The following is a 72,089-nucleotide window of genomic DNA, read 5'->3' on the forward strand; positions in this document are numbered from 1 at the left end:
TCCCTGCGTGAACTGTTTGCTTCCTGAAGGGTTGGACGTCTGCGAAAAAACGTTGAAAAGTGCAGGGTGGTAACATCAGCGTAGAAGTGGATAGAACAAGAAGTTTGGTTTAGGTCATTGATGAATAGTAGGAAGAGAGTGAGTCACAGGACAGAACCCTGAGGAACACCACTGTTAATAGATTTAGAAGAACAGTGACCGTCTATCACAGCAGCAATAGAACGGTCAGAAAGGAAACTTGAGATGAAGTTACAGAGAGAAGGATAGAAGCCGTAGGAGGGTAGTTTGGAAATCAAAGCTTTGTGCCAGACTCTATCAAAAGCTTTTGATATGTCCAAGGCAACAGCAAAAGTTTCACCAAAATCTCTAAAAGAGGATGACCAAGACTCAGTAAGGAAAGCCAGAAGATCACCAGTAGAGCGGCCTTGATGGAACCCATACTGGCGATCAGATAGAAGGCATTGAAGTGATAGATGTTAAAGAATCTTCCTGTTGAGGGTAGATTAAAAAAACTTTAGATAGGCAGGAAATTAAAGCAATAGGACAGTAGTTTGAGGGATTTGAACGGTCACCCTTTTAAGGAACAGGCTGAATGTAGGCAAACTTCCAGCAAGAAGGAAAGGTAGATGTCGACAGACAGAGTTGAAAGAGTTTGAATAGGCAAGATGCAAGCACGGAGGCACAGTATCGAAGAACAATAGGAGGGACCCCATTAGGTCCATAAGCCTTCCGAGGGTTTAAGCCAGCGAGGGCATGGAAAACATCATTGCGAAGAATTTTAATAAGTGGCATGTAGTAGTCAGAGGGTGGAGGAGAGGGAGGAACAAACCCTGAATTATCCAAGGTAGAGATTTTAGCAAAGGTTTGAGCGAAGAGTTCAGCTTTAGAGATAGATATGATAGCAGTGGTGCCATCTGGCTGAAATAAAGGAGGGAAAGAAGAAGAACAAAAATTATTGGGGATGATTTTGGCTGGATGCCAGAAGTCACGAGGGGAGTTAGATCTTGAAAGATTTTGACACTTTTTATTAATGAAGGAATTTTTGGCTAGTTGGAGAGCAGACTGGGCATGGTTCTGGGCAGAAATATAAAGTGCACGAGATTTGGGTGATTGAAGGCTTAAGTAGCTTTTGTGGGCCACCTCTCTCACATATAGCACGAGAACAGACTGTGTTAAACCAAGCTTTGGAATGGTTAGGTAGAGAAAAAGAGTGAGGAATGTATGCCTCCATGCCAGACACTGTTATGCGCTCGGCACCCAGAGAAATAGTAGTCATTCCAAGGAAAATCAGCAAAATACCTCCTCAGATCCCCCCAACTAGGAGAGGCAAAACGCCAGAGGCGCCTCTGCTTAGGGAGATCCTGAGGAGGGATTGAAGCGATAGATAGATATGAGATTATGATCGGAGGAGCCCATCGGAGAAGAGAGGGTAACAGCATAAGCAGAAGGATTTGAGGTTAGGAATAAATCAAGAATGTTGGGCGTATCTCCAAGACGGTCAGGAATACGAGTAGAGTGTTGCACCAATTGCTCTAAGTCGTTGAGGATAGCAAAGTTGAAGGCTAGTTCACCAGGATGGTCAGTGAAGGGAGAGGAAAGACAAAGCTGGTAGTGAACATTGAAGTCTCCAAGAATGGAGATCTCCGCAAAAGGAAAGAGGGTCAGAACGTGTTCCCCTTTGGAAATTAAGTAGTCAAAGAATTTCTTATAGTCAGAGGAGTTAGGTGAGAGGTATACAGCACAGATAAATTTAGTTTGAGAGTGACTTTGTACTCGTAGCCAGATGGTGGAAAACTCGGAAGATTCAAGAGCGTAGGCATGAGAGCAAGTTAAGTCATTGCGCACATAAACGCAACATCCAGCTTTTGGATCGAAAATGAGCATAAAGAAAGTAGGAGAGCACAGAAAAAGGGCTACTGTCAGTTGCCTCAGACACCTGTGTTTCAGTGAGGAAAAGAAGATGAAGTTTAGTAGAGGAGAGATGGTATTCTACAGATTGAAAATTAGATCTAAGACCGCGAATGTTGCGGAAGTTAATGAAGAAAAAGTTGATTGGGGTGTTAAGACACTTAGGATCGATACCAGAAGAGCAGTCCGACCTGGGGACATTTGTGGTCCCCCTCCCCAGATGGGGACTCCGAGGCCGGTGTAGGAGTCGCCATGATAATTTTGAATTTTGAGTGATGGGTGTGTGTGTAATTAGGTGCTTGTAGTTTCGTGTGAAGGAAGAGAGTTGTCTTTAGAGACTGCCCCCTTGTATTGTGAGACACAAAGGGAAACATTCAAAGAGGTCACAGCTGGGTTTAATGATAAGTTCACAGCACCCCATGATCAAGTGCTTTAGACCTCACTGGGAGTAATTATGGTTTCGGCAGGTGGCTACTGCCTCCTCCTTGGCTGAACGCTTACTGTTGAGGCGTATGAGACATTTGAAGCAGGTGCGGCCTACGTCTGCTTCACTCGCATCCTCGCCTCATAGTAAGAGATTCCCTCAGTAGCCTCAACTGTGCAGCAGACCTCTTTCTCCACTTTCCTCGTCAGGCAATTGCATGAGAATATTGAGTGAGCACCCTCACAGTTACAGCACTTCTCTACCAAAGACGTGCACTGTTCCACCACATGATCCTTTCCAGCATATATATCGCAGTAAGCGTAAGAACAAAAACAAGCTTTGCTACGGTGACCGTAAATCTGGCACTTGAAACAACTGAGAGGATTCGGGATATAGGGATGAACGAGAACCGATTCATACCCCACATGAACCCTCTCTGGCAATTTAGCAGCACTGAAGGTGAATATGACAGAGGCCGTGCTCCCTCTGGCCCAGTCAACAATTTTAGTAATCTTTCTAGCTTCAATTACAACCTGGTCAGCCATCCAATCGCAGTGGAGGCGACTCCCCGACACGAGTTCATGGACACTGGAATAGAAGCCTCGATAGCAAAGTAACGGATTCACTAGAGTTTCAAAAGAGACTTAGACTTGACTTACGTTATGCGTGTGAACAAGCAAGTCATCACGGGCAAGTTTCTTTACATTCACAACATTATCAACATCATAATCAATGACTTTTTTTTCAGAATTTACAGTGGAGAGGCGGGTACCATTCTCCAAGTGTAGGGTCACGTAGGTGCCTTTGTAGGGGTAATCGATAGTCTGGCAGTTGGTGGTTGTTGGTCAGTCCTCCCTCGCCCTTAACAGGGGAGAGAAAAGATAGTCTGACTACATGACAACAGACACTTTCTGTTGTTGCTAAGGAGAGGACGATGACACAGGCAAAGCTAAATACACAAGGTAAGGGAACACCTAACTTTCTTTAACTAAGCCTAAGCCTGAAGAGCTGCCAAAAAATCCATACAGAGGTGGTTGAAGGACTAAAGCGGCAGGGCATAAGTGCTAGGCACGGTGTCTGGGCTCAGTCTGGTGTCTGCTCACTTTTTTTTTTTTTACCCTTTTTTTTTTTGGCCATGACCCTTAATGTGAGTATTAGACCATTTTCATTTTACTTTATTTTCAGTAATTTAATTTTATTTGAATTTTACTGTATTTTTACCTGATGTATTATTATTATTATTATTATTATTATTATTATTATTATTATTATTATTAATATTATTATTTTGGTTTTCTATTCGTTTAAAAAATTATACAGTACAATTATATACACATTCATTCCTTCACACACGCTTCATTCATATGGGGTTCCTAGTCCTATCACAAAGCTGTTGTCCTTTATCAGGGCAAGAAAAAGGGAGGGGCAACTCACAGTACACAGGTAGGGAGGCTACATAGCATTAATACGTATTAAGTATGTAAATAAATGAGAATTACATTCATATTAAGACCATGCCATACACATTTCATACACACTGTCATACTTTTATTTACACATCTTGCCAGGTTATATACTTAGAGTATGATACATATATATATATATATATATATATATATATATATATATATATATATATATATATATATATATATATATATATATATATATATATATATATATATATATATATATATATATATCACAGCTCTGATTAAATTGGTCTCAGTCATGGAAAATCATCAGTCTATCGAGCACATCCGGGTGATCATCACCTAAAAGGATGGTCTGCGTGCTCATCACCCAAAAGGGTGGTCTGCGTTTTAACTGGTTACATTAGTCAACAGAAACCATAAGGCTCCAATCTTAAGACTGGAGAAAAGGCATGCATCCATCCATAACTGAACGGTTACACTAATCAATAGAATCCTTGGAACTACACTGTTTAGTTGGATTTCGTCCAAGTTCGGACGAAATCCAACTCTATCGGTTGTAGGGCGGGAGTTTTTAAGAATGGGTTTGGTTTCGTTCGAGAGAAGAGCATCCAAAGACAACTGAAGAATTATATTATATAACAAAGAAATTTACAATGTATATAAAGATAAAACTTTAGCACATTAAAGTATTATTGGAAACCTATTTTAATACATTTTAAGTAATGAAATAAGACTAGAAGTGTATTATATTATTAAATATTTATTAATCGCCCGATCTTCATTTGACGATCATTGTTTTGGGATCATTTTGGGAAACACCGCTGAATATTCGTCTCTATGGAGTGGTTAAGTGACCTTATTTACTCATAATTAGAAGAAAAAAAAAGTGAGGACCCAGGATGTTCTGTGGGACGTGACATATCTCTTTCCCCCAGGTTGTTGTAGAGTGTAGACACTTCTGTTTTCTGGTTATCCATACCCAGTATCTCCTGCGTTTTTCTTTGGGGCATTAATCAAGGCTATCATATTATAGTGGAACCAGATTAACTTGGTACCCGGGGATTATTGGTTGTACTCCTCCACCATGTTGCCACCTCAACACCGGAATGATTTGACCTGACAATGGGCAGCAAGGCGCTGCCAGGTGTATTCACGTGTCAAGGACACTGGGGCAGAAGCGTCGCCCGGCCTATACACGTTGCCAAGTGTATCGGAAGATAGAGTGTCGTTGTTCCATAATAAAATCAAAAGCATGCAATCGTATATAATTTTATATAATAATTAAGGCAAAGGATTATTATTATTATTATATGAATCAACGAAGGCGACCCACTGGAAAGCACGAATGCATAAGCCCGAAGGCCTAGTGGGTGGCACTTCACTGATAACTGATAACTTATAACTGAAGGTTTAGTAAAGGATGACGAGAGAGAGAGAGAGAGAGAGAGAGAGAGAGAGAGAGAGGATGGTTCATAAGTCTGTCGACTGTGAATGTGACACCAGTGTGGGACAGGAACAACCAACACCCGAAGTACCAAGTTAATTTGGTTCCACTAAAGTAGCAAGCACATTGGTAGTGACACACATCATCGTCCATTGTGGCATTTATTGTGACGCTGTTAGAAAGACGGAAACATAATCGTCTCAATAGAAATGGGGCATTAATGGCGACCTGAGGACGAGACGAGAGAGGATGTGTGACTCCGCTCCTGCATTTCTCAGTAACTTTCTGGATTTTATCAGTAGTAGGAATCAGGGTGGCTGCAGTTGAGAGCAAGATGTGCAAGGAGAGTGTGATGAACAGATGTAGTAGCGTGGAGTGTGAGGTGTGTGTTACGGTTCCACACAGCCTGTGTGGCTCAATGCCTCCACCAAGATCCTGAGCCACAAAAACATTATGTTTTTGTATGACGATTGTCTGCAGGCGGCTAGGGAGAACCTGAAGACCAGGAAAAGGAGGAAATGGTGGCCAAGGAAATACAGACGACGGCGATAGTGACCAGCATCAAGGACATGCACACGGAGAACGTCAAAGATAATGATACACTGGCTGTGAACACCCGGCAAGACCTAGAAGACAAGCTTCTAATTCTGTACAAGGGCCTTATCCGTCCATGTATGGAGTATGCTTCACATGTCTGGGGGAGTTCCACTCATACTGCTGTTCTAGACAGGGTGGAATCAAAAGCTTTTCGTCTCATCAACTCTCCTCTAACTAACTGTCTTCAGCCTGTGTCTCACCGCCGCAGTGTTGCATCTCTAGCTATCTCCTACCGCTATTTTCATGCTGACTGCTCTTCTGATCTTGCTAACTGCATGCCTCCCCTCGTGCGGCCTCGCTGCACAAGATTTTCTTTCTCTCACCCCTATTCTGTCCACCTCTAACGCAAGAATTAACCAGTATTCTCAATCATTCATCGCTTTCTCTGGTAAACTCTGGAACTCCCTGCCTGCTTCTGTATTTCCACCTTCCTATGACTTGAAATCCTTCAAGAGGGAGGTTTCAAGACACATCCATCAATTTTTGACTACTGCTTTGACCCTTTTATGGGACTGGCATTTCATTGGGCATTTTTTCTGTTGTTGGATTTTTGTTGCCCTTGGCCAGTGTCCTTCCTACATAAAAAAAAAAAAAAAAACAGGAGAAAGACCAGCAACCACGAAGAGGGCCAACGATGAAGAAAGTGATTCAGAGGAAGCCTCCAATCTGCATTGTTGGGGACAGCATGGTCAGGAATGTAGGTTCCCACCTCAAAACCAAGATGAGCGGGAGCTCACAGGAGTGTCTGAGGGGAGCCAAGATTCACGAAATAAAGAAGACAGTGTCTGAGAAGACCCAGAAGTTTAAGAATGGTCTGCTTGTGATTTGATCCAGGGCGGCGGTAATGACCTGGAGAGGATTGGAGCAGAAGAAACAGTGAGGGAGGTTGTGGAGGCAGTGAAAGCTGCTGAGGACAAGAACCTGAGTGTGGCCATGGTGGGAGTGAGCAGAGGGCCAAGAGGAGACCAGTATGAGCGACTTAGAAGATGGACAAACTGCAAGATTCAGGAGGAAGTGCTGAGGATGAAGCTGGACTGGCTGAGGGGCAAGAAGGGCAATATCATCTTCGTTGACCTGGACATTACCCTTAGGGAAGGCATGGACTTCCTGCTGGGCGAGGTGCACCTCAATGAAGTTGGCAATGAGAGGATGTGCAGGCGGCTGCGTGAGTGGATGCGTGCAAGCTCCACTGTGTGCGTGTACTCTGCCTGAATGAGGGATAGGAGTGCACCGGAGCAAGGAAGAGAAGACACCAGGTAAGCAAGGTCATGTATGAAACTTGGTTGTATGAATGTGAGAGGATGGGGCTTTGGCAAATTTGAAGATGTATGCAGGGAGTTCAATGAGTGGAGTTTGAACTTGGCAGGAATAACTGAAACACACCTGAGAGATGTGGTGCAAATGGAAAGGAGTGAGTATGTGATGGTAGGAAAGGGATGCAGTAAACAGTAGAAGTTAGGAGGAGGCGTACCCTTGCTCCACAGAAATACGAGGAGCCTGAAAGTAGAAGAACTTGATGTAGGAAACAGTGCAGAGGGTGAGAACTTGTTAGATGCCTGAGTGGAGTGTAGGGATGAGTGCGGTAGACCTGAGAGGGTAGTTGTAGTTGTAGTGTACATGACAGTGGAAGGTGAGAGAGCAGTTAGGGAGAGCAGCAGAAAATACAGTATGTTGAAGAAGATTGCAAGAGATCATGCTGGAGAGAGAGAGTGACTGTTATGGGAGACATGAATGCACACATAGGTATTTTAAGTGAAGAAATGAATAGGAATGGTGAGATGCTTGGTGAGTTTGTGAATGAAATGGACCTAGGAAACCTGAATGAGACCTGGCATAAGGACGAGTGACTTGGTGTGCTAGGAACCACACCCCTTCAGTCAGGAGTCTGCAATTGACTGCATGCTAGTGAATGGGAGAATGCGTGAGATTGTGGACCACATGTGGATAGATGAGGATGGAATGATTGCCATTGTCTTGGACAATAACATGCTGGTACTAGAATGTAAGTTAAATGGAAAAGACGGAACAAATGCCAAGGCTAAGAGGAGAAAGTGGAGACTGAGGGATGTAGGATGGGAGAATTTACAGGTAGACCCATCAAATACAGTATATCCATACTAGACGTGCTCCCCAATTTTTATTTTTATTTATGAGCCCTTCTCCATAACATGTGAGTTTTGTGCTTTTATGTAAAACAGACATGATATCCAAATTAACCATTATTGGACTTTGTGGACCATACCAAACTGAAACTAAAAAAAAACTGGGAATTTGAAAATCTGACAACCTGGCGTGACGATAGAAACATGCGTGAAACAGCTATTGACCATGTACTAGTGAACAACAGAATAGAGGAAAAAGGATGTAGAATGTGGAAAAATGAAGATATCATTATCTATGATCACATACTAATAGGCATGATGTTTAGAAAAATAAAGAAAAGGAGGGAGAGAATCAAGGAAAAATGGATTGAAAAAAAATGGAAATTGGGAGAAGTTTGAAGTAAGTAAATAAAAGGCTAAAGAAATTAGTGAAAGGCAGATGGACATAAACTCCTTAGAAAAACCTTAGAAATCCTGAAACAAGAAGCAGACAAAGAAATGGGAATCAAAAAAATTAAGCTGGGTCCACTGAAACTTAAAGGTTGGTGGGATGAGGAGGTAGAGAAAGCAATAGAAATCTGAAAAAAAAAGAAAACAGAATCCAGAGAACACTGAAGAAATTAGTAAAGAAGGAGGGAAAGAAACCAAAAAAAAAGAATGGTAACATGCATGGAACAGACATAAGAAGGCAAAGGAGACATATATTAATCAACAAAAAAGATAACAAAATGGGAAGAGGAACTGGCCAAGAAACTTAACAATATGCCATGCAGAGAAAGAGAAAAGGAAGGATGGAGGAGACTGAAAAGAAATCTAGGAAAAAGAATATCAAATGACGAAGTGAAACATACTGTTGACAGAAGAGAAATAAAGAACAACGAAGAGATACAGACTGAAATAGAAAACCACTTGAAGACATTTCATGTTTTGCCACAAATTGTTTGAGGCTAGTGTATTATTATGATTAAGTATTTGCAGACTAGCCAGCTTGGTCATCAGGGCAGACCTGAACCTATCTTCCCTGCCGTAATTGTCTTTAATTAGTTGAATGGCGGGTTCATAGTTTGAGGCTTTGAGTTTGAAACCTGATATTAGTTGTGCTGGCTTTTTCTCCAACTGGCTCTTAAGATAAGTGAGATTCTGGATACTTGTCAGATCTTTGTTTTAATGAATGGAGCACTCATGTCCCTGAACTTCACCCACCTGGTCAGATCGCCATTAAAGGAGGGCAGATTAAGCTTGAGCAGTTTGAATAGCATTTCCCTCTTTTCCCATTCTGGAGTACTTTGTGCAACATCTAGCTTGGTGAGGATTTCATTTACCCCATCTTCATACAAAATGTCCTCCACCATTGCTTCCTGCAGAATAGTTTGATCCGATAGTTCATAAATTTTTCACTATTGGTTTGAATTTTGGCTAGTGTGTTTTTTGCGGTAGTTTGTCTAGCCTGTGCTTCACGCGCGTCAGTAGTGTGAAGGAATATTTCAAGATCCATGGTGAGGGTGGAGATGCTGGCCTTGAGTCCCCCTCTGATTTGTTAGTTTCTTTAGATCCTCCACTTTTAAGTTTTTGACCAAATGTTAATACAAATCAGATTTAAATATTCAGAGCAAACAAGCTGTTATGGTGTGAAGCGGCAAACCACTTCGCCATTGCTGGACATGACGCACTAAACTTAGTGGGAGAGTTTCCACTCCCCAGCCAGTTCAGTTGTCTTATCTAGTACGGCTTGATTGCCATCTTCAGTGAGGTGGACACTATCACACTCAAGACACTCAAGATGGGAGTCAACAACCACAATAGGCTACCAGCAAGATTTTATTGAGATAGCAATTTATGTCATTCTTAATTGCTTTATATCAAACCAAGGTTAAACCTTGGGGTCATAAGCATTTCTCTTGGCTGAGAATCAAGGAATTCCCACCAGTATTTTCCTCAACTTTGAGAGCCAAGGCTTCTATAGGCTTGGCTAATCCCCATGTCTCAGTGTTGCCACTGATGTCTTTTCTTCCAATAATGAGGATAGTGAGTCCTGGCTTTTGTGCCTTCAGTTGTTCCCATGCACAAGTCTGGCAAATGTCACACACTGCTGCTGCACACTGCAAATTTACAGAGGATAAATGGGTGCCTAAACGAGTGGGGAGATGGGAACAGATGCTCTAAGTAACTGTGTCCCAGGATTACTATTTCCTTATAAGGTGTTGAATTTTCAGCTGGGGGCAGGATAAATGAATAGCCTACCTTGCTGCCTTGGGCACTGCTGGAGAATGTACTGTGGTTAGTACTGCCTTTTTGACATCTTTCTGTGGTGCATTTGAGTGATGTGCAGATTGAGTTTAACAGCACATATGATGAACAGAGTTAAGGCATCAATGAGAATCCAGTTCAAAGGACCAACTTCATGGCTAAGGCCAGGTTGTAATGCAAGATTTACCTTGGTTTAGGCAGACATTAAATGTAGTGAAGTACCTATCAGTGCACAGGCCTGAGATTAGACAAAGTACTTTGTTGGAGTTTGGGTGGAATGTCTGCCTAGAGTAGGAGTAAACTGAGTAGGATGAGTGATGAACTGAACTGCACAGGATACTGGCTGAAGTGTAAGTAACTCCTTGTATATCAAGTGGGTTGATAATGGTTTTGTTTCAGGAGTGAATCGCTCAACTCGGATTCCCATTGGTTCGTCCATTTATAAGAATGGTTTTTATGTTTAAATTGAAATCAGTACCCATCACCATTAAACCCTGTTGGAACAATAGTTTTGATAAAACTAATGGAAAGAGAATATGATACAGTGCTAAAGAAAAATTACAAAAGAGGACAGGGAGGCCAATACAGAGGGGCAAAATTGTGAAAGAGAGTGGGAGACAGAATTGATAGGGAATGAAGTACTGGTGTGCAGGATAGAGAGAGGAACAAGAAGAATATAGAAATTGAAGTATTAAACGTTCAAGGATTAACAAAAGCAAAAGAAGTAGAGGAGCTGATGATTGGTAATAGTATAGATTGTTTGACAGAAACTCAGAAGGAATTAAAAAATGTAAATTTTAATGATAATTGTGTAATCATAAATAGCATGAGAGAGGAGAGAGAAAAATAGGCAGTTCAATGTTTATGGGCTAATTTCACAGTTGTTTCTTTTTGTTGTGATCGTTACCAATGAGTGGTGATGTCCACCACCAACAACAAATCCGATTTCACAGACATTTTTTGCGGCTTTGTTTTGATCCTTACCAGAAATTGGAACTTTTGGTAATGCTTACTTGGGAGCCAGTGTCCCTCTCCAGTGGAATTTACCAATGCATTTATTTTGCATATAGCACAAGTTTGTATCCTTTTGTATTGGTATTATTTCCTGAATTATATATTGAATAAATTATTTAGCAATACAGCAGCATTGTAGATTATAACAGTAATATGATAGAATTTAAGAAGAATTTGGATGGTGGCATAAACTCACTTCACCAGCTGATAAAAACTTCATTACATGTCACCATGTCATCTGCTGCGCCTCCTTGGCCAAATTCGTGTAATAATCTTGACATGTACATAAAGCATATGAAACTTATCACCCAAGTTCTTATTCTCTTGTAGCTGTGTTACTTCCTGAATTATATATGAAAATTAGTTTTAACAACACAACATGTTGTAAGGCCATAATGATATGAGAAAATTTAAGAATTTGATTGGCAGCACCAGATGATGAGCAGATGATCTGTTCTTGCCACCCTTATTTCATGTGCCACACCTCCTTTGCCACACACTATGTATACATACCCATGTATGTATACATAGGGAGCATGGGGTTTGTTACCTAAATAAATGATGGGAAAAATAATTTAGGCTAACAGTGCATGTGTAAAGTAATGAAAAAGAGTGAAATAGTAGGTAATTTATTGATGTGTCACTTGACCTACTTAGCTCACTTTTAAGGGCAGACTAGAAGGATGAAAGACAAGATTCCATTCGAGAAAGACAGTACATAGTTCCATTTAAGAATTGGGAGATGGAAATCATCCTATTCTTTAAACCAGTGTGGGCTGTGAACAATCTTCATGGTAGTAAATGAAAGTTAAATATTTCTAGCCTCTCCTAGCATTATCATTGGTCCTTTTGTTTTCATCATTCTTTGTAGATCTTTACATAGCTGTGAAGCATAAAACAGTAAGTTGAGGAGAATAGGTTAGGTTAAAAATGTCAGTTTTAGATTGTATTTGGTTAAGTTGCACTTGTTTTACTAAAGTAGGTTGTGATGTCAGATATTAATGGAAAAGTAGGCAATGCATGTTAGTAACTCATGCATCTTTTATGGAATTTAATATCTGCTACTAATGGATATTACATATATCCATGTTTTACTGCAGTTGTGAGTAATTAATAGAAATTAAATTTCAACCAACAGATCAGCATATCAGCCTTACATGAAATTCTCATAGAACAGTGGCATCACTTATGAGAAATTGAGGAAACCCAAGTGCTCCACATGTGATTGCTCATGACTGTTGTGACCCTCTGTGCTGACTGAGGAGGAATTTGGTCAGTGCTACAGGCTGAGCAAGAATGCTGTACTTGATCTGCTTGATTAGTTACATCCAATTGCTCCTAGGAATACAAGTAGCAAAGGTATTTAATTTTGTATGGCTGTATGTGTCGATAGAGTATACAATATGTAGGTTAGCATGGAGGCAGGGAACTGTTCCCCAAGTTGCACAATACATGTGTAAGCTCATAATTGTTACAGTTTGATATCTGGCCACTTTTTGATCACAGGACACACACTATAATTGTAATACATGCTGTCAGTATGTGTTTGGTAAAGTATACACCATGATATATGACTGTGAGTAGCATGCACAATACAGCTGTGTTCACATTACTGTTGGTAACATAATAGCAGAAAAATTATAGAATTTATCGTAATTTTAGGGTGGTTGGTGCCTGGCTCCATAACCCAGATACATGTATTTATCCATTTACTCAGGATGCAGTGTACCACTGAAATTACGATTCCTAGCAACACTTCACTTCCTTGCCACTGGTAGCTTTCAACTTTATGTTGCTGATTGTTGTGAAACAGCAGTCTCTGCATGCAGGTTTAAGAACATAATAAATAAGTGAAGTGCAGGAAGTGACCAGACCTACACATGGCAGTCCCTGTATGAAATATACTTACCTATTTGCACTATCATCCCCATCCATAAACCCATCTAATCTTCTCTTAAAGCTCCCTAATGTCTTAGCACTAACAACATGATTACTGAGTCCTTTCCATTCATCCACCACTCTATTTTGAGAACCAATTTCTTCCTATCTCTTTCTTGAACCTAAATTTATCAAGCTTGAACCCGTTATTTCTTGTTCTATCCTGGTTGCTGATCCTAAGAATTTTGCTTACATCCCCCTTATTATAACCCTTATACCACTTAAAGACTTCTCTCAGGTCCCCTCTTAACCTACGTCTCTCTAAGGAATGTAAATTTAACAGCTTCAATCTCACCTCGTAAGGAATACTTCTCATCCCCTGTATCCTTTAAGTCATTCTCCTCTGTACTGATTCTAATAGACCTATATCTTTCCTGTAATGTGGGGACCAGAACTGCACTGCGTAGTCTAGATGAGGTCTGACCAGTGCCAAATATAACTTTAGTATTACTTTGGGCCTTCTACTTTTAACACTCAAAAAAATGAATCCTAATACCCTATTTGCCCTGTTTCTGGCCTCTATGCATTGCTTTCCTAGATGGACTTCAGAGCTAACTATAACTCCTAAATCTTTTTCGTACCCTGAACCTACCAGGGTTTCATTGTTCATTGTGTACCTACTGTGTGGGTTTCCTCTACCTATGCTAAGTTCTTTGCATTTGTTGATATTAAACTGCATTTGCCATCAGTCTGTCCATTCATTCATCCTATCTAAATCTGCCTGCAAGGTGATGGCATCCAATTCTGACCTAATTAATCTAACTTTGTGTCAACTGCAAATTTACTAACATCACTACTAATTCCACTATCCAAGTCATTGATGTATATTAAAAACAACAATGGCCCTAATACTGATCCATGTGGCACCCCACTAATTATATGACCCCATTAGGATTTAGAGTCGTATATTACAACTCTTTGTCACCTGTCGCTTAGCCATGACCTTATCCAGCCTGACATCTTCCCATCCATCCCGTGTGCCCTAACCTTTCTCAGGAGCCTCTGATGGGGTACCTTGTCAAAAGCTTTACAAAAGTCCAGATATAAGATGTCATTACTATCACCATTATCTGCTGCCTCATACACTTTAATGTAAAAACTTAACAAGTTCGTCAGGCAAGACTTCCCCTTCATGAAGCCATACTGTGACTGATTTATCAAGTTATGTGTGTCTAAATGCTCCCTAATGTTCCTCACTGTTATTGACTCCAATATTTAACCTACATCTGAAGTTAAGCTGACAGGTCTATAATTAGATGCTAAAGTTTTATTTCCTTTTTTAAAGATGGGTACTACATTAGCCTGCCTCCACATTACTGGTACCTCACCTGACTTAAGTGATTTCCGAAAGACAGAAACTAACAGCTCACTAATAACCTCTTTGCATTCCTTAAGTACTCTGGGATATATTTCATCTTGTCTTGGTGTCTTGAACATTTTTAGCCTATCTCCTGTTCCACTATCTCCTTAGTTATGGAAATATCTGTCAACTTCTCATTCTTTTCTGCTCTAAACATCTGTTCACAATTTGGCATATCCTGCATGTTTTCCTGGGTGAAAACAGTTAAAAAAATAGTCATTCAGAATTTTACTAATCTCCTCCCCAGAACTAGCCAGCTCCCCATCAGTTGCCTTTAATGGACCTATAGTATCCTTATTCTTCGCCCTGTATACCTGATAAAATCCCTTGCGGTCGTCTTTGCCTGGCTGGCTACCTTTAATTCATAATTGCCCTTAGTTTTCCTCGTTAACCTCCTGACTGTTCTAACTAATTCATTAATATTGTGGCCTTAAAACCTCTTCACCTGCCCTTAATCTCTTGTATATACTTCTCTTCTGCCCTATATAATGTTTTAACCTAGCAATCATCCATTTAGGGCTATTTTTCTGTGTGATATGGGACGTTTGCTAACTGTCCTATATGCAATTTATCTACGAAATATTTATACAACTTGTCTACATTTACTTACCTAATCCCCTCATCTCAGCCCCTTCCATCCTCCCCATTCCTTTATCTTCTTGCCTTGACCTCACCTCTCATTTCAGCATGACCTGACTCTCCAACATATTCACACCTTTTTTTTTTTTTTTTTTTTTTATGTAGGAGGGACACTGGCCAAGGGCAATAAAAATCCAACAAAAAATAATGCCCACTGAGATGCCAGTCCCATGAAAGGGTCAAAGCAGTAGTCAAAAATTGATGAATGAATGTCTTGAAACCTCCCTCTTTAAGTAATTCAAGTCATAGGAAGGTGGAAATACAGAAGCAGGCAGGGAGTTCCAGAGTTTACCAGAGAAAGGGATGAATGATTGAGAATACTGGTTAACTCTTGCATTAGAGAGGTGGACAGAATAGAGGTGAGAGAAAGAAAAAAGTCTTGTGCAGCGAGACATGCAGTTAGCAAGATCAGAAGAGCAGTTAGCATGAAAATAGCGGTAGAAGACAGCTAGATATGCAACATTGCAACGGTGAGAGAGAGGCTGAAGACAGTCAGTTAGAGCAGAGGAGTTGATGAGATGAAAAGCTTTTGATTCCACCCTGTCTAGAAGAGCAGTATGAGTGGAACCCCCCAGACATGTGAAGCATACTCCATACATGGATGGATAAGGCCGTTGAACAGAGTTAGCAGCTGGGGGGTGAGAAAAACTGGCGGAGACGTCTCAGAATGCCTAACTTCATAGAAGCTGTTTTAGCTAGAGATGAGATGTGAAGTTTCCAGTTCAGATTATAAGTATAGGACAGACTGAGGATGTTCAGTGTAAAAGAGGGGGACAGTTGAGTGTCATTGAAGAAGAGGGGATAGTTGTCTGGAAGGTTGTGTCAAGTTGATAGATGGAGGAATTGAGTTTTTGAGGCATTAAACAATACCAAGTTTGCTCTACCCCAATAAGAAATTTTAGAAAGATCAGAAGTCAAGTGTTCTGTGGCTTCCCTGCGTGAAATGTTTACCTCCTGAAGGGTTGGACGTCTATGAAAAGACGTGGGAAAGTGCAGGGTGGTATCATCAGCATAGGAGTGGATAGGACAAGAAGTTTGGTTTAGAAGATCATTAATGAATAATAAGAAGAGAGTGGGTGACAGGACAGAACCCTGAAGAACACCACTGTTAATAGATTTAGGAGAAGAACAGTGACTGTCTACCACAGCAGCAATAGAATGGTAAGAAAGGAAACTTGAGATGAAGTTACAGAGAGAAGGATAGAAGCCGTAGGAGGGTAGTTTGGAATTCAAAGCTTTGTGCCAGACTCTATCAAAAGCTTTTGATATGTCCAAGGCAACAGCAAAAGTTTCACCAAAATCTCTAAAAGAGGATGACCAAGACTCTGAGGAAAGCCAGAAGATCACCAGTAGAGCGGCCTTGATGGAACCCATACTGGCGATCAGATAGAAGGTTGTGAAGTGATAGATGATTAAGAATCTTCTTGATGAGGATAGATTAAAAAAACTTTAGATAGGCAGGATATTAAAGCAATAGGATGGTAGTTTGAGGGATTAGAAAGGTCACCCTTTTTAGGAACAGGCTGAATGTAGCTATGCAAACTTCCAGCAAGAAGGAAAGGTAGATGTTGACAGACAGAGCTAAAAGAGTTTGACTAGGCAAGATGCAAGCACGGAGGCACAGTTTCAAAGAACAGTAGGAGGGACCCCATCAGGTCCATAAGCCTTCCGAGGGTTTAGGCCAGCAAGGGCATGGAAAACATCATTGTGAAGAATTTTAATAGGTAGCATGAAGTAGTCAGAGGGTGGAGGAGAGGGAGGAACAAGCCCAGAATCGTCCAAGGTAGAGTTTTTAGCAAAGGTTTGAGTAAAGAGTTCAGCTTTAGAAATAGATGTGTTAGCAGTGGTGCCATCTGGTTGAAATAAAGGAGGGAAAGAAGAAGAAGCAAAGTTATTGGAGATATTTTTGGCTAGATGCCAGAAATCACGAGGGGAGTTAGATCTTGAAAGGTTTTGACATTTTCTGTTAATGAAGGAGTTTTTGGCTAGTTGGAGAACAGACTTGGCATGGTTCCAGGCAGAAATATAAAGTGCATGAGATTCTGGTTATGGAAGGCTTAAGTACCTTTTGTGGGCCACCTCTCTATCATGTATAGCACGAGAACAAGCTGTGTTAAACCAAGGTTTAGAAGGTTTAGGTCGAGAAAAAGAGTGAGGAATGTACGCCTCCATGCCAGACACTATCACCTCTGTTTTGTGCTCAGCACACAAAGACGGGTCTCTGACATGGAAGCAGTAATCATTCCAAGGAAAATCAGCAAAATATCTCCTCAGGTTCCCCCAACTAGCAGAGGCAAAATGCCAGAGGCACCTTTGCTTAGGGGGATCCTGAGGAGGGATTGGAGTGATAGGACAAGATACAGGTATGAGACTGTGATCGGAGGAGCCCAACGGAGGAGAAAGGGTGACAGCATAAGCAGAAGGATTAGAGGTCAGGAAAAGGTCAAGAACGTTGGGCATATCTCTAAGACAGTCAGGGATATGGGTAGGGTGTTGCACCAATTGCTCTAGGTCGTGGAGGATAGCAAAGTTGAAGGCTAGTTCGCCAGGATGGTCAGTGAAGGGAGAGGAAAGCCAAAGCTGGTGGTGAACATTTAAGATGGAGATCTGCAAAAGGGAAGAGGGTCAGAATGTGCTCCACTTTGGAAGTTAAGTAGTCAAAGAATTTCTTATAGTCAGAGGAGTTAGGTGAAAGATATACAGCACAGATAAATTTAGTTTGAGAGTGACTCTGTAGTCATAGCCAGATGGTGGAAGACTCGGAAGATTCAAGAGCGTGGGCACAAGAGCAGGTTAAGTCATTGTGCACATAAACGCAACATCCAGCTTTGGATCGAAAATGAGGATAGAGAAAGTAGGAGGGAACAGAAAAGGGGCTACTATCAGTTGCCTCAGACACCTGAGTTTCAGTGAGGAAAAAAAGATGAGGTTTAGAAGAGGAGAGGTGGTGTTCTACAGATTGAAAATTAGATATTAGACCATGAATGTTGCAGAAGTTAATGAAGAAAAAGTTGAGGGGGTTGTCAAGACACTTAGGGTTGTCGATAGAAAGGCAGTCCAACCTGGGGACATTTATGGTCCTCTCCCCAGATGGGGACTCCGAGGCTGGTGTAGGAGTCGCCATGATGATTTTGAAATTTTTGAGTGAAGGGTGTGTATGTTATTAGGTGCTTGTTGTTTTGTGTGGAGGAAGAGAGTTGTCTTTAGAGGACAGGCTATGACTGCCCCCTTGTGTTGTGAGACACAAAGGGAAATGTTCAGTGAGGTCACAGCTGGGTTTAATGATAAGTGCACAGCACCCCCTGAACAGTGCTTTAGACCTCACTAGGAGTAATTATCATTTCGGCAAGTGTCTACTGCCTGCCTATCTCCCCCTCTCTCTCTCCTCAGCCCCTTCCAGACACATCTTCCCTCCTCTTGCCCTACACCCTCACACCTCACCTCTCCCAGACACATCTTCCCTCCTCTTGTCCTACACCCTCACACCTCACCTCACCTCTCTCATCCTGCCTTATCTCTCTCAACTCTGTCCCAGACCTGACCTCACCCTGCATCCATTGCCAGTCAGCTCCTTGGAGATACCTTTTCAATTCCTCAAAATCTGCTCTCCTAAAGTCAGGTATTTTACTAGTCTTTTTGCTTCTAAAAGTTTCTTTCCATTTTAATTTGTACCTAATTTCCCAATGGTCACTGTTACCTAGCTGTCCTCCAACCTCTACCTGCGTGACTGCTTCCTCCCTGTTAGTAAAGATTAAATCTAGAATATTGTTCCCCTTTGTGGGTTCTACAACTACCTCTTTTAAAAAATTAACCTGAATTACCTTAAGAAATTCCTCTGCTTCCTTGTTACCCACCATCAGGCTTCAGTTAATATTCCTAAAATTAAAATCTCGTACCACACATACCTGACTGTACCTTCCTGCTCTATTTATTTCCTGCCACAGTGAGGTGTTTCCTATGTACTGTTCAGTGGCCTGTACACTACTCCCAGTACTACTGACTGTGATCCTTCCTTAATATCTACCCATATCAACTCTGTTTTGCTATCTGTTTTAATTCTACTGTTAATACAACACTGTAATGTGCCCCTAACGTATAATGCGACGCCTCTTCCTCTCCTGTTTTCCTTGTCTTTATAGAACAGTGTATAACCACCTATCTTAACCTCTGGATTAAATACTTTTCCTGACATATCTAACCAAGTTTCTGTTAAAGCAATGATATCAAGGCTCTCCACACGCTCTTCCTCTAAGCAAGTCTATTTTTTTCAAAATATTTCTACAATTTGTGTAGTAAACACTTCAGCTATTTCTCACCTTCCCTGAGCTAGTTACCTTTCTAGATTTAACTAATTTGTCCTTTGTTTTGACCTCACTATCCCTTCTTCCCTCCTGACTAATGAAAAAAGTGCTGGAGTGCAGTTACCTCTTGCTCGAGTGTTCCAGCCAAAACCTGAACACCCTGGCATGATGAATGTACTCCATCCTGGGCATACAAGGTGTCCTTACCATAGAAGAGGTCCCAATTCTCGATGAACATCCATCCATTACTCTTGCAATGATTCATGAACCTGCAATTCACTGTAATATCCCTGGACAGCCACTCATCACCAACTCCCCACAATGATTCGCGAGCCTGTGATTCACTGTAATAGCCCTGGACAGCCACTCAGCACCAACTCCCCTCTTTAGCAAGATACCACATACCACAGGGATCCCTCCCTTGTCCCTAATCCTATCAAAAGCCTGTTGAAACCTCCCAAACAGTTCCTCACTCCTGACCTTACCAAAGTCATTCCCTCCCATGCTGAGAAAAACAATGGGTTTGGTCCCATAATTTTCCAAGCACGTGTCGAACCTATCAGCTATCTTCCCTATCCCAGCCCCTGTCAAACACACCCTCAACCTACACTTCTTATCTTTGGCACAAAACACACTATCTAAGTGCCTAACCTGACTATCACCAAGCACAAGCACTTTACCTTGGGGCAGGGTAACTGCATCTGCCCCCTCCTTCTTGTCTCCTCCCACCACGTCCACCTCCTCCTCCTTCACTTCCTCCAGCACACTGAAGGGATTCTTAGTCTCCACACAAGGCACCCTGAGGGCCTTCAGCCTCTTGGCTTCCCTGCTCACAACTGACCACTGCTCCTCTGTCACCTTAATAAGTAAGATGACAGTGGGGCACGACCCTCCCACAGGTGCTGAGATCCTCTCACTAAACTCAGCCTGCAGGTCTGAGATCCTTTCACAAAACTGAGCCTGCACCTCCGAGATTCTTCAGTGGAACTCAGCCTCCACCTCTGAGACCTTTGCAACGAAGGCCTCAAGAACAGGAGAATTAACACAACCAAACAACTCGGCAACACAAGGTGCCATGTCTACACTAGCCAGCTATATTAGCATCAGGTCGCTGCTCACTAAACACATCCGTTCACTAGTAACCCTGACTTGAGACTGAGGAACCCTGACCTGAGACTGTGAAAGGCATAGCACAGATGATTGCCTCTTTGACACCAACTTGCATTAAATTTTGAGACAGATGAAGCATGCCAAATAGCAAAAGATTCCTACAATGTTAAAGGAATGCCTTGGATATATAAATTGCATGCACATACCCATTAAAAATCCAGATCATGCTGAGTATTACAGATGTAGGAAGAATTTCATGTCATTTAATGTCCAGGTTCTGTGTGGTTTTGATTTAAAATTTAGTATTTTTTGTAGTTGGCCAGGTAGTGTGCATGATAGTAGGATTTTTGAAAACTCATAAATGTACCACCCTTGAACAAGAAAATTACTGAAGGATGTATTTACTTGGAGACATGGCTATCCATGCCATTTGTATCTCTTGAGCCCCATACAAAATCCCCAGACTGAAAAAGAAACTACAATGCAGCTCATGTTGCAACAAGAAATTTTGTTGAAAGCTCCTTTGGTGTCTTAAAGGATTAGTTTGCTTGAAAACACTACTCCATACTGTATCCTTCTTGTAGGTTCTCGGGCAACATAAAGTCACAAGTTCCCAGTGCTTTTAATGTGTAGACAGGTACAAGTACGTAGGTGCGAGCTGGTGGCGGCGTGGTACAGAACACAATGATTAATACAGAGCAAGGGGCGAAGTAAACACTAGTGAAACAGTGAAGCATGAAACCAATACAAACTATGAACCCTAACCAATACAGTGAAGCCCCGTAACAATGAAGCATTCATACTTCACACATCTCCCCCTTCCTCTTCACGTTCATTAACTAGCTATGAACGTAAGGCTATACGCGCTGAGCGGCGTATGGGTCCGTCGGCTTCCCAACGGCGGCGTCGGCGTGCGTTTGGGGTGGCGGGATCGGGGATCTTCTGAGCTGGGGGGTGTAAGGGCTGCCCGTCGTGACTGTCTCTTTCCGCGGTAGATGGGGCAGGGACCACACGAATGAAGCGGCGATTCCGCCACAATACGCGTCCAGCGGTAGTCTTCACCAGGTAGTCGCGGCTCTTGCCAATCCCCATGACTACGCCCACTTTATCCCATCGCTTAGTGACGGGATCTTGGAGCCTGACGTGGGCGCCAAGGTCAAGTGGTGGCAGGGGGCGGGCGTGGGCGTCATAGCGTTCCTTGACAGCCTCGGTCCGCGCGGCAGCACGACGATCACACTCCTCGGTCCTCTCTTGCCACTCAGCCGTGAAGGAGACGCTGTGGGCGGGGACGCAGGAGCGTAGCGGGTGGCCGAACAACACCTGGGCAGGAGAACGGCTGTCCTGTCGCGGTGTGTTTCGTAACTCCAGCAGCCCGCGGTCGAAGTCCTCGGTGAGCGTGCCAGAAGGGGCCGTCTTCATCACCAGCTGCTTCACCGACTTAACTGCTGCCTCAGCGTGGCCGTTGCTCTGGGGGTAATGTGGCGAAGAAACCTCGTGCCGCACGCCCCAGCGACGCAGAAAGTCTTGAAAGTCGCGGCTGGTAAATTGCGGGCCCCCATCAGTCCGAAGTCGCACAGGTACACCAAGGTCTCGAAAGAACCTCCTGAAGAAGGCGATGGTGGCGGAGGCGGTGGTGTCAGACCCACACAAAGCCACCACAGGCCACCCCGAGAGCCCATCTGCGTACACGAGGAAGGACTTCCCCGCCGTGCTGAAAAAGTCTGCAGACACACACTCGAACGGCCTGGAAGGCACTTCCTCAGTCATCAGGGGCTCCCGCTGCTGGCTTGGCTGCAACACCTGGCACAGCTTGCACGCCCTTACTACGTTGGTGATGTCTGAGTTGATCCCGGGCCACCACACTGTCTGACGCGCACGGCGCTTCGTGGCCTCCACTCCGCGGTGGCTGTCATGAAGCCACGCCAAGACCTCATGTCGAAGGGTGGAGGGAACCACAATGCGGGGCCCGAGAAGAACAAGCTCGTCGTCGTGGTAGAGGTTGTGACGCTCCTTCCAGTAGGGCCGTAAGGCAGGGTCTAGGCTGTCGTGGGTAGAGGGTAAGCCTCGGGTTACGCACTCAAGTAGTCTGGTGTAGATCACATCCTCTCGAGCTGCTGTGCGTATCCCGTCCAGCACCAGGTCTCCTGTAGGCGATCTGGCATCCAGTGTAGCAGCACGAATAGCTACCATGACACGGACGTGTGCGTAGGCCTCTTTCCCAAGCGCCATGTCCTCAGGAGACGGCTTGTCCACCGGTGCACGGGATAGGGCGTCGGGAATGGCGAGAGACTTACCCTTACGCCACTCTGCTGTGAAAACATACCCAATGATCTTTTCTTTCAGGCGTTGCAGTCGAGGGTTGTCGATGGCGTCGAGCGTATACGAGTTGAGGATGGGAACGAGGGGCCTGTGGTCTGTCACGATGGTGAAGCGAGGCAGACCTAGTAGGTAATACCGGCACTTAGCTATGGCCCAGACCACAGCTACGAGCTCCAGCTCGATAGTTGCGTACCTCGTCTCCACGTCTGCTAGAAAGCGCGACCCGCACTGCACCAGACGCCACTGACCGTCTCCGTGGTCCTGTAGAAGGACGTAACCCACGCCATACAGGCGCGAGGCGTCCGTCTGCAACACAGTGGGGAGGGACGGGTCGAAGTGTGCGAGCACTGGCGGTCGCGAGAGTGCCATCTTCACCTTCTCAAAGGCCAAGTCGTGGTCCGGAGTCCATGTGAAGGCTCGGCGGGGGCTCAAGAGAAGACGCAGGGGCTCTGCTGACGCAGCAATCTGTGGCGTGAACTCTGCTAGTTGGTTTGCCAGGCCTAAGAATGAGCGCATGTCCGTCACATTTGCCGGCTTGGGAAAGTCGGCAATTGCGCGCACCTTCTCTTCGTCGGCAGCAATGCCCTCCCTTGACAGCTTGAACCCGCAGAACGTCACGTCTGGAGCCGCTAACACAAACTTCTCTGCGTTGATGGTGATGCCGTGGGTGCGGCACCGCATCAGGACCTCGTAGACACGCCGAATGTGTTTCGTAGTCCTCGTCCCAAAGCAGAATGTCGTCTACCACTTTGGCACACTGCTGCACGCCGTCGAGCGCCGCATCACCACGGCGGCAGAACTCATCGCCCGTGGCCACGAAACCCATTGGTCCTCGACAAAACCGGAAGCGGCCATACGGGGTGATAAAGGTGGTGAGGTGCTGGTCCTGCTCCGCCAGTGGTATCTGCCAATACCCATACAGAGCGTCCAGCGTGGAGAAGAATCGTGCCCCTGGTCCAACACGGCGCACGGCAGCGTGGGGTGTAGGAGAGGGGTGTACGGGGTGTAACACCTGCTTGTTTAGCCTCGTGAGGTCCACAGTTATCCTTACACCTCCTTTGGACTTGGCCACGGTCACGAGGGGATGGCACCACTGGGACGGGTGATCGCCGGCGGGTACTATGATGCCCTGTCTCACCATGGCCTCTAACTCCTCCTTGACTGCGTCCTGCCAGGCGAGAGGAATGAGTCGCGACATATTTACCGCGAAGGGCTTGGCGTCATCCTTCAGGTATATACGCATCGGAGGGCCACACATCTCCCTCAGCTCGGATCCATGACGAAAGTCATCCTTAGTCGTCAACACGTCAGGGAACTCTCGCAGGAAAAACGCTTTGGCCTACGCAGATGAAGCAGAGGGTAGGGGAAGTCATGGCGTGAGTGGCGGCTGGAGGGATGAGGTGCGAGGCTGCGGCGCGGCGGGCGGCGGCGGGCCAAGAGTAGAGACTTGCCTCACCTGCCCTTCCCCCTCCTGCCGCCGGTCTCCTCGCACTCCGATCTGCCATGGATAGTCTTGGGGAATGATCCTCAGCTGCTTCGTGTGGCCGTACGAGAGGAGCGGCTTGGGCAGACCCCTCATCACGATTATCCGGCCTTGGATGGTGGTGTCCCCATACGTCATAGTGGCGTATAATGACCCGAGAATCCGACAGGCCATTGACGTCCCGTCGGGGTTGTTCAGTCCCAACTCTTGGTAGGGTTGCAGGTTGTCAGCCGACAGGCCAAGTGCCCGAAGGAGCACTTGGCACCCATGACTGTCCTGTCCGCTCCCGTGTCTGGCACGCACTCGACCCAGCCTGACCTGCCACATGCTTCCACCTGAAGCTTTATGGTCGGGGACGTGGGGCCGACCGGTGGCACGTTGTCCACCGCTCGCGTGTGGGCGGTATGGGCAGTGCCGCCGGAGGGCGGGGCAGCGCCGCGCTGGTGCCCCGTTACAGACAACACTTTGCCGCACCTTACACGGTCACTCGGCGGCTTCTCGGCTCTTGTGAGCGGTTTTGAGCGGCAACACTTTGCGAAATGACCCATTTTGTTACATAAACGACACCGTTCACCAATCGCTATGCACTTGTCCTTGGAGTGCGGCCCATAACCACAGTTACTGCACTTTGCGTTAGTCGGCTTCGAACCACTAGAATGACCGTTTGCCTTGGGCGATTCCTTTTTCAGACAATCCCTTTTCCAACAGTCCTTTTTCTTTTTCTTATACGCCGACACTGCACATGTGGAAGACTGGAGTGGCCTGAGCTCGTGTGACGTGGTTTCGGCGGCCTCGCGGGACTTGCACACTGTCAACACCTTCTCCAGTGTGGCGTCAGACGGCGTTTCCAACAAGCGCTGCCTCGTTTCCTCGTCTCTGACGCCCATCAACACTGCGTGTTTCATTTGCGTCTCTACACAGGCAGGGTTGTGGGCCTTACACAAGTCGATCTCGTCCGAAGCGTCCTTCAGCCGCACGTAGAAGTCGTTAAACTTCTCTCCTTCGGCCTGTCTACACTGGAAGAAGGATAGGCGCCTCAGTGCCTCATTTCGTTGCCCTTTCACATGCTCGTGAAGGCGCTCCAGCACTTCAGTCAGGCTCAAGGTCGAGCCCGGGGGTACGGCCAAGCTAACCTCGAGCGTGCGCCTCAGTTCGGACGAGAGGCAGGCCCGCAACTGTATGAGCTGCTTGGGCTGTGGCTGTTTCTGCAGGTCCACCATCACCGCATAGTCCTCCCACTGCTGTCTCCATTCCTTGAAGGCCTGCAGCGTAGCGTCCTGTGAGAGCGGGGGAGGCGGAACTACGGTCGCTTTGGGGACAGGCGTGGACGGCATCGGGAGCATGGTTGAGGGCGGGTTGGCGAGGCTGTCACTAACGGCGCCGGGTGTGCCTGCCTGCTGTGAAGGCTGCGTTCCAAGCGTAGCAACAAGCTGATTGAAGCGCTGCTCCTCGGCCTGGCGCCTCGTTTCGTCCTCCCGTCGTCTCTGCTCACACTCGTCACGGAACAGTTGCAGCATTTGAAGAAGCGCGTCTTGAGAGACTCCAGTTGCCTGCTCCTGCCCCATAGCCGAGGGCGTGGACGAAGCTGGCGAGAGGGGTGCCGGATCTTGTTGCCTTCTGGTTTTAGGCTTAGTCATGGCGCCGGCACACTGAAGGCTCCTCCGGGAGACGCACCGCACACCACCGGCTAGTTGGGGCACCTTCACTCTGTCTCGCTGCCAGGTCCTTGTGAGTTGCACTACTCACTGCGCCATGTATCCTTCTTGTAGGTTCTCGGGCAACATAAAGTCACAAGTTCCCAGTGCTTTTAATGTGTAGACAGGTACAAGTACGTAGGTGCGAGCCGGTGGCGGCATGGTACAGAACTCAATGATTAATACAGAGCAAGGGGCGAAGTAAACACTAGTGAAACAGTGAAGCATGAAACCAATACAAACTATGAACCCTAACCAATACAGTGAAGCCCCGTAACAATGAAGCATTCATACTTCACACACATACAGAATTGCGGACATCAAAGAGGATCATCATGGCTTGTGCTGTGCTGCATAACATTGCAGTAGACTGGAGGACATCCTTGGAAGATGGCAATTGATGATGGAATGATGGAATGATTAAATGTTTATCAAACATTTTCTACAAGCTTGCAAACTTCATGAAACAAACCTCAATATTGATAAGATACACCTTAAAACACATTATTTCACTAGCAATTTCAGGTTTGCACAAGCTTCAAATGAAACATATTTAGCAGCTTCAAATATGCTTCCCTTACACACTGTAGAAGCCTTGATTAAGCTTGTACAAGCTTCAAGGTCACTTTAAATTGACCTTATTTAATGGCTTCAGAAATGGGAATATGGAAAGATAAAATATTTTTCATCTTTATTTCATAATTACATTGTAATACAATTTCCATAAAACTAATTTCTAATATATGAGAGAAATAAGTTTCATAGTCAAAAGTTAGCAGGAACACTAAATATATTTTTTTTAACATTAGCTGATATATAGGCTTTATATAGTTTATCATATTAACAAATTATCATATCACAAATTTCAGTATTAGCCTTAGTATTAATACTAACTAAACTGAGTATGCTTGAGTGACAATATGGTGAGCAGATACCTGCCATACCATGTTTACAAATTTCACTAGCCCTTAAATGAAAAAAAAATTACATAGTATAGTATTCTAAAGAAAACAAACAGCAAAATTTCCTTAAATGTATAAATTTAGAACAGGATAAGGACAAATATTATATAAATTACTCTGAAAACTGTTTTTATGGATAGGTTAAATTATTTTAAAATAAATCATAGGAATCACTGTAATTAATCTGAGAACAGGATAAGGACAAATATTATATAAATTACTCTGAAAACTGTTTTTATGGATAGGTTAAATTATTTTAAAATAAATCATAGGAATCACTGTAATTAATCTGAGCCATCTGAAAATAAACTGTCATCATCATTGTCGCGATCACTATATATATCATCATCCACCTGACCACTTCATTTCTGTTGTTTAGGAGCATTCCAAGAGAGAGAGAGAGAGAGAGAGAGAGAGAGAGAGAGATGCCAGATGGGCGATGAATGTTTATTCTGCTCCCAAGTTACATTAAACTCAGTGCACTCCCACATAATCTTCTTCCTCTATTAATTTTACTTCCTTTTTCCCCCTGAAGTTGAGTTTGATACATAATATAATAAAAGAGTTGTACTCCTTGATAACCTAGTCAGTTTTTAAGCAAGCCACTCTGAAATGTCAACAATAATTTATATTAAAAAATTTTATTTCATATAAGTTATGTATTGTGTAGTGTGTAGTTCAAGTTTTGTTGAACATGTAGGCAAGGTAACAAGGTAACAATGTTAAAAGATAGGCACAGTTTCAGTTGTATGAAGGTGTCTTACCTCGAGGAATAATGGCATCTTACTAAAGAACACAGTGAATTTTGTGCATGTTGCCAGGTTTGTTGTGTAACCGACCCATGATTTTGTTTTGGTACATACAATGTAAGCATCATCACTTAATTTCTTCCTGACTGGTGTTACTTTATGTGAATTATCAGTAAGTACAACCTGTCATACATTGTTACCTTGTGAAAAAAGAGTTGCTTTTGTGGTGTACAATCATCACTTTGTTTACATGTGTGAAGATGTTTGGTGTTTGATTTAAGGGCCACTGTTGCCATAGACTTACCACTAGTCACTGCCCCAAAGCTGAACCTTGGCCTTGTAAGACACAGGCTCATTTTCTGAGATTTTTTTTGGGGGGAAAAAAAAGGTGCATCTTATAAGTCATCAAATACCATGTATGAATAAAGGCATGTATAACCCGAGAGAGAGAGAGAGAGAGAGAGAGAGAGAGAGAGAGAGAGAGAGAGAGAGAGAGAGAGAGAGAGAGAGAGAGAGAGAGAGAGAGAGAGAGAGAGAGAGAGGCAGGCTTCTCATTTTAACCCGGGTCATACACCTGGCATATTTGAGTCTCATGTTTGGCAGAAGTTTCAAACCTGTCATTACTCAGTAGTTTCTCTCTCTCTCTCTCTCTCTCTCTCTCTCAATGTATCAAGTAAGTAAGCATTACATTGTTTGCAGAATGTATGATACTTTTTTTTTTACTGACAAATTGCAGTGAGTTACAAGCAAAATGACTTACGATGAGCAGCCTTCCAGAACATAATTCGCTCATAACTCGAACACCTTCTGTAATCTACAGTGCACATTGACTTATAGAGGCATAATGTATACTGTGTGCAACGAGAGATTCTCAAGCATTTTAGGAATAGGTCAAGGAAGACTGGATTCAGCAGTAAGGCACCCAGCCATGACAGGTACTACCCCACAAGGCCATAGAGGACGTCAAGTGTCAGGAAACGAGTCCTGATGCTGCTCTGGCACTGGTGCATCAACACATTGACTACTTCCCCACCGTGACAAGCCATTACACATGTACAAAGTCACCAAATCTCTTTTACCTGGATGCACACCTAAACAATGGCAAAATGTATCACCTTGACATTCCGAGGATGATGGACAACCATCATAATGAGTAGGTTGTGAAGGGAAGTCTTTACAGGAAAGTCTTCCACACAATAAATCTCTTCTTTAAGGCAACAAAGACTGATAACTGCTCCAAGTGTGACTCCCTTAAGACTGCAGTCCAGTTTGCAGAGCACCAAAATGCAGAGAATGACTAAGCAATTCTAGAGGAAAAATTATAGGCACACACATCTTTGGCAAGACAGAGTCAATAGCTACTGAAGGACATAGGTATAAATGCTGATGATGACACTCACATATGCCTTGACCTTTGACAAACACTTCCTATTCCACACCTGTTAACAAATGTTGCTTACTGCAATCACAAGATCTGGATGAATAACTTGTGCATAAACTTGAAGACAGGGCAAAAGCACCTTCTACAAGTGGGATGAGGTAACGGATGTAGTTTTGTTGAGGTTGTGTCACATCTGAAAATAAGGATCACTGAGAAATGTGAAAGAGCAGACTCTGGAAAACTTGTAGTTTTCAGTGATAACTGGCAGCCAAAATAAAAATTTAACATCATGCTGTCATATTTGGATGAACTTGACAGTAAGAGGCTGCTTGAGGTGATCCACTACTACCTCATCCCTGGGCACAGCTACATGCCATGCAGCAGAGCATTGTCACATTGAAAAAGAATATCAGGAAATCAGTAGACATCTATAATTTCAAAGAGTACTGCAAGCTGATCAAGACTGCTGTGCATGTCAGTAACCTAGTTATCTGTATGCAAAGGTCAGGTTTCCTTGATTATGACATACTGCAAGGCCACATAACACATTGGAAGCCTTGTAAGCCCCTCTCACTTTCCAGCTGCAGAAAGTTATGCTTCAAGTTGTAAGTTCAGAGAGAGAAGGTTACCAGTTGTCTCAGGGATATGATGACCTTACAGTCAGTGAGACTGATGCCAGGCCATGCCAATGCCAATTACAAGCCGCCATCTTTTGATCTTTCCAAGATCATACTGACTCCTAAGTACCAGACACCCATCGTGCTCAACCCTAAGAAGGCCAGGGACATTTACTTTCTCCTCCAGTACATTCCCCCAAGCAATAAGGATTACTATGAGGAGATTTATTTGTTTCCAAAGAGATGCCACAGATAAAAACAGAGAAATGGAAGTGGAAGATGTCAACAACAACCTCCTGAATTACAATGGGACTTAACTTGTACACCTTACACTTCCAATACTCCCTACATCTATGAAATTTTGTGTTTTAATGTACTTTCTTGGAAGTAGAAAACTATGTAATATTATTTTTTCACCATTATTGTGCAGTTCATACTGTACACCTATATTTTTGTTTTATCCTGTTATCATTCTATCAGATTCTATTTTTTTTTGTGTGTGTGTTGGCCGTATCCAACAACATTTTTTAGCATGTTTGATTTTCATTGCATTACATAAACTATTTGATTTATTATTGATTTTTCAATGAGATATGATAGTGAATGCAATCATACTCAAATTGGAGAAAGCCACATTTATTGTTTTATCATTCAAAATACTGATAAAATGTAGCATTTTTAGTGAGCTCACTCCATAATCGAGACAACTACATTTTCATGCATATTCCATCAAAATTGTGTGGCTGGTTTCCAAGATATATAATTTTTTAACACTAAACTTTGAATGAATGTGATTTTCTTAGTTTTTTATATGTGGCATTTATTGACTTCCTGAACCAAGTACCTCAGGTGTACAGAATGTTTAAGAACATGAATGTTGATGAGAAAAAGGAAACATTTGATTTGTCAGATCACAATTTAATTGAAGTGAAGCTAATAGTAAAAGAGGAGAAGGGATGTAAGAAAAATGATGGGATTGTGAGGGATTACTTTAACACAGACAAAAAAATCATTAGAAAATGTAGGGAATGCCTGAAGAAACAAGCTCTGAATAGCAAAGTGAAGAGTTTTGAGAAACTGGAGTCAGTGATGAAAGAAACAGTAGATAAGATACTGAAGGGAAGGAGAAATGCAGAAGAGAGGAGAAGAATGGCAACAACACAGAACCTACATGGATAAATGATGAAATGAGGAAGTTTAAAGCCAGGCACACATTGAGATGCAGGGCAGTGCAGAGCAGGGCGAGATTCAGGGCAGTGCAGAGCAGGGCAACACAGGGCAGCATAAGCATGGTGCACACATTGAGTAGTAGTCTGTCATCCTGTGCAGGTCCTGTGTTCATGGCTGTTGCTCAAGATTACCTGAGAAACCTTAGTTCAGAGTCTGACTCAGAAAATGAATTCAAGAATATTTTGTTATTATTATAAGACATTTGTAGGGGAAAGAGGTCATTGTGGAGGAGTGAGTACATGATAAAGAGAAAGAGGTGCATTTCCTTCAACTTCTGAGCTGAGTGATGCAAGATTCAAGAACTATTTTAGATTAAGCTGAGAACAAATTTGATGATGTGCATAATATGATACAAAGTGACATATTACCTGAAGGTTGCAATGCTCAAAAGCCAATCGGGAGTAGAGAAAAACTGGTTTTGTTTTTATTTATTTTTTTATTTTTTTCTTCACATCTGTCTTTCAGCAGTATAGGAATGGAGGAAAAATCCTCTGATGAAGAATTTCCTTTTTCTTTTATCCTGTAATACTGTCTCCATAATTTCATTTTAATGGATAATTGTAAAAAGGAAAAATAATAGGAAAAACAGTATTAATAATCACACAGGTCTTTCAGAGAGACTCATCACAGATTAACAAAATAATCAGAAAAATTACTTTCACATCGTATAATAATTTGATGGGAAATTAGGGGATGTATCCTGATACTGTTCTGAAAACACAGGGAGAGACTGATATATCAGTAGTAGATGCATCAGTAGGTGTACATGCACAAGGAGTAGGACCATAGGACAAGTGGGACTGGGGATAAAGAGACATGCCAAACAAGGTTTCTTCAGCATCCAAAACTATGTGAAATACATTCAGTTTTATTTTGTGCTGTAAGGCTGGTGGCATTTTTTTTGCCACCATTGTGTACATGGTCATAAAAAAATTACATAGGGGATCTTTTTCTTCCTAATTTTTTTCCTATCAAGTGCTTTCCGTTTGATTTAGGATCAATTCCTTGAACAGAGCAGTAACATCAGTTTTCTTTGTTTGAGAGTTTACAATCTTCTTTTTCTTTACTTCTCTTGAACGAGCTGAAGGGTTGACAATACTCTCACCATCATCATCATCAAATTCATTGTCAGGCCCTGGATTTTCATGTGAAGTAGTGGTAAGTTGTGTGTTCCCTTCTTTGAGCGAACTACTGTCATCATCAAATGTCCGTACACTCTCATTGTCAGTCCAAGTGACATTTTTGAGCTTGTCTTTCTATTGGCCATATATGGTACCCAAAAATCCATTTCTTGCTGAAATTTCCAGGGCTTCATGACAACTCTTATCCTTTAATTTCTTTTGCCTTCTAAAGGCATCACGATGACAATTACGTATTTTCAGCCATGCATCATTTGCATCAGCCCGTAACAAAACAGAACATGCAAATGACAGGAGAGAGAGAGAGAGAGAGAGAGAGAGAGAGAGAGAGAGAGAGAGAGAGAGAGAGAGAGAGAGAGAGAGAGATTAAAGTAATATCTTTGTAAAGATATAGTCAAACCTATATTCTTTTCAGATATCTGGCTACTGGAGATTCCTATAAAAACATTGGTTATAACTGCCAGATGGGGGATCAAACAGTGTCAAACATCATCCACCAAGTAGCATTTGCTGTGTGGACCAGCATGCAACCCCTTTATTTACCAGAATCAACACTGGAAACGGGTGAAAGTGGCACGTGATTTTGAAAGAAAGTGGCAGTTTCCACATTGTGTGGGAGCGATTGATGGAAAACATATATGCATCCTTCTTTAGTTATAAGCATTTTTTTGATGGCCATGGTTGACAGAAAGCAAATTCACTACAATCGACATGGAGTCGATGGGTCACTTTAGTGATGGACATGTTTTCAGCAACTCGGCACTTGGAAAGAAAATTGAAACCAAATCTTTGAATATCCCTAAACCAAAACCCATCGAAGGTGTAGATGGAGAAGTGCCATACATATTTGTCAGTAACACTGCATTTCCACAGCTATAGAATTTATTGCATCCATATCCTAAATCAAAGACAAAGGACAGTTTTGAGGATAAAGTATTTAATTACAGACTGTCACTAGCAAGAAAACGAGTTGAGTGTGCTTTTGGTATATTGGCTTCTTGATTCAGAGTATTTACTCTTTTATTTCATTTACTACAAAGGTTGATACTGTTAATAACGTGGTAAAGGCAGCTTGTGTTCTTTATAATTACTTGAAACACGTATGTCAATAGATACACATGAGGAACTAGAGACACAGCCCAAGAACCTACTGGTAGCATTAAATGCAACTGCATCTAGAAGTACTGCCTCTGCATTTCAAGTGAGAGAGCAGTTCAAATTGTACTTCAATTCAGAAAGAGGAAGAGGGCCATGGCAGAGAGAGAGTGTTCTTAGAGGAAAGTATTAGAAAAGTAGAGGAAGGAATGAGTGGAAAATGGTAGTACAGTAAAATCCCTCTTATCCGGCATCAACGGGACCGCTGACATGCCGGATACTCGAATATTGCCGGATACTTGAATAGAAGTGAAATTATGTCCACAATCACCACCCTACACTCACGCATCTTACCATAACAAAGATCAGCTGATCTTAATCAGCAGCTAATCTGATCACCTGCTTAAATGTAAGCACAACACGCTTCCTCTTTTCTACAACTTTAGGCATGATGGTGTCAGGCAATAAACAGTGCACACGTGGGACTGAGTCACTGAGTAAACACAGTGCAGTGGGCCGCGAGTGGCGCAAAGCAGTGCACTCTGGTGGCGAGGGGACAAAGTATGCCTCGTGCGGGAATTTTAATCGATTTTATGAGTACACATTGATTTTTTATTGAATTTAAGGCTCGGGGAAAAATGTGCCGGATACTTGAAGCTGCCGGATACTCGAATGCCGGATGAGAGGGATTTTACTGTAATAGCGACGGAAAAATAAGAATACAGGCAATAGGGACTGTCATATTTTTCATGAAATTAGTTTTGTATATCTATCATATCAAAGTTTGCACAAAATTGTCTGTTACTGACTACAATAAATGCATTATCCTAAAAGATATTTTCTTTATTTACAGTTCAGTGGTACCATCACACACACACACATGGCGGACAGAGAAGTCACTGCAAACGGGCACTCCTAAAAATCTAGCCATCTACGTTGCTGAGAGCTGCCCTAGTGGAAATACAGAGTTGAGAGTCCACACTGGTTTTACTTGTTGCTGTCCCAGCTCCAAAAGTGTTTTGTAGAAAGCAGTTAAATTGTTAAAATGAGTGGTGAAGAGGAGGCTACTTCAGTCCCCACTATGTTGTTTACACCAAAACTGTCCCAAAGGCGAGACAGAGAGACTTCTCAACATTTGGGGAAGAGGACCGATGGGTTGGGGAAGCAATGATGAGACGGAGAATTGTCACACTGGAAACCGAAATGAAGGAAATGAAGGATAGATTTGACAAGATGGAGAAGATGGTTGAAACTTTGATCACTGAGAAGGGGATGTGGAAAAGTGCATATGATGATCTACATAAAAAACTAACGTTATATGAAAAGAAATCAATGGAATATGAAGGCAAAGTGAGGAGTTGAATGTAAAACAGGAAAATTGGAAGAAAGGACAAGAGGAAGAAAAGATTGATTTTAGGAAAATTGTGAAGGAACAAACCAAGGCAAATAACACAAAGCTAACAGAAAAAGTTGTTCAAGTTATAAAACAGAAAGAATTGTGAGAGACACTGTGGATAAGAAAAAACTCTTGTGGCATTTGGCCAGAAGGAAGAGTGTACACCTCAGTGGACTGAAAGAGAAAAGAAGGAAAAGAGATGTGTGGAAAAATTAATGGAGACATCATAAGAAGAAAAAGAGCTGACTGGAAAGATCGAAGAAATTAAAAGATTGGGTAGGTATGTTGAGGGTGGACAGTGTTCTATGAAAATAAGGTTTAGGTCACAAGTGGCAGCTGAAAAAACACTGAGTAAATCCTGGAAACTGGCCAAGGTGGAAGAATACAAACAAGTGTGGATGAAAAAAGATAGAACCAGAGAAGAGAGAGATACTATAAATGAACTAAGAAAAGAAGCAAATGAAAAAAAATGGAAAACTATCAGAGGTGGAGAAAAAACAGTTCTTTAGGAGGGTCATGGACATGTGGTTGAGAAAGTGGTACAGGAGGGAAGTAAATGTGGAAGGGGAAGACTAAAAGTAGCATACACAAACATAAATGGACTAATGTCGGCAGTGTTGGAACTAGAAGACTAAAAGAGGAGAAACCAGACATCATGGGAATTGTTGAAACTAAATTGGCAAGTGAAGGGGATATATTAAATATTGGTGAAGGAAAATACAACCTCTGGAAGAGAAATAGAAAGAATAAAAGGTGAGGAGGTGTGATGCTTTTAATTAGGAAGGATTTATTAGTGGAATCTGTCACATATGGGGGTAGAGGAGGCAGAAGTATTGAAAATAAGCTTAAGACAATATGGGAAGATACCATAACATTTTGGTGACTTATGTTCCGCCCCCCTATTCCAACTCTTGGAGAGAGGATGAATATAAGAAAATACTTGAGGACACAAGGACATGTTTGGCAGAGCTGCTTGAGGAAAATGATTATATACTCATGATGGGGAACTTCAACTGTAAAGAGGTATCTTGGGAGAATTGAACCACAGAAGGCAGTGAGTCATCATGGGGGAACAAGCTATTAGGCCTGGCTATTGAAAATTTCCTGACACAATGGGTTACAGATGACACAAGATTTAGGGGAAATGAAGCACCTTCAAAGCTCAATCTAATTTTCACCAAGGAACAAGAAATAGCAGAAGACCTTAAATACATAAATCCAATAGGAAAAAGTGATCATGTACTGATTCAGTTCACAGTTATGGATAATAACCTCAGTATAAAAAAAAGAGGACCACAGAAGAGAATGGCTAAACTACAGCAAGACTAACTTTGGACAACTTAGGAAGAATTTCAATTAATTGAATTGGAACATAGTTATTCAAAAGGAGGACATAGTGGACAGCTTTCCTGGACATTTAGAATAAAGGAGTAGAGAAATGGGTACCCAAAAGATCAACAGAGAACCTTTTCAAGAAGGATTGGTACAACAGGAGATGTGCAACAGCTGGATTGGAGAGAGAAAAAGCATGGAACAAATTTTTTTTTTTTTTTTTTTATGTAGGAAGGACACTGGCCAAGGGCAACAAAAATACAATAAAAAAAATATGCCCACTGAAATGCCAGTCCCATAAAAGGGTCAAAGCAGTAGTCGAAAATTGATGAACAAGTGTCTTGAAACCTCCCTCTTGAAGGAATTCATGTCATAGGAAGGTGGAAATACAGAAGCAGGCAGGGAGTTCCACAGTTTACCAGAGAAAGGGATGAATGATTGAGAATACTGGTTAACTCTTGTGTTAGAGAGGTGGACAGAATAGGGGTGAGAGAAAGAAGAAAGTCTTGTGCAGCGAGGCCGCGGAAGGAGGGGAGGCATGCAATTAGCAAGATCAGAAGAGCAGTTAGCATGAAAATAGCGGTAGAAGACAGCTAGATATGCAACATTGCGGCGGTGAGAGAGAGGCTGAAGACAGTCAGTTAGAGGAGAGGAGTTGATGAGATGAAAAGCTTTTGATTCCACCCTATCTAGAAGAGCAGTATGAGTGGAACACCCCCAGACATGTGAAGCATACTCCAAACATGGACAGATAGGGCCCTTGTACAGAGTTAGCAGTTTGGGGGGGTGAGAAAAACTGGGGGAGACATCTCAGAACACCTAACTTCATAGAAGCTGTTTTAGCTAGAGATGAGATGTGAAGTTTCCAGTTCAGATTATAAGTAAAGGACAGACCGAGGATGTTCAGTGTAGAAGAGGGGGACAGTTGAGTGTCATTGAAGAAGAGGGGATAATTGTGTGGAAGGTTGTGTCGAGTTGATAGATGGAGGAATTGAGTTTTTGAGGCATTGAACAATATCAAGTTTGCTCTGCCCCAATCAGAAATTTTAGAAAGATCAGAAGTCAAGCGTTCTGTGGCTTCCCTGCGTGATATGTTTACCTCCTGAAGGGTTGGACGTCTATGAAAAGACGTGGAAAAGTGCAGGGTGGTATCATCAGCATAGGAGTGGATAGGACAAGAAGTTTGGTTTAGAAGATCATTAATGAATAATAAGAGAGTGGGTGACAGGACAGAACCATGAGGAACACCACTGTTAATAGATTTAGGAGAAGAACAGTGACCATCTACCACAGCAGCAATAGAATGGTCAGAAAGGAAACTTGAGATGAAGTTACAGAGAGAAGGATAGAAACCGTAGGAGGGTAGTTTGGAAATCAAAGCTTTGTGCCAGACTCTATCAAAAGCTTTTGATATGTCCAAGGCAACAGCAAAAGTTTCACCAAAATCTCTAAAAGAGGATGACCAACACTCAGTAAGGAAAGCCAGAAGATCACCAGTAGAGCAGCCTTGATGGAACCCATACTGGCGATCAGATAGAAGGTTGTGAAGTGATAGATGTTTAAGAATCTTCCTGTTGAGGATAGATTCAAAAACTTTAGATAGGCAGGAAATTAAAGCAATAGGATGGTAGTTTGAGGGATTAGAAGGATCACCCTTTTTAGGAACAGATTAAATATAGGCAAACTTCCAGCAAGAAGGAAAGGTAGATGTTGACAGACAGAGCTGAAAGAGTTTGACTAGGCAAGGTGCAAGCATGGAGGCACAGTTTCAGAGAACAATAGGAGGGACCCCATCAGGTCCATAAGCCTTCTGAGGGTTTAGGCCAACGAGGGCATGGAAAACATCATTGCGAAAAATTTTAATAGATGGCATGAAGTAGTCAGAGGGTGGAGGAGAGGGAGGAACAAGCCCAGAATCATCCAAGGTAGAGTTTTTAGCAAAGGTTTGAGCAAAGAGTTCAGCTTTAGAAATAGATGTGATAGCAGTGGTGCCATCTGGTTAAAATAGAGGAGGGAAAGAAGAAGAAGCAAAGTTATTGGAGATATTTTTGGCTAGATGCCAGAAATCACGAGGGGAGTTAGATCTTGAAAGGTTTTGACATTTTTTGTTAATGAAGTTTTTGGCTAGTTGGAGAACAGACTTGGCATGGTTCCAGGCAGAAATATAAAGTGCATGAGATTCTGGCGATGGAAGGCTTAAGTACCTTTTGTGGGCCACCTCTCTATCATGTATAGCACGAGAACAAGTTGTGTTAAACAAAGGTTTAGAAGGTTTAGGATGAGAAAAAGAGTGAGGAATGTACGCCTCCATGTCAGACACTATCACCTCTGTTATGCGCTCAGCACACAAAGACAGGTTTCTGACACGGAAGCAGTAGTCATTCCAAGGAAAATCAGCAAAATACCTCCTCAGGTCCCCCCAGCTAGCAGAGGCAAAACGCCAGAGGCATCTTCGCTTAGCGGGATCCTAAGGAGGGATTAGAGCGATAGGACAAGATAAAGATATGAGATTGTGATCAGAGGAGCCCAACAGAGAAGAAAGGGTGACAGCATAAGCAGGATTAGAGGTCAGGAAAAGGTCAAGAATGTTGGGCATATCTCCAAGATGGTCAGGAATACGAGTAGGGTGTTGCACCAATTGCTCTAGGTCATGGAGGATAGCAAAGTTGTAGGCTAGTTCACCAGGATGGTCAGTGAAGGGAGAGGAAAGCCAAAGCTGGTGGTGAACATTGAAGTCTCCAAGAATGGAGATCTCTGCAAAAGGGAAGAGGGTCAGAATGTGCTCCACTTTGGAAGTTAAGTAATCAAAGAATTTCTTATAGTCAGAGGAGTTAGGTGAGAGGTATACAGCACAGATAAATTTATTATGAGAGTGACTCTGTAGTCGTAGCCAGATGGTGGAAAACTCAGAAGATTCAAGAGCGTGGGCATGGGAGCTGGTTAAGTCATTGCGCACATAAACGCAGCATCCAGCTTTGGATCGAAAATGAGGATAGAGAAAGTAGGAGGGAATAGAAAAGGGGCTACTGTCAGTTGCCTCAGACACCTGAGTTTCAGTAAGGAAAAGAAGATGAGGTTTAGAAGAGGAGAGGAAGAAAAACAAGAAACTGGACCTGTGGAACAATTATATAAGGAAGATGAACAAATATGTCAAAACTCGCAGAGATGAGGAGAAAAATTTTGAAAAGAATGTTGTGGAGAAATGTAAAGACCAACCAAAATTATCTTATAAATTCAATTCATCAATGAAAAATTAAAGAGTAAAGATGAAATAAGCACAGTAAAAGCTGGAGAACAGACATTGCAAGACCCAAAAGAGGTGTCTGAAGTGTTTAACAGATACTTCCACTCTGTGTTTACTAAGGAAATGATTTCAGAAGTGAGAGGACAGCATTAGAAAAAGGGACCGACCTAAAGGAGATTAAAACATCAGTAGAAGAAGTAAAGAATATGTTGGAACACCTGGATGTAAGGAAAGCAATGGGGCCTGATGGTGTATTAAGTTGGATTTTAAGAGTGTAGCTCACAATTAGTCTCAGCGCTGCACAATATAATTAGCAACAACCTGGAAAAGGTAGAATACTCATAGATTGGAAACTGGCAGATATTACCCCATTTCACAAGATCAGAAGTAAAGAAGATCCATCCATTAAATTATAGACCTGTATCACTCACAAGTGTGGTGGTGAAGATTTGTGAAAAGATCATCAGGAACAGATGGGTGAAATACCTAGAAGACAACAAGATGATAACAGAGAAACAGTTTGGTTTCAGAAAAGGAAGATCTTGTGTTACAAATCTGATAAGTTTCTACTCAAGAGTAATAGAAATAGTGCAAGAGAGAGAGAGATGGATGGGCCAACTGCATATACTGAGATCTGAGAAAAGCATTTGATAAAGTTCCGCACAGAAGACTAATATGGAAATTGGAAAAAATTGGAGGACTCGGTGGATCACTGTTAAAGTGGATGACTGACTTTTTGACAGAGAAATGAGGACAGTAATTAAAGGCAGCAAGTCGAACTGGAGAACGGTAATAAGTGCAGTCCTGCAAGGTTCGGTACTTGCACCTATTATGTTGACAGATTATCTAAATGATATGACAGAAGGTGTAGAAAGTTACATGAGGAAAGTAACAAATGAAGATGGCTGCAATGCTTTAAATCAGGACTTAATTAAGATTAATGAATGGTCATTGAGGTGGAACATGGAGTTTAATGCTAAAAAATGTAGTGTGATGAGGTTTGGAAAAGTGTGAGAAGACCAGTTGGCAACTATTACTTAGGGAATGAGGAAATCTCTATAAGATCAGAAGAAAAGACCAAGGAGTAATTATTACTGATAATTTGTCATTTGGGAAGCACATAAACAAAATTATAGGAGAAACATATAATCTGCTGAGAAACATCAAGATAGCATTCTCCTATATTGATGAAGACATGATAAAAAAAACTGATAACAACAATGATATGTCTGAGATTGGAGTACACAGCATTAGTGTGGTCGCCAAGTTTGAAAAAATAAGCAAGAAAGTTAGAAAGAATCCATAGAGCTGCAACTAAAATCCCTTCAAGCTTAAGAGACTATAGTTATGAGGAAAGGTTGAAAAAATTGGGTCTAACTACACTAAAAAAAGGAGGGAAAGAGGTGATTTGATAGCAATATATAGAATATTGGAAGGAATGGAAGAGTTGGGCAGAGAAGACCTCATGATACCAGATACGAGAGACATAAGAGGACATGGAAGGAAACTGGAAAGGAGTGTTTGCAGAAGAGACATCAAGAAACAGCTTCCCCCACAAAAGTATAAGTGTGAAATGAACTTAAGGATGAGACTGTGTGTGCAAAGACAGTTCATAAATTTAAAGAAAATCTAGATAAAAGTTAATATGGAGACGGGATGGGATGGCACGAGCCTAGCGTGGCTCTTGTCCTGTATTTCACAACTAGGTAAACACACACGCACACAGCGGTGGTGGAGCTGATAGGATGTGTTTCCTAGTACTCTGCATATAGAAGGAAAGAAAAACACAAATCGCTCACGGTGGAACAAGATTTGTTATGAAGACACAGGAACACCTAGCTGGTAAATAGGGAGGGGAGAAACAACATGTGAGTATAGTTATCCCGTCTCTAGGAAAGTTTTGTTAGGTTTGTTTACACTTTGGACAAACATGGCAGCACCCCAAAAGAAAGGGGGTCCTTTGAAGGTTTTACTAGTGAAGAAAGAGAGCTAAATTACAGACTGCAGTGTAGAAAAATTTTGTATATGGAAGAAATGATGGACAAGTTATTGGAGAGAATAAAGACATAGGAGGCACACCAGAAGGAGACAGATGAGAAATTGGTGATTATTACAGCAAAGTTGATAGTGATGGAAGATAAAAATGAGAGGTTAAAGGCAGAAAATAACTGTTTAAAGAAACAAATAAAGGAAAAAGTAGAAACTGTTCAGAGAGGAAATGAAGGCAAGTGTAAAGGATGTGGAAATGAGGCATAATGAATGGTTAAATTAATGTAAATTTGAAGAAGAATCACTTAAGAAAATAATAGAACAAGAAAATAAGAAACAAAACCTTAGACAGAAAGTGGTAAATGTTGTTAAAGACACTGTAGAAAAAATATAAACAAGTAATTGTATTTGGTTTAAAGGAAGAGAAAATAGTAAGCAGAATTCAAAGAGAGGAAAAGGAAAATAACCTGTTGAATAAGTTACTGAAGAAAGTGATGGATGAAGACAGTCAGGTAGTAAAGCAAGTGGAAGAGTCCCACAGATTGGGAAATATGAAGAGAAAAAATGAGACCCATAAGAATAAGGTTTGCAACACAGGTACAAGCAGAAGAGGTAATTAATGGGTCTTGGAGATTGTCTGGAGATGAAGAATATAAGGATGTATGGATAAACAGGGATATGGATGAGATTGAAAGGTTGAAGCAAAAGGAGCTGGTAAAAGAGACTAAACAAAAAAACAACAAATGGAGGAAGAGAAATAGTTTTCTGGAGAGTAAGAGATATGAGGATAAAGAAATGGTACATCAAACAGTAAGTAAAGTATGCTGTATTAATGTTAATGGATTAATGTCAACAAAGATGGAATTAAATGAGTTATTAAACAAAACCACACTGGATGTTGCTATATTATGTGAGACAAAATTGAGAAATGAATGGGGAACTCTTGACATTGGTGATGATAAATGATTTATAGATGAAAAATAGAAGTGACAAGGGAGGAGGGGAAGTGATCATTCTGACTAAAAAGTGTGTTAAAGTGGAGAGGGTAATAAAAAATGAAGACAAGTCTGAAATTCAACAAGTGATGATTAGAAGTGGAAATGGAAGGATAATGAATTATGTAGGAGTGTATATGCCACCTATGACCAATGCCTAGAGAAAAGAAGAGCATGAAGAGATGTTGGTAGATGTGTTAAAAGGTCTTGAAAAGATAGTGATGGAAAGTAGTGATAAAGTTCTTGTAGGTGATTTTAATTGTAAGGAGATAAATTGGGAAACACTGACAACTAATGGAAGTGAAAACTCATAGAATAATAGACTGTTAAACTGGGCAGTGGAAAACTTAATGACTCAATGGGTTGATTTTGATACCAGATTTAGTGGAATAGATCAAACCATCAAGACTTGATTTAGTGTTTACCAAGGCCATAGAAATTCTTGAAACTATACACTGTGATAGCCCTCTAGGTAAAAGTGATCATGTGTTGATGGAATTTAAATTGAAAAATTAAAGTGTAATCATTGATGAAAATTATGGGGTGAAAAGATTTAGATATAGTAAAGCTGACTTTGACAAATTAAGAAAATACTATGTTGCCGTGGACTGGAAAGACTTTGAAGACACAGAAGATGTACATGAAAAATGGGATGAATTTATAAGGACATATAATTCTGCTGTGGAGAAATTTGTACCTAGAGGAGGAGCAAGATGTAGAAAGGGTAAAGAATGATTCAATACAAAATGCAAAGAGGCTAGAAATTGTAAGCTAAATGCTTGGAATAGATGGAAGAAGACGAAAACTGAGAGCAGATGGGTGGAATATACTGATGCTAGAAATAAGAACATTGAGATAATAATGGAGAGAATAAACTATGAAAGAGATATAATAGATAAGAACATTGAGATAATAATGGAGAGAAGAAACTATGAAAGAGATATAATAGATAAGTGTATAAATGAACCCAAACTGTTCTTTAAACATATTAATGGGAACATAAGAACATAAGAACATAAGAAATAAGGGAAGCTGCAAGAAGCGACCAGGCTTACACATGGCAGTCCCTGTATGAAACACACCTACCTATTTCCATCTGTTATCCCCATCCATAAACTTGTCTAATCTTCTCTTGAAGCTCTCTAGTGTCCTAGCACTAACTACATGATTACTGAGTCCGTTTCACTCATCTACCACTCTATTTGAGAACCAATTTTTTCCTATCTCCTTCCTAAACCTAATTTTTTTAAGCTTGAAAACGTTATTTCTTGTTCTACCCTGGTTGCTGATCCTAAGAATTTTGCTTACATCTCCCTTGTTATAACCCTTATACCACTTAAAGACTTCTATCAGGTCCCCTCTTAACCTACGTCTCTCGAGAGAATGTAAATTTAACAGCTTCAACCTCGCCTCATAAGGAATACTCCTCATCCCCTGTATCCTTTTAGTCATTCTCCTCTGTACTGATTCTAATAGACCTATATCTTTCCTGTAATGTGGGGACCAGAACTGCACTGCGTAGTCTAGATGAGGTCTGACCAGCGCCAAGTATAACTTTAATATTACTTCTGGCCTTCTACTTTTAACACTCCTAAAAATGAATCCTAGTACCCTATTTGCCTTGTTTCTGGCTTCTATGCATTGTTTCCCTAGACAGAGTTCAGAGCTAACTATAACTCCTAAATCCTTCTCATACCCTGTACCTACCAGAGTTTGGTTGTTTAATGTGTACCTATTGTGTGGGTTTCCTCTACCTACGCTAAGCACTTTGCATTTATTGATATTAAATTGCATTTGCCATCTATCCGTCCATTCATTCATTCTATGTAAGTCTGCCTGCAAGGCGATGGCATCCGATTCTGACCTAATTAATCTACCTATCTTTGTGTCATCCACAAATTTACTAACATCACTAATAATTCCACTATCCAAGTCATTGGATTAGTGGCCCTAATACTGATCCCTGTGGCACCCCACTAATTACATGACCCCACTCGGATTTCGAGCCGTTTATTACCACTCTCTGTCGCCTGTTACCAAGCCATGACCCTATCCAGCCTAACACCTTCCCATCTATCCCGTGTGCCCTAACCTTTCTCAGGAGCCTTTGATTGGGTACCTTGTCAAATGCTTTACTAAAGTCCAGATATAAGATATCATAACTATCACTATTATCTACTGCCTCGTACACCTTACTGTAAAAACTTAACAAGTTTGTCAGGCAAGACTTCCCCTTCGTGAAGCCATGCTGTGACTGATTTATCAAGTTATGTTTGTCTAAATGTTCCCTAATGTTCCTCGCTATTATTGACTCTACCTACAACTGAAGTTAAGGTGACAGGTCTATAATTAGACGCTAAAGTTTTATCTTCTTTCTTAAAGATGGGTACTACATTAGCCTGCCTCCACATTACTGGTACCTCACCCGACTCCAGTGATTTCCTAAAGACAGAAACTAATGGCTCACTAATAATCTCTTTACATTCCTTAAGTACTCTGGGATATATTTCATCAGGTCCTGGTGACTTGAACTTTTTTAGCCTATCTATCTCCTGTTCCACTATCTCCCTAGTTATGGAAATATCTGTCAGCTTCTCATTCTCATCTGCTTTAAACACCTGTTCACTATCTGTCATATCCTGCATGTTTTCCTGGGTGAAGACAGTTAAAAAATAATCATTCAGAAGTTTACTTATCTCCTTCCCAGAACTAACCAGCTCCCCATCTGCTGCCTTTAATGGACCTACAGTATCCTTATTCTTCATCCTGTATACCTGATAAAATCCCTTGGGGTCCGTCTTCGCCTGGCTGGCTACCTTTAATTCATAATTGTCCTTAGCTTTCCTCGTTAACTTCCTGACTGTTCTAACTAATTCATTATATTGTGTCCTTAAAACTTCTTCACCTGCCCTTAATCTCTTATATATACTTCTCTTACGCCCTATATAATGCTTTAACCTAGCAATCATCCATTTAGGGTCATTTTTTTGTGATCTTATTGTTCTATACGGGATATTTGCTAACTGACCTGTATGAACTTTATCTACAAAATATTTATACAATTCATCTACATTTACTTCACCTAATCCCCTCATCTCGTCCCCTACCATCCTCTCCACTCCCTCATCTACTCGCCTCGACCTCACCTCTCTCATTTCAGCATGACCTGACATTCCAACATACACCTATCTCCCCCCTTCCTCTTTCCTCCTCCCTTCTGGACATATCTTCCCTCCTCTTGTCCTACACCCTCACGCCTCACCTCACCTCTCTCATCCTGCCTTATCTCTCTGAACTCCGTCCCTGACCTGACCTCACCCTGCATCCTTTGCCAGTCCACTCCTTGGAGGTACCTTTTTAATTCTTCAAAATCTGCTCTCCTAAAGTCAGGTATTTTACTAGTGTTTTTGTTTCTAACAGTTTCTTCCCATTCTAAATTGTACCTAATTTCCCTATGGTCACTGTTACCTAGCTGTCCTCCAACCTCTACCTGCGTGACTGCTTCCTCCCTGTTAGTAAGAATTAAATCTAGAATATTATCCCCCCTTGTGGGTTCTACGACTACCTGTTTTAAAAAATTATCCTGAATTACCTTAAGAAATTCCTCTACTTCCTTGTTACCCACAATCAGACTCCAGTCGATATTCCTAAAATTAAAATCTCCTACCACACATACCTGACTGTACCTGCCTGCTCTATTTAATTCCTGCCACAGTGAGGTGTTAATTTCCTCTGTACTGGTCGGCAGTCTGTAAACTACCCCTAGTATTACTGACTGCGATCCTTCCTTAATATCTACCCATATCGACTCTGCTTTGTTATCTGTTTTAATTCTATTGTTAATAGAACACTGTAATGTGTCCCTAACGTATAACGCGACGCCTCCTCTTCTCCTGTTTTCCTTATCTTTATAGAACATTGTATACCCATCTATCTTAACCTCTGGATTAAATACTTTTCCTGACATATCTAACCAAGTTTCAGTTAAAGCAATGATATCAAATTTCTCTACGCTCGCTATTCCTCTAAGCAAGTCTATTTTATTCAGAATACTTTTACAGTTTGTGTAGTAAACACTTAAGCTATTTCTCACCATCCCTGAGCTAGCTACCTTTCTAGATTTAACTAATTTGCCCCTCGCCTTCTCCTCACTACCCCTTCTTCCCTCCCGACTAACGAAAAAAGTGCTGGAGTGCAGTTACCTCCTGCTCGAGTGTTTCAGCCAAAACACAAACACCCTGGCGTGACAAATGCACTCCATCCCTGGCGTACAAGGTGTCCCTACCATAGAAAAGGTCCCAGTTGTCGATGAACGTCCATCCATTACTCCTACAATGATTTGCAAGCCTGCGATTCACTGTAATAGCCCTGGACAGCCACACAGCACCAACTCTCCTCCTCGGCAAGACACCACATACCACGGGGATCCCTCCCTAGTCCCTAATCCTGTCCAAAGCCTGTCGAAACCTCCTGATAAGCTCCTCACTCCTTACCTTACCAAGGTCATTCCCTCCCACACTGAGAAAAACAAGATGAAGAAGAAGGAAGGTGTATCAAAATTGAAAGTTGAAGGAAAAATCTATGAAGGTGCACAGGACATGGCAGAGGTTATGAACAATAGTTTCAAATCAATATTTATTGTGGAAGGGGAGTTTGATGCTGGAAGGGATAAATTGATGAGGAATATACTAAGTACAGTCCCAGTCAGTTATGAGGAAATACTTAAGATGATAGAAGAACTTAAAGTAAATAAAGCAACTGGTCTAGATGGAGTATCAAACTGGATGGATATTGAAGGAATGTAGAGAACAACTGGCTGATAAAATTCACAGTCTAGTGGTGACATCACTATCACAGGGAAGAGTACTGAAAGATTGGAAGTGAGCAAATATTACAGCAATATTCAAAGGAGGAAGTAAGGAAAATCCACTAAATTATAGACCAGTGTCCTTGACTAGTGTTGTAGGAAAACTATGCGAAAGAACAATAAAGGAAAGATGGATAAAGTTTTGGTAAATTGTCAATTTGGATTTAAGAGGGGAAGTTCATGCTCCATGAACTTATTGTCCTTTTATTCAAGGGTAATCAGTATTGTGCAGGAGAGAGACGGATGGGTGGATGGTGTCTACTTAAACTTGAAGAAAGCGTTTGACAAAGTACCACACTAAAGATTGCTATGGAAAATAAAAAATTATGGAAAAATTGGAGGAAGACTGCTGGAGTGGATGGAGGATTACCTGGATGACAGAGAGATGAGAATAGTAATACAAGACCAGAATTCATCTTGGTTGAGAGTAACTAATGGTGTCCCACAGGGGTCAGTGTTGGGACTGATAATGTTTGTAATATATATGAATGACATAAATGAAGAAATAGACAGTTATATGAACTTATTTGCAGATGACGGTAAGCTGATGAGAAGGGTAGAAAATGTAAATGACTGTATGGTACTGCAAGATGATTTAAATAAGTGGATGGAATAAATCTTGGCAAATGGAATTCAATTTAAGTAAATGTATAGTAATGGATTTTGGTAAGAGTAAGAAAAGAATACCATATCATTATGAGATGGAAAGTATGAAGTTGAAGAAGTCAAAAGAGGAAGTGGATTTGGGAGTAACAATTACTGAAAATTTGACTCCGGACAGACACATTGATAAAATTTCTGGAGAGACGATGAATTTGTTAAAAAGAGTAAGAGTGGTATTCTCATATTTGGATGAAGGATTGATAAAAAAAGTTGTTGATTTCCATGATAACACCAAGATTGACATATGCAGCAGTGGTATAAAAAGGAATATTATAAAATTACAAAGAGCAGTCACTAAGATGGTTCCAGAGTTAAGTTGACCTATGAAGAGAGATTAAGAATGTTGGAAATTCCTACCCTTGAAAATAGGGGAGAGAGAGAGAGAGAGAGAGAGAGAGAGAGAGAGAGAGAGAGAGAGAGAGAGAGAGAGAGAGAGAGAGAGAGAGAGAGAGAGAGAGAGAGGGGGGGGGGGGATTAATAAACATACATAGAATGATAAATGGTACGGAAAATGTGGACAAAGAATATTTTATAAATCTAGACACACAAAGTACAAAGGGACACAGTAAGAAGTTAAAGAAAGTTAACTGTAATAGAGACATCAAAAAGTATAGTTTTCCTAACAGAAGTGTGAAGAAATGGAATGAACTCAGTGAAGACACTGTCAATGCCATAACTGTCCATGCTTTTAAGACCAAACTGGATAGATATAGAGACAGGATACTATGAGATTACTCCCCTCCCATAAACCACAACTAGGTAAATACAACAAAGTAGAGAAAGAGAGAGAGAGAGAGAGAGAGAGAGAGAGAGTATAGTTTTCCTCACAGAAGTGTGAACAAATGGAATGAACTCAGTGAAGACGTTGTCAATGCTGTAAATGTCCATGCTTTTAAGACCAAACTGGATAGATATAGAGACGGGGTACTATGAGACTACTCCCCTCCCGTAAACCACAACTAGGTAAGTACAACAAGGTAGAGAGAGAGAGAGAGAGAGAGAGAGAGAGAGAGAGAGAGAGAGAGAGAGAGAGAGAGAGAGAGAGAGAGAGAGAGAGAGAGAGAGAGAGAGAGAGAGAGATAGAGATATATGAATTGCAGCTGTGCGACAACCAGTTAGTGACCCTGACAATAGCTAATGATTCAATGCTCTTTTTCTCTCACCCTCTCTCTCTCTCTCTCTCTCTCTCTCTCTCTCTCTCTCTCTCTCTCTTCAAATAAATTAACACACATTGAAAGAGAGAGAGAGAGAGAGAGAGAGAGAGAGAGAGAGAGAGAGAGAGAGAGAGAGAGAGAGACAGCAATACATCATCAGCCATTGTCAAGGTCACTCACTGGCTGTCGCACAGCCACAATTCATCTCTCAAATATGCAGCTGACTGTGTGTCAGGCAACTCTCCTGCATTTTAAAACCTAGGATATTAATAAATAAAGCAAGCACTCAATAACTTTGAAATACGCTGTAATTTGCAATCAGTTTCATAAAATAAAATGTGTTCAATACCCTTAAAAGGGTCGTTATACCGGAAATTTGGTAAACTGAGGTTCTTTATATCAACAGTCTACTGTATTTTAAAAAGTGTAACAAAAAAATTGGGGTGTTTTTTGGGGGGCTGGAACAGATTAATAACACTTCAGTTAATTTCAATAGGGAAAATTGATTTGACATACGAGCATTTTGAGTTGCAAGCTCTGCCATGGAACAAATTAAACTCTTTAAGTCAAGGTACCACTGTATGTTTATTTTTTTGGCTGTTTTGAAATGATGGCCAGAAAATCCCAGGGTGATGGTGGCTGGCAGGAACGCTTCCCCTACCAACCCCATTACTATTGTGTTTCTAAGAACATGTCCCAATCTTATAGCTAAAGAGCAGTGTACTGCAGCTCTTCTTTACTCATGTTCACAGCCAACTCTACCTAGGTAAAGTGAACATACTGCTTCATAATGATGAGGCTGCAGTGAAACTGGAAGCTGGCAGGCTTCATTTGAAAATATCCCTATGGCTGCCAACAGAAAGATTCATTGATATTTTCTGCTAAACCTAGTGTATATCACCATATCCCATATTATTTATATAAATATGAATCACAAAATATTTTTCACCATTTCATATGTAAAATGTATTAGTTCTCTAGTTTTCAAAGTTTGCGTGAGTTGCATGAATACCAACAAAGTAATGAACACCCTCTCATACAAAGAAACAGAGAAGGGCATCTACTAATACCTTGATGGGAAGCATCTTCTCTAGAGGACTCTCCGAGGAAAGGAGAAGAGGTAGATTGATAAACTGGCCATACAGTCTCATGGTGTAGAAAGAGGATGTGGCCAACCAGCAACTACAAAATAAATAAGATTTAGAACTGAAGTCTTTACACATTGAATTAGAAAAGAAAGCGCTAAAATTAAAAAATAAAGAATTTGCACTGAAAGTAGGAAAAATTAAATGTCATGAATAATCTATGACGTACAGAAACTCATAATGTACTAAATAAAAGTAAAGACAAACAGTGTATATATATATATATATATATATATATATATATATATATATATATATATATATATATATATATATATATATATATATATATTATATATATATATAATTTTTTTTTTTTTTTTACTAGTTAAGTAGAAGTATAATGCAAGTAAGATAAAACAATCATTCTTCATCAACACAACATTGAAAATATAGACACACAGTAGAGTATGCTGCTGCTGGACAACACACTGTCATTTTAATGTACAACTGCAATAATGCAATGAAATTTTGATAAATATTTAATTGGAATAACAAACCAAAACCAGCATAATAAACTCACTACTTGTGTGAACACTGAAATTTTATTAAAGATTTAATCAGAATAACAATTCAAAACTGGCATAATGATCTCCACATTCATACAAGCACTGAAAATTTAATAAAATTTTAATCAGAATAACAAACTAAAACTCACCAGCTGTGCAAGCCACTGCTCACCTATCTGCTGTTTGCTCCTTCCTACCTTTTTCCTTTCTTCTCCCTTCTTTTGTCTTATCTCAAACCTCCCTCCCCTTATCTGTCAGAGACAGGGGACAAAGGAGTGATACCTGGCTCTCTCCCTCCCCCTCATTCATTTTATGTCATTCTTGCTTCATCCTTTTTCACTCTTTCTCAAACTCTCATATGCACAATTCCATTTTCATTCTCAATCAGTCTCATTCTATTTAAGGCATCTTCTTCAGTTCTCCTAAGAACTTAGATTTTTTAGCGTATCAGATCTCCACCCACTTGGCCAATGAAGAAAAGAATGCAGAGTTGCATGGCATGCTGCCCTAAGGAAAAAATGTTCTATAGTTCACTGGCGATGTGTCCCTCACAGAGACCACAGTAATGTGAACCACTTGCTCCTTGAAATTTATGCTACTTAGAAGTGAATAGCTAATTTTTCAGGCCTTGTGATATTGTCAGTTAAATAAAAGTAATCATATAGGGCCAATTTTTTGCTTTTTTCAGATCACAGGAAAGAGACAGGCTGACATATTAGTTATTCTGGTTTAATGGTTATTACATTTAAAGAACAGGCAAATAGTAATATGCTGTAGCCTGGTTAAGACATTCCAGGTCAAAATGATGCCTGATGTTGGCCAAATATGACTAGTAAAACTTGCTGAATGGTACTGTACATACTACAGTTATGAAATGGAACATCAAAGCATCTCTGCTGGTATTTTCAGACTCTTTCCACCCTTTGGGCGCATTCCATCTCTTATGTATCCTTATTTATTATCCTAGTCTGCCTAGACAGACTGCATCATATAATGAAATATGTTCTATTATTAGCAATTGTGGAGCAAGGGGAAACTGTGATGTAGGGAGCACGTCTAGCAGCTGTCCAAGTAGCAGGTTATTCACAGAGGCAAGAGTGAGGTCCCTTGCCCTGCTCCTCAGATTTCGTCATATTAAGGCAAAGTTCTATCTATGAAGTCAGGTGTTCTGAGATGTCTCTGCCAGTTTTTCTCACCCCCCAGCTGCCAACTCTGTGCAAGGGCTTTATCTGTCCATGTATGGAGTATGCTTCATATGTCTGGGGGGGATCCACTCATACTGCTCTTCTAGACAGGGTGGAATCAAAAGCGTTTTGTCTCATCAACTCCTCTCCTCTAACTGACTGTCTTCAGCCTCTCTCTCATTGCCACAATGTTGCATCACTAGCTGTCTTCTACCGCTATTTTCATGCTAACTGCTCTTCTGATCTTGCTAACTGCATGCCTAGCCTCTTTCCACAGCCTCAATGCACAAGACTTTCTTCTTTCTCTCATCCCTATTCTGTCCATCTCTCTAATGCAAAAGTTAACCAGTATTCTCAATCATTCATCACTTTCTCTGGTAAACTCTGGAACTCCCTGCCTACTTCTGTATTTCCACCTTCCTATGACTTGAATTCCTTTAAGAGGGAGGTTTCAAGACACTTATCCTTCAATTTTTGACTAATGCTTTGGACCCTTTTCTGGGACTGACATCTCAGTGGGCTTTTTTTTTTTATTGTATTTTTGTTGCCCTTGGCCTGTGCCCCTCCTACATAAAAAAAAAAAGAAAATTATCACTTCTTCAGACCTGTCTTACTTCATCACCTGTGCAAACATAAGCCATTCTGTGGAGTATTTTAGCGTGAATTGATTGTATTAGTCATGACCTCACACAGCATTATAGGATTGTACCAAAACATAATGATGTCATGGCCCAAGACAGGAAGGCCATTCAGACACCTTTACCTGCCCTGCCAGAATGCTGCACACCAATGGAAGGCTTGACTGTTTCAAGCTCATTATAAGCAAATGTTACAATTAACTTTATTAGAAACAATTCATGATACACAGTTTTAATGATGGTTTTCACCCAAAGCTGACTTGTATGCAGATAATTCTGTATGCTCAAGATTTATTAAAAATAATACCCACACATTGGCCTGTTTTCACTTACCATGTTTGCATTGCTGCTGGCAAGTGGCTATATCTTTTGCTCCACTGCCAATGCCTGCCCATTTCTGCTATCATTTCCCAAGGGAGCTTCAGAACCTTGCAGCCCAAGGTAGTTGTAAGGTTCCAAAGCTCACAGGAGACCTGTGTAAAAGGAAAGCATTGGAAAATGCATTTCCAAGGTATTTGCAAAGAACCAAAGAAAACACCTTAATCTTTAGAATTGTTCATACTTTGAGAGAGAGAGAGAGAGAGAGAGAGAGAGAGAGAGAGAGAGAGAGAGAGAGAGAGAGAGAGAGAGAGAGAGAGAGAGAGAGAGAGAGAATCTGACTTAAGCGGAATTTACTGTACATATATGCATTACGCCAACCATGGATAAATGTAATTGATACTTATCAAAGCAGCGCAAGACTAAGGGTAATAATGCATGAAACTCAGGATGGTAAGAATTTAGGACTAAGTGCTAAACTTGGGAGGGTACTGTATTTGTTGTTTTATCTCAAATGTAGTAGTGCATATGTGCTCATTATGATGATTTTTTTTTAATTGTGGATTTTTAATATTTTCTGATTCCCTGGAACCAATTAATTTTTTCCATAGGTTCTTCAGTCACCATAACACATATTTACCATAACAAACACTACATTAGAATGAATCATGTTTCATTGTTGCATACCCTACTGTATGTGTCTTTACAAATATAAAAATGTATATACATATTTACTGAGAGAGACAGACAGACAGACCATAAACTGGCCATTAATCCTACCTGAAGTACAGAGTGATATTACTTAAGCAGCATGTGATGAGGTTGAGCACCATCACTGAAAAAAAAATATATAATAATGATAAATCAACCACTCATTTTGCCATAGTGCAAGTCTTCAATGAAATACATTACTAATATGATAAATATGATAAAATAATATAATAAAACACAAAATACATTTGACAATGCATTTTTATGTTATTACTTGAAGTAAAGGCTGACACATTCATTCCTGTAGAGGAGGCATTCATAGGGACGTACAGCTACAGGTGGGTCACCACCAACATCAACTTCTTGGTCTCCAATGTCCCCTTCATCTGGTTCAGGGATGTTCCTTTTGTTGCATATATTATGCAGCATGACACACACCTGTAAGCATGGACAATAAGTAATAATTAATAATGAAAACATAGAAGATTTTAAAGTAATATTAATAGTACGAGCTTAATCTTTACACTAAAGAAGTAACAGTAACATCAGACAGCATATGAGTAATTATTCCCCTTTCGGTAATTAGTTTGTCATCTTTATGGATGTTTGTATGTTAGGTTTAAGTTCAGCTGGAAGTTAGGGGTGCACAGAAGTCTGTGGTGGCAGGTCTATATGCAGGTGGAGAGGTAATGGCTGAGTGGATTGTACACAATAAAGCCTCCCTGTAATAATAAGCTGTTTGAACAGCAATGCAGATTTTTTCAGAGACTTCCAAGTGGTGTAAGGATACCCACATGCTGCCACTAACCCTACTTAATTGAGGCATTTGCTATGAGCCAAGTTGCCAGTGATCACCAGCTGTTTTAATGTAGGAGTTGGTCAACCCTCCCACAGTTCTCTAGAGGAGCACATTCTAAAAATCCCTATCATGATACATCTTGATGTACTATACCTATATGCTACAAAACATTTGATCCCAAGTGTTCATATTAACAATATTTACAGGATCTGATGATGCACAATCTACAGAATAGTTACTATAACCTAAATACTTGCAATTAGACTCTCAGTGTTTCCTACTATATATTTAGTTTGAAACATTTTTCAAATGTTTTTTTTACAGGGACCAAATCCCCCAAAAGAGTCAAGCAATTATTATTTGTGCTTCCAGGATATTGTGATGGCCAAAAGCATGCCAAAACAAAAGGTCTGGCTGATATCAGACATGGCAACTTCTCCAAAACACCCAAAAACCCGAGGCTGGTGTTATGAGTTTTCAGTGCTGTCATCAAACCCAGGTCTTTACATGTACTGTGGCTGATTGCACGGACATGTCACAAAAGAAGAAAGCAGCGACTCAGGAAAGACATTGGGAGACAAGATATAAACAGACAATCTTCACCAATGTTCCACGAAGATTTGGCATTAAAACAAGGTTGTTTCTTTCATTTGTGCCAGGATTTATAGTTTTACATTAATCATATAACTTAACTGGATAAGGTAAACTTATGTGGAAAGGAAAAATAGCATCCACCCCAAGATGATGATACATCCTAAACCTGAGATAATGTGCATAGTATTTAGCTTATTTTGCCACATATCTTGCTCTCTCCTTGATGATAGTGGGTAAAATGTTCCTAGTATTTTATTAGTTGGTGTAATAACACACAAATGACAAAGATTTTTCTTCCAGCTGACTGCATTTTGTGTAAAATTAAATCAGCTGGTGAATCTGGCAGTTTTTCTAGACCATAGCCAAGGACTCTGTATAGTAGGAGGACGGTCCACTCTAATGAGCAAGCTGGTCGCTGCACAAATGCAGTGCTGCCAAGTGGCCAGAGGGATAAAACACTCATCCGTTGCACTGAAGAATGTGGGAAGAGGTGTGATTTGTTGACTCGTGCAGGTTTTTATTTACGTATACTTTGCCAAGATAGGTATTTGTCCATGCTCAGCAATATACTATTCACATATTACAAGTGAAATAATGATTTGTCTTTTTTTTTGGCTTTCCTAAGACTCCTGAGAGGAGCTGTAACTGTGTTTTAGACTTCAAAGTTCCTCCTTACTTTGTGTGTTGAATTCATAATGTACCTAAGGTCTGTGTCACTGGTATTGTACTGGGCTTTCCAGGTGATAGGTTATGTATCAGCCTAATGGTTACATGGCATTGTGACTGAGCTACTCATGGCCATTCCTTGAATCCGGCTCATAAGGTTACATGTACTGAACTGTGGTGTGAAGGAAGCTACAATGTAGAATTACCTGCCACAATGTGTTAACTCACCTATCATGTCAACATTCAAGTCCATTCTGCTTTGATATCTTAGCAGTAAGTTTCAGTATAGGTAGGAGAGTTAGGCCAAGGTATGATTTCCAAACATGACCATCTAAATTGCTTGGGATAGTCAATCAGGTGAGCTTGTGAATGATGCCTCCCTTATCCCTTTTGTTCAAATTTCTAATGTCATTACTTATGACCCAGCCTTGTCATTGAGCCTGTATGGTAATGTTTAAGCAAGCAAGGAATGATAGAGTTTTCTCTGTGATTTATAGAACACTGAATACTGTGTCAAGAATGATTACACAAGCCACATACAATATTCAGTGCTGCCTTTAATTTAGTGATGACATCATGACTTGAGGAAATCCACAGATGAGCTTCAGATGATGATTTTACAGTTGTGCAGAAATACAATAGAGTTGAGGATGATTATGAAGACAACAAAAGTTTTCAACAGACAAAGAAATTAGAACTGAGAATGAGGTCATAGAATGTGTTAGGAATATAGAGTATTTATGTAGGAAGAAAAATAATTTGAGCCCAGAACATGAAAATAAAGCAAAAGAAAGAAAGGAATAGAATGGAGTGCCATTGGGAAACCAAGCAATGTAATGAAGAGGAATCTCCCACTCTCATAAAAAGAAAAGTATATAGATAATCAATGCATTTTACCAACCCTAACATGTGGCTCAGAGAGCTGGAGCCTCATTAAAGCCTGCTATTGTACAAAGAATAAATTATTTGTGAAAGTTATGGAACTATGGTATACCATAAAAAGATGTAAGGTCGTTGTCTTAAAAATTATTTAATTGGTAAACAATGGAGTCCATGGAGAAATAAAGAATTGTACTTGTTCACTAATCTCAAGAGAACTCTGTATATTCAAGTAAAGAGTCCTTTCTAACATTACCACCTTTGGCTTTGCCACAAAATGTGGCACAACAGACTAGAGTGGGTCTTGTGGAATTTTTCATTTGAGAAGGGCATGTAGAGAGATTAGATGGAGTGATTTGGTACCTACAACTTGGGTTGCTAAAAGAATTACTGGTAAGTATTGCACTCAGTTGTATTAAACTTTAACATAATGCATAAATCTATTATTTCTCCAGCCAGATCTTAAACAGTGAAGCTAGTGGCCATGATGACTCAAGAAAAATTAGCTTTCAAATGGTGTGGGCAATGGTAAACTTATGTGAGCGAGAGTAATGTTTCCCTCTAGCTGCTGAAGGTGCCACCATTCCAGGGAGAGCAAATATTTAACATTGAGTGGACTGCCCTCATATGGCTCTTCCAGACTAACTTGGTACTCAGGGTGTTGGCTATAAAAGTCCATGCTAATGCCACCTCATCCCCCGCTCCTCACCCCATCGAGACCCCACCTGTCCGAGTGAGTGCTTGTGAAGGCAGTAGTATAGGTCCTCTGTTGGTCTTTTCTTCCCTAAAATATTTACACTGGGAAAGAGAGACAGAGATTGGTGGACAGCAGTTGTGTGCTATAAAAAATTAATAATATATCAGTCTTGTAATAAAGTCCATATCTACACACCTGAGTTATTTTGACCACATATGCTACAGGCATGACTCTGATTTCACTATAAAGAATGTGAAATCTTTTCCACGGGCCACTCCCTCTCAACTGTACTCCTCGTCCTCTTGTGTGCTCTGTAACGTTAGTCAAATTGAGCATATTACATCTTCTTTTAGGCTTATGACCTTTCCCTAGAAACATATACAATCACAAAAGAAATTAATGTTTAAGCCTAACATAACCTAACCTAACCAGCTAGGCTAACCTAAATGAGAGCAAACTGACAATGGGTAAGTTATGAAAATATATCAAAAACAATGAATGTATGTGTGATATGGAATGAATGAGGAAATCTAACTAAATATAATTTGATAAGTACTATTAATGCAAAACTTACTGATTATAGTTGGACTGTGAGCCAGGTTGAGGTTGAAGATATGGTGTCAGGAGCCACTTTTTGCTGGGGTACCCAATGTCTCCCACAAGGTGGCATCCTTCTGGCAACATCCCCCTCTCAAAACCCTTGAGTTCACTTTCTCTGAGAATCCTTTGCAGCATGGACAGAGCCAGGCAACCTTGATCTTATATAATGGAATCTGCCATGTGTGTTAAACACTACCTGGACATTGATGCTGTCTTCTTCTGTTGACATGCTCTGCCTCACATTCCTTTGGTGTTATTATTCTGATGTGGGTACCATATATGGCACCAATCACTCCAGGTAAACCCACTCCAGGTAACTTTACTTCACTCCAGCCTCTTCTTGCATGAACAGAAACTTGATGCATGGCATGATGAGACATGATGGGTTGCAAGTCTGTACACTGTTTCCTTGATCACCTTGCTTACTGTCAGCTGTGACAGCCCCAAGTCATCACTGCTGCACTACTGCATTTTCCTGATGGCAAGATACATTAGGGTTATAATTACTTTCATCTCTGGTGTGAGGGCTTTGTTCCTTCTTGTGCAACTTCTTAAAGCATCATGCACCAAGTCAATCACATAAACAATGCCTGCACAGTCTAGGCAATACCACTCTATCAGTTCAGACAGCTGGTTCCATCAGGACGTCTCTGCGTTCACAAAAACTTCTCTGTTGGCGCTGCTGTGGTCCTACTGTCTCTACCATGTTGACTTATGATTTGACATAGTGATCCAAACATAGCAGGAGTGCCAGTTTATCATTCATCTAAGTCAGACATAAGACTTATGCTTCAGCTAGGTCATAGTGTCTTCCATCTTGAGGATTTGTGTTTCAGTTATGTCGAACCATAGTTTTATAAATACAGTCGCTGGTTCCACCATGCCACCTTCACAGGGTCATCCTCTTCCATCCTAGCCACATGTCCATGCCATCTCTTATGTGTTTCTCTTCCCTGGTCTATGTTACTTGTCCTTAATTTCCAGTCCTGGACCTGCATTCTTGAAGACATTCATAGCAATGCTTTCTTAGGGCCCTAAGAACATCTCAGCCACACTGAGCTAAGAAGACCATTTATGAAGCATTCTTCTATGGCTTCTTAGATCGATGTAACCAAGATGTTCTTAGCTGCAACTCGTTCATTTCAACCAATCAGCTTGTGTGACACAAATTGTTTAGGCAGGAAATATAAACAACTGCCTGGGCACTGGGGCTGGACCACTCAAAAACACACCTTCTTCAAGCATGGAGCCACCGAAAGTCAAACGCACTAGAAAACCCAGCTTTTCCAGTGCTGAAATATTTACATTAGTGGATGAGATGAGGAAAAAGAGGAAAATTATAACAGGGAAGCAAAGTGAATCCCTTAGCAGAGTAGTAAAGAAAGAAATGTGGATTTACTGCAGCAGTGTCTGCATGTGGGGTTGTTCCAAGGGAGGTGGAGAAAGTACAGAAAAAATATGTTGATCTGGGATTGCAGGTCAGAGCAAAGACAACAAGTAACAATAGGGAATTCATGACAACAGGCAAGTTAATTCCGCTGACTTATAACCACATTGATGTCCGTAGGTTGGCTTAAGCTTGCATATGAGAAACAAATGTCTAGGCCTGTATTCTACATAGTGCTTATGGTCGATCCTAGTTAACCATCATTGCTAACAGAATTTATGACTGTCAGTCATAGAGCTGTCAGAAGTTGTAAGTCATATCTCAGTCACTGTCTGCCACTAAAACGTGCACTCACTATTTGTCAGTTTTAAATTCATGGAATGAAATAGATTCTTGACATTATTTTCTTGCATTTAAATGGTTCTGACTTCATATTATGACTTTTGGGGAAGTCAGACAGTGTATCTAATAAAAAGAAACATGATATTGTTGCATACATGCCTCTGTGTGTATGCATGTATGTCTGCCTGTATTTCTGCATGGGTGTGGGTGAGCGAGAGAACAGCAGAGAGTTGGCAGGAAGAGAGCATTGTGACAGTGTCACAATGTCAGTCAGAGTTGGACAGCAAATGGAAACGGACCTGCTTGCCTGCACTTGTGTTTACCCCCGCATGGTTGGGAGTGACTTTTCTGCCCAGCTCCAAAACCGAGTGACTGGACAGTGATCTTGTGGAGTTGCTGTGGCATGCAAGAGATATTCAGGTACTGTAACTGTGTTTGTGCAGTGTATTGAATAAAACTGTAAATCTAGTGAGACCCAGTGTTTCTCTCTCCTTCCCTGTATTGAGTGTGACTGGTGTGAGAGACCTCCGCCAAGCTAGACGAGACAATTCCCTCATGAGCAGGCTACAGGGACATAATGAAATCCTTTCCCCAGGCCTCTGTGTGACTTGAGAAGATAAGTGTTGATCTTCTGTGGCTACGGCCGGGCTGGTGTGGTGTGAGATTCGACTGGAAGCCGTGTGGAAGTGTGAGATGTAGGAGACTTGAGAGGGGCTTTCATAACAGTGGTGTCAGACATTGGGATAGTGTCCTGTAGCTTGTTTTACCTGGGACATAGGCAGGGGAAAGATGGTGGATGGCTTGGCCAGCAGTAAGCATAGCAGACAGAAGACAGTAGAGGATGCAAGGCTCACCCTGCAGAGTGAGATGCAGGTGATGTACAATCAGGGCCAGTGGTACACTGATAAGAGCTGTGCCCGTGCCCTGGAGGAACTGAAAGAAACTGTCAACAAGCACTGTTCCCATGCCAAGCAGAAAATGTAGGAAACTTTGACATCGAGGCAGGTCGGGGGAGTAGTGTGAGAAGTGGCAACATGTTGACAAGAGGTAGCAAAGTGGTGCATCATCCAGGAAGAATTGGCAGGAAATCGGGAGGACACATGGGAGACTGTGCAGGCCATGTGCTCTGTTTTTGGGTTGGGAGGCTACTCCACCTTCCTTCACCCTCCCTCATACCAAAGCAGAGGAGGGGGATGGCAGGAGCCATGGATCACTTTCTCAGCAGGCCGGCCACAGGTTGAGGAAGCCAGCAGAGTTTGACGGTAAGGTTCCCTGGGAGGCTTAACATGTCCAATTTGAGGTACTGGAGGAGGTCCATGGGTAGAGCATGGAGGAACAAGCTCTGCAGCTCAGCACCAGTCTATGGGGTCAAGCAGTGGAGGTCCTGGGCCACCTGACACCAGCCCAGAGGGCATTGTACAGCAACATGGTGCAGCCCCTGCATTGCTGCTTTGGCCACCTCCAGCAAGCTGAGGTGTACTAGGTGCACCTGAACGTGCAGATGAAGGGCAGAGGAGAGCCCCTCACACTGTTGGCACAGGAGGTGGAGTCCTTGGTCCGTCAGGTATGCCCAAGGACATGGGGAACTGTGGGGGAACTGTGGGGAACATGTGAGGGACTGCTTTGTCGATGCCCTTCAGGACATGGCTGCAGATCTACATGAAGCAAGCCCACCCAAAGGACGTTCAGGGAGCACTGACCTGAGCCTCTGTGATGGAGGCTTTTATGAGGACCACAGCCAGCATTCTGGGGCTGGTCCTGCCCTGTTATGCAGGGGGCGCTGATGTCCTGCCTCATCATGTCAGAGCCAAGAGGACAAAGACTGGCAAGGCAGACCACCAGAGGAAAGAGACCCCTGAAGGGTTCAGAGGAGCCTACTTGGGAGTGAGGCAAGGTGGACCACTGGAAGAAGCAGTTTGACCAGCCATGAAGGATACAAATCGTGTCTTCAAGACTTGCTGCTGGAGCTGTGGCCAGACGGGACACTGCTCGAGGGATTGCCAGGATCCCAAGGGAGTGATGGGAGCAGGAAATGCAACCAGGCTGGGCAGTGAGGCAGTGCTTCAGCCAGGAGTTGCACAGCCCCACCTGGAGTAAGTTGCCAGCACACAGCAGCACCCACAGCTGTCCAAGTGGCTGGCACAGTGAATGGGCATCCCGCACGGATGGTGGTGGACACTCATGAGAGAGGACCTGGTGGAGGTGTACAGCATGCCAGAGGCTGCACCGCGACTGTGTGGCAACACCGACGAGTGTGTTGTCATGCAGGGCCCCGTGATGGTGAACATCTGTGTGGGGGGGGTGTGATGGAGCGTATGCCAGTTTTCATTGCCATCCTGGAAGACCTGTGCCTGCTGTGGATGGCTTCCTCCGAGAGGAGAAGTTGAGAGTACGCAGCCAGGAAGTGGCCTTGATCCTTGGAGGAGACACTCAGAGCAAGGAGAGTCTGCAACAGAGCTACATGACTCGCCAGGCTGCTGAAGGGACACACTGTCGACAAGCAAGAGAGGATTCCCACCCGACCACCTCCACCACCCTGCCATCCAGGGAGGAGCCATGCTTCAGGGTCAAGGGGGACACAGCAGTGGTGAGGACATTACATCTGCACCTTGGGGACTTAGCTCATAGGAGCACAGGCCACCTGTTGGAACAGCAGGGCAGGGTGACGGGAAGGGTGCTTGCCCAGTATGCTGACGTCTTCAGCAGCGATGACGTGGACCTGGGCCGTACATCTCTAGGAAAGCATACTATTCACACCAGAGATAGTCACCCCATCATGCAACCTCCATATTGAGTGGCCCCTGCTAAGTTGAAGGAGATGCAGTATGCTGTGCAGATGGCCACTGTAGGTGTGATTGAGAGGTCTGACAGCCCATGGTGCTCACTGGTGCTCCTGGTGGTGAAGAAAGATGGTACAAAGAGGTTCTGTGTCAACTATTGTTCCCTTAAGGGGCGCAATTGGCAAAAATGTTATCTCGGTTATTTCTTACCCAATCAAGCTGAAATATTTAGAGTTCTGAACATACATTATTTTTGGTCGAAGTGTTGTTTCTCCAAAGGTCAGTGGTTTTTGAGTTATAAGCTATTTTCTTTTTCTTTATGTTTTTTTTTAAATGAGTTAATCTGTGAAAAAACTTACCTTACGTCTTTTTGCTTGACAAAGTAGTTAGATCAAGTATTGTACTACAATTCTGACCCAAAGTTTGTAGATCAGACAAAAATTGGATTTTACAAATTTTTGTTTTTGTACACTTTTTTTCTTGATTTTTTTAATGATTTTTCAATAAAAAATTTGGATTTGGAGAACAAGCTGTGTTAAACCAAGGTTTAGAAGGCTTAGGACGAGAAAAAGAGTGAGGAATGTACGCCTCCATGCCAGACACTATCACCTCTGTTATGCGCTCAGCACACAAAGACGGGTCTCTGACACGGAAGCAGTAGTCGTTCCAAGGAAAATCAGCAAAATACCTCCTCAGGTCCCCCCCAACTAGCAGAGGCAAAATGCCAGAGGCACCTTCGTTTAGGGGGATCCTGAGGAGGGATTGGAGCGATAGGACAAGATAAAGATATGAGATTGTGATTGGAGGAGCCCAACAGAGAAGAAAGGGTGACAGCATAAGCAGAAGGATTAGAGGTCAGGAAAAGGTCAAGAATGTTGGGCGTATCTCCAAGACGGTCAGGAATACGAGTAGGGTGTTGCACCAATTGCTCTAGGTCATGGAGGATAGCAAAGTTGTAGGCTAGTTCACCAGGATGGTCAGTGAAGGGAGAGGAAAGCCAAAGCTGGTGGTGAACATTGAAGTCTCCAAGAATGGAGATCTCTGGAAAAGGGAAGAGGGTCAGAATGTGCTCCACTTTGGAAGTTAAGTAGTCAAAGAATTTCTTATAATCAGAGGAGTTAAGTGAGAGGTATACAGCACAGATAAATTTAGTATGAGAGTGATTCTGTAGTCGTAGCCAGATGGTGGAAAACTCGGAAGATTCAAGAGTGTGGGCACGAGAGCAGGTTAAGTCATTGCGCACATAAACGCAGCATCCAGCTTTGGATCGAAAATGAGGATAGAGAAAGTAGGAGGGAACAGAAAAGGGGCTACTGTCAGTTGCCTCAGACACCTGAGTTTCAGTGAGGAAAAGAAGATGAAGTTTAGAAGAGGAGAGGTGGTGTTCTACAGATTGAAAATTAGATCTTAGACCGTGAATGTTGCAGAAGTTAATGAAGAAAAAGTTGAGGGGGTGTCAAGACACTTAGGGTCGTCGACAGAAAGGTAGTCCGACCTGGGGACATTTATGGTCCCTTCCCCAGATGGGGACTCCGAGGCTGGTGTAGGAGTCACCATGATGATTTTAAAATTTTTGAGTGAAGGGTGTGTGTGTTATTAGGTGCTTGTAGTTTTGTGTGGAGGAAGAGAGTTGTCTTTAGAGGGCAGGCTGTGACTGCCCCCTTGTGTTGTGAGACACAAAGGGAAACGTTCAGTGAGGTCACAGCTGGGTTTAATGATAAGTTCACAGCACCCCCTGAACAATGCTTTAGACCTCAATGGGAGTAATTATCGTTTCGGCAGGTGTCTACTGCCTCCTCCTACAAAGCTTGGGAAGGTAGGTGTTGGTGAGTGTTCCCTTTCCCCTCTCCCTAGTCTTCTGTGGCTACAGCCAGGCTGGTGCAGTGTGAAATCCAAGCAGGAACCATACAGAAGTGAGGTGTGGGAGACTTGAGAGGGGCTTTCTTAACAATATATAGATAAGATTACGGCCAACAGCCAGATGCAAACAGGCCATGCAAGGCAAGGTTTGTTTATGTTTAGGAAAACTGATCATACTGCTCCTGACAATTATCTATAATGATACTTTATTGCCTCAAAGAAGGAAATTATTTACTCATAGTTACTAATATTTATTGTTATATTTTATAATTAAAAAACAGTTGGGGATCATGTTATGGTATGTAAGGCCATGTTGACAGACTTCTGACTGTCATAAGTGGTGCTAGGACAGGGTGAATCCTGTCATAGCATTTTAAGACTGATAAATAAGAGTTTATGGGCAACCATAAAAGTTTATAACAGATTTATGTCTGAAATGCACCATTTTGTTCCACTATGACCGACGGACTTAGCTATGACAGCTTGTAGAATACGGAATGGATTATCCTTGAATTAGGTAGATAAAATGCCTATGAACTGGATTAGGCTTGAATATGGGAAGTAAATGTGTGGGTTGGATTAGGCTTAAATATGGAAAATGCAAAAAAGTTATATTTGCAATTGTCATTTTTAAATATGGGTAAGGTCATGTTTTAGGAAAGTTGCGTTAATTTGTTTTGTTTTGTAATGGGTACATACATTAGGCTATGTGTGATGCTGCTCTGAGTGTTGAATATTAATTAGCGTAATTTCCAGAAATGTGATTTCAGTACTCTCTTAGGAAGTCAGGCACAAATGAATTACAGAAAATAAAAGACTACTCAGTGTGTTTGAGAATTGCTAGATGTTGGTAATAAAATCAATCTTAATGCTTACTTTTGGTTTCTATGACTGGATTTTATTTTTAGACCAGAATATATTCACATCAGGCCTTGTAATGTAAGACATAAGACATACATAGCTAAGCATATTATGTGTAAGAGTGAAACTATTGTTTCTTATTCACACAGGTGAAGGTCCAAGTGAGGCAACATCCTTTACTTCCCTAAAAGGCTCAATAGTGGTTAAATTGCAAGAATAATCATTTACCTGTGTGTAGAGACTACCTCTCTCTTATACAACTCCACACACACACACACACACACACACACACACACACACACATATATATATATATATATATATATATATATATATATATATATATATATATATATATATATATATATATATATATATATATATATATATATATATATATATATATATATATATATATATATACAGTGAAACCTTGGTTACTGAACACCTCCCTTTTCGTACAAATTGGTTTTCAAACAAAATTTTTGAACTCATTATTGCTTCAGTTGCAGTACCACAATTAAGTTCTAGAACAAAATTACTTGATTTCAAATATAAAAAGACAGCAAAAGCTGCTGTTTATTACTAATTTATTGTTTCTATAAATATTTGCTTCATTTTATACATTTGGAGGAGAGACACAGAATGTAAGCCAGTTATTCAATCTTTGAAATATGGTAATTGATCCCATTGAAAAGCCTCGCTGTAAACAAACAGTTTTCAGTGTTCAGGAGTTATCCTGAACCACCTGTGGTTCTCTCAATGGCCCCCAATACCATCACTACTGCACAACTGCATTTTCCCAACAGCAAGATGTCTAACTGTTATGATCACCTTCATTTTGATGATAAGTGGGTTGCTCCTTTCTGTATCCTTTTGTAAAACTTCCCTCACTAGATCAGTAACAACTTTCTGTATCCTTTTGTAAGGCTTCCCTCATTAGATCAGTAACAAAGAGAATACCTATACAGTCTAAACAGTATCTTCATATGAGTTCTGTGTCACTAAGTTCATTCAATACAACCTTTTAGGATAAGTAATTTGTGGGCCAGAGATGTTGTGAAGCAGCCATCTTGGCAGTGGGAACATCTGTCATAAGCTGCTATGACAGGATAGACTGATGTCTGGGAACAGATTGATCCATTTTACATTGATTCCTATGGGGAAAATAGTTCCAGTTTCAAACATTTCAGATTTCAAACAGCATTCAGGAACAAATAAAGTTCTAGAACCAAGGTTCCACTGTATATCTATCTATCTGTCTATCTATCTATCTATCTATATCTATATCTATCTCTATATCTCTCTCTCTCTCTCTCTCTCTCTCTCTCTCTCTCTCTCTCTCTCTCTCTCTCTCTCTCTCTCTCTCTCTCTCTCTCTATATATATATATATATATATATATATATATATATATATATATATACACACACACATATTATTATTACAACCACAAATCCCAGCCCCTTCACCAAGCTGCCGCACCTGGGCTAGCTTCACTGAGCCACCCCTTACATGGACCCAGTGCTGGGCTCACAGACAGATGTACAGGGTCCCTTGTGACTCCTGCACCCTATTCACAATAGTCATAACACCAGGCCACACAGTCACCAGACTGTTTTACTGATCCACAGACAAGGGAAATACTCCAAACAACACTTAACTCCCACAGCTGCAGAAGAATCAACAACCATGTCTGGGAAAAACAGTTAACATACAATAAAACATATATGATCGAGGTATAATACCCTGTTGGGCTTCTGCCCACCATGACAGTCCTCCCACTGCCCAACAGAGTGTTAAAGCCTCAAGCCAAGTAATGTCATTTACTGCCTCCTGGACAGCAGGCCTTGTCAGGACCTCGAGGAGGGAGTAAAGTTCACTATGCAGCTAATTACTTGGGTCTTCTGAAGCTGAACTGCATTAGCCCGCAGTAGTATTTAAGACAAAAAGACAAAAAACTACTAATAAAGAGTGCCCACGAACAGACAGGAGGGTCAGTCACCCCTCGCTGTCCACAAAACTTGGCGCACAAACACATGCAGCCAAGGAGTCACTTCCCTGGGTCTAGTATGTGCTATACACAACTATTGCTTTTGGCAGACAACTATAGAGACTCCTATTCTATATAAATAGGCCGGGGTGTAAGGACAGTAATGACTCACTTATCCCAGCTAATTAGTATCCCGCTTTAGTCTCCTTCAAATATTAAAGTACGTCTCAGTACATATGCTCCTTCCAACTGCTAAGTAGTGATTGTGTGGGGAAAGTGCTACAACCACCTTCCTGCACTGCTGCTAAGAGGAGGGTGTACAAGGAAAGGTGTGGAGGGGGCACACACACATACACACACACACACACACACACACACACACACACACACACACACGCGTGCCCATACTCACTCGCTGCACAGTCTTTACTTGAATAAAACATTTTACTTTCAAAAAATCTACTGATTAAATTAGGGGGCTAGATGAACACTGATTACTTAATTGTTAACGGGGAAAACTACTTTTACGGTCGAAAAAAAAAAAATTTTCTGAAAATATTCGTGTGGGTTGCTGAAATATTACTCCGTACTGTGAGTAACGCTGCCACCTGTAAGAGCGTCGTGGTGGGTTTTAAAAATTAAATGCCTACTAGACTCTGCGCTGGGCATTTAAACCCTGACACGCTGTACCTTCAATATCTAATGTTTATGCCTCTTTTTTGTCTTATTTTTGTATTTTTTTTTGTTTGGTGTGGTACGATAACTTTCACGCTGCCGGTTGTATGCTCTCCGCTTTGTCCTTGAGAAGGGAGGGGGGAATCAGTGCGTGTGTGAGAGAGAACGAGAGAATATTATCGATCGGGTTGATTGCCACACTGTGATTTTTCTCTTATTGTGTACGTGTTTCCTGTGATACACAATGGGAAGACGTAAGAGAAAGACCATTGCTTGGAGTGAAGCTGCAAGAAAAAGGATGAAGGTCTACTGGGATAGGAAAAGTAAAGAAACATCGGCAACTCCAACTCCTTCCACATCCACGTGTGGCGAGGCTGGCGGGGCTGGCGACACTGTCCCGCTCCGCATCACCCCCTCGCCAGCTGATGAGGCCTCGCCAGCTGATGAGCTGCCAGTTATTACACCAGCAATGGAAAGAGAGAGATTTCTAGCTGGAAAACTTGTTGATGAAGGTGATGTGGATGATGACAATGCCCTTTTGGTAATTTCAGTTAGAAGATTGAAAGAACTTCTGAGAGGAAACACGTGTGATGTGTGTGGGGAGAGGACCAACACATCCATAGAAAGGAAATACTTTGACTGTATAGTGAAAGTGACATGCAGCAATTGTGAGGTGCTTTTGTGTCACAGTGAGCCACGAAAAACAAAGGGTGCAAACTTTACTGAAGGTAACGCAGTATTGTTGTACCACAGCCTAAGTGATGGCTATGGAAGAGCAGGCCTGTCAAGGCTGTCTGCTCTCTTTGGGACACATGACATGACACAAGCTGTTTTCATGAACCATGCTAATTACTTCTATAGTGCCATGACAGGATATTATGAAAAACAGCAAGCAATTGTTCATGATACAGTGAAGGAAGTAATCTCAAGGCAGGCTGATAAACCCATGCAAGAAAAAGTAGAAATCGGTGTTGGTTTTGACGGGACGTGGATGACTCGTGGTCATAAATCCCATATTGGTGCAGGATTTGTGATAGAAATGACAACTGGATTTGTGATGGACTTTGAACTGCTCAGTAACTTTTGCAAGTCATGTTCAACGAAGGAGAAGCAGCTGAATGACGAGGAAAAATTTGAAGAGTGGCGAAAGAATGTTCATGTAGGCATGTGTCAAGCAAACTTTCATGGCTTGTCGGGACGCATGGAAGCAGAGTGTGCTATTAGAATGTGGGGACGCTCAGAAAACCTAGGTTTTCAGTACACTACATTTTTGAGTGATGGAGACTCCAGCGCATTTACTGCTGTCACTGCCATGAACAATGGTGCAGGCCCCTACAATGTACAAGTAGAAAAAGAAGAGTGCGTAAATCATGTGAAGAAGAGGATGGGGACACGCCTCCGAAAATTGAAAGAAGAACTGAAGGAAGAAAAAGTCACAAAGACAGGAAAAGTAATCAGAAGAAGTGTTGTTGGGGGAAAACACCAATTGACAGACAGTCAAATAAATGCCCTTCAACAGTACTATGGGAAGGCAATAAAGGACAGTATTGGAACTGATTATATAACAATGAAGAAGAATATAATGTCAGGTTTCTTGCACGCCATCTCAAGGGATGGAGATGGAAACCACCACCATCTTCAGTGTAATCCATCCTGGTGTGTGTTCAAGAAAGCCTTGGACAATAATGAACCCATGCCTTCACATAACATCATGAAGAATTATCTCAGGCTTGAGAAGAAATATGAGGATCGAGTGAAAGCAATTTACCATGACCTGTCAACTCCAGCCCTGCTAGCAAGGTGTATGAAAGGCCACACCCAAAATAGAAATGAAGGCCTGCACTCCAAGCTTTGGCTACATCAAAATAAAGCAAAGTTTGCAGGCCTGAACAGGGTGAGATTTATGTCTCAGCTCACCATACTGAACCACAACCTGGGATATGAATCCACCCACTTCATTGCCCATATAGGCTTCCCTTCTACTGCTGAGAGAATAAAAACAAAGGAAAAGATGGACAAAAGCAGAAAATCTCCACGCCAGCAACAGAAGAAGAGGACCACAAGAAGGAAAGAGTCTGCATCTGCAGATTACCAGCCAGGCGGCTTTGACCTTTGATGTCAAGGCCTAAAACCTGGCGACAATGAGTTGGGTGGCGCCCAACGATACCCTTCCCTCTGAGGGAATAATGTTTTTTTCCTTCATAATTACATATACTTCCATGAAATGTAATTATGAGGGAAAAAAAGGGGACCAGGTGCCAATATATAAACTTCGAGGAAAATCCAGTGTGAGCACACCTTCCCAATGTAAGTGACCTGAGGTGACCTAAATGAGCTTCCTTGAAAGTATAGCCTCTTGAACATCATCAGTGTTAGATAAGGACACATGACACATTGTTGAATTAGAAAAAAGAAACATTATTGTATTGTATATTGTCACCTAAACATAAAAGTGCGATTTTCTCAAAACTTAATTTCTAAAGGTTTAAAATTCTATATCTAAAGTTCTATTGCTCCGATTTTTTTGTTTTTGGTGTCAAAACACTTAGAAAACAGTCTTCTTCAAAACTGCATATTATCATTCCTTTTAATTTCAAAGCTCATAGAAAATACGAATTTTTTAGGTACTTTTTTCGAGAACAAAAATCGCTCAGATTGCTTTTTTTTCTGTGAACTTATTATTGATGATATGCAAATGGCGATATGCAGTATTGTTCTTTTGGGTGTCTTTTAACTCTCAACCAAAGATGACTCTTCTTCTTTGAATAGTTTTTCGTGAATACGATTTTTTTTGTCTATATATAAAAAGTATGACTTTTTAAAAGTAACATATCAAAATCTTTGAAAAAAAAAATGAAAATATTCCCACAGGTACAGCACCAGGTAGTCTTTAAGCTGTAAAAAAATCATTGCTCTAGATGGAAAATTACGGCCACAGAAAATAAAACTGTGACCGAGTCACCGTAAAAGTAGTTTTCCCCCCTTAAGTGCAACTCTTCTACTAAATATTGAACAAGTCTCAAATTAAACGGTTAAGGGAAAGTAAGGAAATTTAAGTGGGGAACATGATTAATTGCAAAGATATCTTAGGAATTTCAGGTTGAATACATACATGACCAGGATGTGTCTAAGTCTCATCCCTGGCTTCTCTCTCTCTCTCTCTCTCTCTCTCTCTCTCTCTCTCTCTCTCTCTCTCTCTCTTATTATTCTTTTCTCATGCATTCTTACTGCTTCATTTCATGTTGCTTTATCTTGCTGTACATTACAATATATATATATATATATATATATATATATATATATATATATATATATATATATATATATATATATATATATATATATATATATATATATATATATATATACAGTGAACCCCCCAGTTCATTGCAGGGTTATGTTCCCAAAGCACCTGTGAAGTATTAAGATCCATGATATATTGACTATGGTTCAGAGAGAGAAAAAAAAAAAAAAAAAAAAAAGCCACTAGTTGAACCACTCACATCCTTGTGGTAGTAATGTTGATTAACTGCCATACAACGTGTACACAACACACCAGCCACCACCAACAACCCAACAATAATCGTTATGTAAGTGTTTATACAACACTTATATAATGTACCAAACCACTACCAAAAGAATAACAACCCATACACATCAACTGGTGACAAAACTTGCTTCTGCACGATCATCCAACCCAACCATCACCCAACAATAACAGCAATGTATAGCACTCACACAAACATGCCAAACTGCTGCCAACCCAAGTACACCAACCCACAAACAAACCGTCGCAAGGCTTATGGACCTGATGGGATCCCTCCTCTTGTTCTCCGAAACTGTGCCTCTGTGCTTGCACCTTGCCTAGTCAAACTCTTTCAGCTTTGTCTGTCAACATCTACCTTTCCTTCTTGCTGGAAGTTTGCCTACATTCAACCTGTACCTAAAAAGGGTGACCGTTCTAATCCCTCAAACTACCGTCCTATTGCTTTAATTTCCTGCCTATCTAAAGTTTTTAATCTATCCTCAATAGGAAGATTCTTAAACATCTATCACTTCACAACCTTTTATCTGATCGCCAGTATGGTTTCCATCAAGGCCGCTCTACTGGTGATCTGGCTTTCCTTACTGAGTCTTGGTCATCCTCTTTTAGAGATTTGGGTGAAACTTTTGCTGTTGCCTTGGACATATCAAAAGCTTTTGATAGAGTCTGGCACAAAGCTTTGATTTCCAAACTACCCTCCTACGGCTTCTATTCTTCTCTCTGTAACTTCATCTCAAGTTTCCTTTCTGACCATTCTATTGCTGCTGTGGTAGACGGTCACTGTTCTTCTCCTAAATCTATTAACAGTGGTGTTCCTCAGGGTTCTGTCCTGGCACCTACTCTCTTCTTATTATTCATTAATGATCTTCTAAACCAAACTTCTTGTCCTATCCACTCCAACGCTGATGATACCACCCTGCACTTTTCCATGTCTTTTCATAGATGTCCAACCCTTCAGGAGGAAACATTTCAAGCAGGGAAGCCATAGAACGCTTGACTTCTGATCTTTCTAAAATTTCTGACTGGGGCAGAGCAAACTTGGTATTGTTCAATGCCTCAAAAACTCAATTCCTCCATCT

General features: G+C 41.5%; 1 long non-coding RNA gene across 1 annotated transcript; it reads left to right on the forward strand.

Moving 5' to 3' along the window:
- The first annotated feature begins 11,958 nt into the window (after positions 1–11,958).
- Positions 11,959–34,166, forward strand: LOC135110204 (uncharacterized). The gene is made up of 2 exons (XR_010273152.1): positions 11,959–12,531; positions 34,043–34,166. It is a non-coding gene; the product is annotated as an uncharacterized LOC135110204 (long non-coding RNA).
- Positions 34,167–72,089: the final 37,923 nt, after the last annotated feature.

The sequence above is a fragment of the Scylla paramamosain genome, chromosome 20, assembly GCF_035594125.1.
Source record: "Scylla paramamosain isolate STU-SP2022 chromosome 20, ASM3559412v1, whole genome shotgun sequence".
NCBI lineage: Eukaryota > Metazoa > Arthropoda > Malacostraca > Decapoda > Portunidae > Scylla > Scylla paramamosain.